Genomic DNA, 72,089 nt, shown 5'->3' on the forward strand with positions numbered 1-72,089 from the left:
TCTTTTAATGGCGACTAGCATGTTTTGACTTCGGATGCTTGTGCTAAACAAACTGATTTGGGCTTTGAGTATAGCCTTTTTACCTTCATTTATCTTCCTGCTGGTTTCTTCGTTTATGAGCCTTTTTATAGAGGGAGCTCGGCTTTGCGCTCGGCCTTTATACTTCGAGCATTAGGGTTCAGGACTATCCGAACTGGGAGCTCGGTCTTTTCTTCTTACCCAGGCTTTAAGTATTAGTAGTCATTTCGAGGTCGGTGTTTTTTAGCTGTCATGCCCCGAACCTTTTCAAGAGGTCGGAACCCCTTTGGAAGGTCGGAATCTGGTTTTTGCTTGATAGCCTTGAGTCCTTCTTTTTTGTGAAATTGGAACAGTATTTTTATAAGTTGTCCCTGCATATGATATGAGAAGTTTGTACTTCGGGAGGTTTTTGGGACCTTCACCGACCGTTCTTGTTTTGTTTTTCCGGGAGTTCTTAGGGGATCTCGGTTTTCATGCTCTGGGAGGTCCTTTAAGATCCTCACCTGCCATTTTTGTTCCGGGGTGACCTCGGGGCCCCGCCGGCTGTATTTTGCGCCAGGAGATCTTACGGGATCCTGGTTATTTTTGCTCCGGGGTGACCTCGGGGCCCCGCCGGTTGTCTTTTGCTTCAGGAGATCTTACGGGATCCTGATATTTTTTGTTCCGGGGTGACCTCGGGGCCCCGCCGGTTGCTTTTGCGCCAGGAGATCTTACGGGATCCTGGTTGTTTTTATACCTTCTTAAGGTTTTGCACAATATTCAGGCACATTGGCCTTACTGTCGCTTCGCTATCTCAGCTGGTTTTGTGTCTATTTGAGGTCTTGTTTTTCACGGAGGAGTATTATTCACAAAGATAATCACATTGTATAAACAATTTTATTCACTCATGTGTGTCAGAATACAATGTTTTTTCTTTACAAATATATTAGGGGAAATACCTCTTTAAGTGCTGGATGTTCCAAGCGTGGGGCTCAGGGTTTCCTTGCATATCTTCGATCCTGTATACCCCTGTCTTGACCACTTTTATTACTCTGAATGGACCTTCCCAGGTCGGTGCTAACTTGCCCGCGGCCGCTCTTTTCCCTGTAGCCTCTAGGTTTCTTAATGCCAGGTCTCCCACTTTCAAGCTTCTCTCTCTAACCTTTTGGTTGTAATATCGTGCTGCCCGTTGTTGATAAGCAGCAGTTCGGATTTGGGCTTCTTCCCTAACTTCTTCAAGAGCATCTAGGTTGCTTCTTAACTTGTCCCCATTAGTGTCTTCACTAACGAATTGGACTCGATGAGTGGGAATCTACAACTCGACTGGGACTACTGCCTCCGTGCCATAAGCAAGTGCAAAGGGTGTTTCTTTAGTGGGTGCTCTGGGAGTGGTTCGGAGTGCCCACAAGATACTGTTGAGTTCTTCAGTCCAATTCTCCTTTGCGCCATCTAGCCGTTTCTTTAACCCTTGGAGGATAGCTCTGTTAGTGACTTCTGTCTGGCCATTAGTTTGAGGATGGGCCACAGAGGAGAATTTGTGCCATATGCCCATGTTCGTCGTGAAGGCTCTGAAGGTACTGTAGTCAAATTGTCTACCATTGTCTGAGATAAGCACTCTAGGTATGCCGAATCTACAGATGATATGCCCCCATACGAAATCTATCATCTTGCGAGCTGTGATTGTGGCTATCGCTTCTGCCTCTGGCCATTTTGAAAAGTATTCTACAGCCACCACTACGAATTTCCTTTGCCCCGTAGTCTTGGAGAACGGTCCCAGGATATCGATTCCCCATTGTGAGAAAGGCCATGGACTGGATATGCTTGCTTGAGGAGTGGCAGGGGTTCTGATGGCATTAGCAAATCTCTGACATACGTCACACTTCCGGACAAACTCTTCTGCTTCTTTTTTAACAGTGGGCCAATAGTATCCTTGCCTGAATACTTTGTTGGCCAATGTTCCTGCTCCTTCGTGGGCTCCACACAGGCCTCTATGTATCTCTTCCATTACCTTTGTAGCCTCTTTCGGGCTCACACATCGGAGCCATGGACTGGATTTTCCTTTTCTGTATAAGGTTCCCCTTATTGCTTGGTAATTAGCGGTACGAGCTGCTATCTTTCTGGCTTCATCTTTATCTTCGGGGAGCTCGCCCTTTTCCAAGTATCTCAGGTATGGGGTCATCCAAGTTGGGCTTTGTTCTACCTGCAATATCGTGTCAGTTTTATTAAAAGCAGATGTATGGACCTGTTGTATGTATACTTCGTCGGGAAGCTGTTCCAGTTCTTCTTTGGATAATCGGCTGAGCAGATCTGCTTCCTCATTTTCCTCTCGGGGTATTCTTTGAAACCTGATGGTTACTCCTCGACCCATGAGCTCGGCTTCCAAAGTTTTTACTTTATCAAGGTAGTTCTGCATGACGGGGTCCCTAGCCTGATAAACTCCCGTCACCTGGTTGATCACTAGTTGAGAGTCGCTATTCACCTCGAGATCGGTTACCCCTACCTCCAAAGCTACCAACATTCCATTCACCAGGGCTTCATAGTCTGCTACATTATTCGAGGCTTTGAACTCTAGACGTAGGGCGTAACACACCTTAAACTCCTCTAGCCCTTTGAGCATTATTCCGGCGCCATTGCCCTCAGTGCTTGATGCTCCGTCTACATACAGCTTCCAGTTAAATTCTGGATGAGCTCCCCCTCACATTGCTGTCTTGCTGTCCCTGAGGATGATCCTCCTTGCACCTCGTTGAATGAGCACTCTGCTATGAAGTCAGCCAAAGCTTGGGATTTTATAGCTGTCCTGGGTCGATATTCTAGATAGTAAGGGCTGATCTCGACGGACCAAGCCAACATCCGACCTGAAGTTTCTGGCCTGCGTAGAATCTTCTTTAAGGGTTGGTTTGTCATCACAACTCCTTGGTGACCCTCCAAGTAAACCTTGAATTTTCGAACTGCTAGCAATAGGGCGTAAGCCATTTTTTCAATGTTTGAATATCTGACCTCGGTATCTCTGAGTACCTTGCTGACGTAAAAAATGGGTTTTTGCTCCCCCTCTTCCACCCTTACTAACACTGCGCTGACTGCTTGTTCTGAGGCCGCCAAGTATATCAGAAGTTCCTCTCCTTTTACAGGGCTGCTGAGTACATGGGGCGAGCTAAGATATTTCTTAAGCTCTGTGAAGGCTTTTTTGCAGTCTTCCGTCCACTCGAAGTTCGGTACTTTCCTCAACTTTTGGAAGAACGGCAATCACTTTTCTGCCGATCTGGACATGAATCGGTTGAGCGCCACTACTCTCCCAGTTAGTCTCTGGACGTCTCTTACACAGGTCGGCTCTAGCATTTTTAATATGGCTTCCACCTTCTCCGGATTAGGCTCGATGCCTTTTCCGCTTACCATGAATCCCAGGAATTTTCCTCCTCGAATAAAGAAAGCACACTTTGTTGGGTTCAACTTCATTCTATACCGGTTTAATACCCCGAATACTTCCCTCAAGTCTGCCATGTGCTGTTGAAAGTTTGGGCTTTTGACCACCATGTCATCTACATAAACTTCTACATTCCTGCCAATCTGATTTTTGAAGATTTTATTCATCAATCTTTGGTACGTTGCCCCGGCATTCCTCAATCCGAATGGCATAGCTCTGTAGCAATAAGTCCCATCTTCAGTTATAAACGAGGTCTTTTCCTCATTCGACCTTTCCATTGGGATTTGATGATAACCAGACATAGCATCCAAAGAAGACATATAATCAAAACCGGCCGTAGAGTCGACCATTTTATTAATATCAGGCAGTGGATAACAATCTTTAGGGCAGGCCTTGTTTAGGTCAGTAAAATCTATGCACATCCTATATTTGCCATTGGCTTTTTTGACTAATACAGGATTTGCTAACCACTGTGGGTACATAACCTCCCTAATGAAACCTGCCTCCTCGAGTTTCTGCACCTCTTCCCTGGTGGCCTGCTGCTTCTCTCTTCCTACCACTCTCTTTTTCTGTTTTACTGGCTTGGCCTCGGGGAGTACATTCAGCTTGTGTGTCATTACCGTGGGGTCAATTCCAGGCATGTCGGAGGGCTTCCAGGCGAAACTAGACGCATGACCTCGGATCAGGGCCATGACTTCAACTTTCTGTTCTTTAGTGAGGCCGGCGTTGAGACTAAAGACCTTTTCTATCTCTGCTTTTGATAAAGGGAAGGTCTCCAGCTCCCCCACCGGTTCTGTCCTGGCCTCTGTTTTCTCATCTCGAACCTCTAGGACTTCCGAGTCAAGAGCTTCTCCAGTGGAGCTCGGTTCTGCTACTGTGGCCAAGTATACTGCTCTTGCCTCTTCCTGGCTGCCCCGGACTATTCCCACTCCTTCTTCTGTTGGAAATTTGAGCACCAAATACCCGATACTGGTGACTGCTTCGAAATTGAACAGCGCAGGCCTCCCCAAGATCACATTATAGCTTAACGGAAGTTTGACCACTAAAAATACCTCATGGTGAGTACGAGTTCTGGGTGCTTCGCCCAAGGTGAGAGCCAGCTTCACCTTCCCTTCTACGACCACCGGTACCCCTCCGATCCCCTTGATTAGTGCTTGGTCTCGGACCAGCTGTTCCTCCGAAATTCCCATCTGTTGAAAAACCCGGTATGGTAGCAAGTTGACTTTACTTCCGTCATCCACTAAGACCTTCTTTACCCGATAATTGTGAATGATGGCCTCAATGACGAGCGCGTCATCATGGGGCATCTGGATACCCTGGGCATCGTCTGCAGAGAAGGTGATTGTCATGGGAGAGTGGTCAACGATCTGCATGACCTCGGTGCTGCTGGTCTCTCCCTCCCGATTTCTCTTCTTCCCTCGGCGACCCATTCGTCCTGCCGCTCCTCCAACAATCATGTTGATGGTCCCACTGGATCCATCGTTCACTGGTCCAGCTCCTGTTCTCCTCGACGCCTGAACCGCGGGGCTGGATTGAGGCCTTTGTCCCTCTGATTTCTTTACAAAATTCTTTAGGTGCCCCCTCTTTATCAACCTCTCGATCTCTACTATCAACTAGAAGCAGTTGTTGGTATCGTGGCCATGCGTCCGATGATACTAACAGTATTTGTCAGGATTCCGATGATCTGCTTCCGACTTCATAGGTTTGGGCCACTGGAGAAAATCCTTATCCTGGACAGCCATGAGCACCTCGGCTCTGGACGCATTTAATGGAGTCGGCTTTTCAGGGACCCAAGGGGGAGGCATCCTTGGCTCAAGGGCCCGTGGAGGAGGAGGCCTTTGATCCCTTCGCTCCCAGGCCTGCTTGTATGGCTCGGGCCTTCTGCTGTGTTTCTTTTCATGTTTCTCTGGCCTCCTTTCTTCTGAGGCTTTTTCTTTTCCTGCCATCCTTTTGGCAAATCGGCTCGTTACTAAGGCGTCATCCTGCCTTATATACTTCTCCGCTCTCTGCATCAGCTCGGCCAGGGATGTGGGAGGCTTCCTGCTCAAGGAACCGAAGAACTCGGCAGAGGTCGTTCCCTTTTGCATTGCCTCTACCACCTTTCCTTCATCAAGATCGGGGATCTGCAGGGCCTCCGTATTGAAACGAGCGACATACTCTCTGAGTGATTCACCCTCTCTCTGCCTTATTGTCTCCAAGTAGCTCGTCTTCCTCTCCGCTGGCACTCCGGCTATAAATCGACTGATGAAGCGAATGGGTAGGTCTCTGAAACTCCTGATACTTCCAGCCTCAAGACTGTTGAACCACGCCCGCGCTGGTCCCGAGAGCGTCGTTGGGAATACTTTACACATTAAGGCATCAGATAGAGTTTGCAACTCCATGAAGGTCTTATAGTTCATGACGTGCTCCCTCGGGTTACCATTCCATCATAAGCCGCCATTGATGGCATCATAAACTTCTTAGGGACAGTCTCTTGCTGCACCCACTTGGAGAAAGGGGAAGAAGTAGGCAAAGAGGTTTGGCTGTGGTCTTTCTTACCTAACTCGGCGAGGAGTTGTTCTCTCAGTTTCTTCAACTTTTGGTCCACCTTCTCGTCTTTTGGGCTGAGTTTTTTCTCCAGGTGGTACTCCTCCTCCTCTGCTTCAGTTCCCGTCCACCCGGTTATTTCAGCGGAATAGTTATCCACCTCCTCATTTTCTATCATCTCTCTCGCCCTCCTCCCATGGATTCGGGCCTCCGGTCCTTCCTCTTCGCCGGCTCTTCTCCCTCTCTCTTCAGTATCACGGCTGCTGGTTTGAAGACGGTCAGGTGCAGGTCGGGGGTCATTGGTCTGAGGTTCCTCTACAACCAGGAGAGTATTTGCTGGGGTGTTGAGGCCTCTCTGTTGCATTATCTGCCCCAACCAGTGGGCTGTGTTTTGTAACTGGAAAGCCATGGTTTGAAGATCTTGGTTAGACAAGGTGACAGCGGGAGTATTTCCTGCCAAACTTGGCGAGGGATTAAGAGGAACAGGTGTTTGGTTGTTCAATGCCGTAGGACTAGAAAAAGAGAATTGTTGCCCCTCTTGGGCAGAGCTTAGGTCATTTGGGACGTTAAGGTTACTTTCTTGGTGATTAGCCATCGTGGATCTCAGTGGGTTTCTTTGAGAGTGAAAACTCCGGTGATGAAAAGATCTCCGTCGTTTCCCACAGACGGCGCCAATTGATGATCTGAGATCCAATAGAATAGGGTTTTACAAGCGTTCTTGTATTAGGGAAAATAAAGCTTAAACATTCTGAGGGGGGGACTCCCCTTTTATCCATTTCGTCTTGCTTGCTGGTGACGTGTAAATGTCTCTCTAGGATTGGGCCACGCATCTCTGCCATACAGATTCGGGCGTACGAGGGTATCAAGCGCCTGCCCCATGCGTAACGGCCCCTGATTCTCCCTGGGTGTACGTTCGAACGGATCTGCCAGGCTGTCCGGTGAGTATCATTCTGGATACTGGGTCGGGCCAAGAATTGGGCCAGAGGGAAAAGGGCCTGCTTCGCGCGGACTGAGCCAATCTGGGTGAGGAGGCTTGATCGAGCCTGGCCTTGGAAGTTGGATGAGCCGGACCTGCTTTGGGTGCCAAGTACGTGGGTCTTTACTTAGTGGGCTTTAGGTTGTGGTCGAGGCCCTGGACCGGGATGAAGGAATCCAGCGGTCATCAGTCGTCATGCTACTCTAGCTGCTCATACTTTGGCTAGAGAATCTATTAGGTATGATCGTCTCTCTGTTTGGGATGATATCCCTCTTTGTTTGATGAAATTTTATTAATATAATCAATAGTTTTACTTTTAAAAAATATTCCTTTGACTTTATTAAAAAATTTCAATAAGTGATGATTATTAGAAATGTGATTTTATTTTTAGATTTTTTTTTGTTAATTTATATAAGGAGTATTGGTTTAAGAAAAAAAAAATGAAATTATTCTATCTTTATTTTTTTCTTGTTATGGATGGCTGAATAATTTTAGGTAATCTTAAATTTCTCTATTTGTTTTATATATATATTGCAAAATGAAGTTTATTTTAAATGATGGAGAGAAAAAAAATTTTGTAATTGTTTTTCTTATAAATAAAGAGAATAAAAATATAAAATAAACAATAGAAAAGAATTTTAAAAAAAATAACTTGGAAAAAGAAGTTTAATGAAAATTTAATTGAAATTTGAGAAATTTTAAGAAATAAATTAAAATTGAATAACCAAAATAAAAATACATTACAAATTGTAATGATTGATTTTAAGTGAAAATTATTTTAATTTTAGTGTCAGTTAATAATTATTTTAATTATTTTAATTATTTTAATTTTACAGTATTTGGGAGTGTAAATAAATTAAACTGTTTGTTAACTACTTGAGATTCGACTCACTAAAAATTTAACTGGATTTGATTTAATTTCTAAACGAGTCACGTTCGAGTTTAACTTTCAGGTTCGTTTAGTAAATGAGGCAAACTTGAACTCTATAGTATTCTATTTATTAAAACTTATGAATTTAACTCATTTTTGAGTTTATAAGCAGACTTGCAAATAGGCTTATAAACCGTTTCGTTAAGTAGACTGAAATTAATATCACAAGAGAACTCGGTTCAAACCCTACATATATTTGCATGAGTTAAATTTAATTTTTTTTTTAAAATTCAGCTCTACATAATTTAATTATACTCTTAAAACTTATAAATATTTAAATCATTAAGATTTAAGAACTATTTTTTATGAGTTTGCAAGTTAATTTATATATATATTTATTTGATTAAAATTATTTAATTTTAAATTAAAACTCATTATACATATAAATAAATTAAAATGTTCGTAAACTATTCAAAATTAAACTGGATCAAATATCGATTTGTCTAAATTTATTTGCTAAATAAATTGAGGTAGAATTTATTAATATTTAGTTCGAATTCAAAACGAGTAAAACTCGAATTCGATTTGAATTCAAAATAATTTAACAAATTAAATTTAAACTCTTTAAAACTTATTTCAACTCAATTCGTTTATATTCCTATAAGTATTTTTTATTGAGATTTAGCAACGTAGTAAAGAAAAATGGCAAATTAATAAAAAAAAAATTAATGAAGTCATTGGATTGTATTTAGCTGAAAATTTGATTTTGGGTCTGAAAATTATGAAGTGATATATGTGTGACATTGGGGGATGGATCTATTACAGCTTCTCCCAACTTCAAAATTCCATGAAATTTACTTACCCACTAAGCTTGGAATTAGGGGCAGGAAGAGAGACCTCCTGACTTTTTTTTTCCTTCTCCTCCGACTATGTAACGCATATACACATAGTCAAAAATTAAAAGACCATATGGATTTTAATAAACATACGCTTATACACACTCTCTAAATTATCAAGATTTAAATAATTACACGTTTATAAAATCTATGTATCAAAAGTTAATAATGTAAATTTCAATTTGCCAACTGATTGTTTGTATAAAGATTAGAGTCCAAATTATATATTCGCTTCTTGTAATATGTGATGGCTATTTCATGGGATGCATGTCCTTTCCATCATGATACCAGTGATATAAATGATCCCAATCCCAAAGCGGTTCGTTAGATAGAGCCACTGCCGTGTTGCTCTGATCACCTGCACGCTGAGGAAGATAGCCATCGTTGTGTTGTGAGAATGATGGTGAGCTTCTTCTATCCAACATTGGAGGGCTTTCATGAATTGTTCTTCCCTCTTCGCTATGAACCTGTCGAGCACCTGACTCGCCTCTCTCTGTCGCTGATGGCCTTCTACCAAATGTCCGCAGGCGTTTTGCTGATTTCTTGTATACCCGACAAAGACTGAACTCTTTCCTTAACTGCAAAATGTATAATCATATAAATCAATTGAATTTTTGGTGAAATTTTTTATTTCAAGCGGGCGGAAATAGAGAGAGAGAGAGTTAATTTAAATACCCTTGGATGTGCACCAGTAGATGAAGAACAGGATACTGCTGCTGCTTCAGTGGCTTTATATTCATTCATTTTCCACTGAGTCTTTCTTCCATTAGGAACTCTTCCCTTATAAAAAGCCATTGTTCTTATGGCACCAATGCAACTGTTGTTGGAAGAGTAAACATAACCAGCAGAACCTGTTGATTTCCAGTATCCACAAGGAGTCAGCCTCTTTGGTTTTCCTCCTTTTGCTTCTCTTTCTTGTCTCGGAACGAAGAAGAACCATTGTTCAGGATCCCTCCTGCACAATTCTCCTGATAATTCTAAAACCAAACAAAGCCCTAAATCAATTCACTAACAAAGAGAGATCATCAAGTTTTGTGTGTGCTCTTGGTTGCATGAAACTTTCACTAGTGGTAAGTTCTCGAGTTTGAATTTTAGTTGAAGCTAATTGTATATACTTACGTGGAAGTTGCCATGGATCGAAGTCGTATATATCAAGAACAGCTACAACACGATCAATAGCCTGGATCAGATCATCCTCTCTCTTGTCTTGTAGCTTGTTATGAAGATAAAAAGAGATCAACTCTTCTTCTGTTGGGTAAAATCGAAATCCAATTGCCAACTCCATAGCAATTCTTTATTGACAAGGACTTGGATTTTTCCCCAAGAAGTTCAACTTTCTTTCCTAGCAAAATAAAGATAACACTCGGTTATATAGAAGAAGAGAGTGAGAGATGGATCATCAAAGAAATGGAAGACAGAAAAGAAAGCACGAAGTGAGAATTAAGGCAAAGCCACAAGTTTCTAACTTGGACGGCAAATGCATAAATATATATATTTTTTATCATTATTAATATATTATTATTTTTTTGATACATCATAGAAAATCTTGCTTTTTGGCTTATCTTCGTGTGACCCAATTAATTTTTTTACATTAAAAAAATAGTGGTGGCATAGAATGTTAGATTTGTAATTCAAAACCCTTTTGGAATTTTGAAGACTATTTTTTTTCTAATATTACTTAATTGGACGGAGGATTATTTCTTATATATCATGTAAAATTAATACTGTACTGATATTTTTAAAATGAGAAAAACATATTATTTAGATGAGAATCGATAAAATTAACATTATAAATATGAGTATAGTAGAAATATTAATCATACTAAGGGTGAGCAGTATTCAGTTCTGTTGAACAATAAAATCTGTGAATGATTCAGTTGTTGTGTATTTTTTTTCGGAAAGAATATTATATATAGATACATTTACAACACAAAATCAGGAGAGAAAAAAGAAGCAATTATATTCTAAGGAAACAAGATAAACTTGTATAGAAAACAATATATATCAGATCTATTAATTGTGCAAATCCCAAGATTACGTAATCTACTCCTAATTAGGCAGTTCATTCCAACACTCTCCCTCAAGTTGGAGTATGGATATCTATGTTCCAACTTGTCAACCATATCATGGAATATCTTCACAGACACTGCTTTTGTGAGTTTATCAGCTAACTGGTCTTCTCACTTGACAAACTGGAACTGTATAATCTTTTGGTCTACCTTTTTCTTGATGAAATGCCAATCAACTTCAACACGTTTGGTGCGATCGTGTTGTACGGAATTCTGTGCAATCTCAATTGCAGCCTTTGTCTATTTTGGATCTGCTAAGGCATCTTGCACACTACTATGAATAAATATTTTGGATAATTGATTAATAGTAAGTGCATACGATTTAGACAATCCATGAGTAGAAAGATAATTACTAATTAGATACTTGACATTGGCTCTAAGGTCAGGTTCATACTGTTTCCTTGGTACATCCTTATTTGATCTTTGTAGATATCTAGGAGCCAAATTGTCACAAGAGTTACTTGTTTCATTACACTCATCAAGTATAGGACTCGAGTTTACCTGAGTAGAGATGTTAGTGTCAAGGACATTCTGAGTTGATTCTTTGGTCAATGGTGTTATCATGGGCAACTCTTCAGGTGTTGGTGATTCTTCAGCAGACATTAGTATTTGTAATTTTCCAGAATGAACTAATGAATCTTCATCACATCTTTCAGGGAAACCTTGCTGACTGTTATGCTGAAAACTTTCACTTACTTTCTCTAGTTCTAAGAAATCTGTCATGTTTTCTTGTGGCACATTCCCTTCACTAAAGCTCCCCCCTGAAAAGAAGGAGGTGTGACTCCTCCTGAATAGTATGGTTCTGATTTACGAAAGGACACATCAAAGGTCACTTATAATCTTTTTGTGTGTAGATCATAGCATCGGTATCCCTTCTGAAAATCGGAGTAGCCAACAAATACACATCTTTTAGCACAAGGATCAAGTTTATTTCGCAAAATTTTTGGAATATGGACATATACTGTGCAACTAAAAACCCTTGGTTCAAGATTTGGGACATGTGACAATGAGAAGACAACTTGCATCTTTTGTTGAGGAGTTCCAAAATTAAGTATGCGAGAGGGGACCCGATTAATTGGATAAACAGCAGACTTCACTGCTTCTCCCCAATAGAACCGAAGCATATTCATGCCAAAGAGAGAAGCACGAACAACTTTCATGATTTGCCCATTTCTCCTTTCTGCCAAGCCATTTTGTTGTGGAGTATAGGTGTTAGAAGTATGATGTCGAATCCCTCTTTCGCTTAACTTCCCACAGTTTGTATCTAGGAACTCCAGTGTGTTGTCAATTTGCTAAATACGAATCTGCCTTTAATAATGAGTGCCCATCATATTGTAGAATTTCTGAAATGCTGTAAGAATATCAATTTTTTTGTGAAGCAGAGACACCCAAGTCATTCGTGTGCACTCATCAATTAATGTAACAAAATATCGTGCTTTAGAAATAGAAGGAATCTTTACAAGGCCCCAAACATCAGAATGTATAATCATAAATGGTTCAGAACATTTATTTAAACATGGTGAATAAGAAATACAGTGACTTTTGGCCAGTTCGTAAATATCACAATGAAAGTCTGAAATATTCAAATTTGAAAAAAGATACGGTTGCAATCTCTTAAGATATCCAAATGAAATATGTCCTAACCGCCGATACCATTACCAAACAGTTGCTTGAGCTTTATCTCTACTACTTGTTTGACATGCAAGGTTATTTTTTTGTTTTCCATTCTTTGTCAGATCCAAGTAATAGAGTTTGCCCCTTTTAATACCATAACCAAGAATCTTCCGGATCAGAATATCCTTATCAACAATACCTGGGTGGGTAACGTTAGCTGTAGGTTGTGATTTGTCCTCTATATTTTGTTGGACCTCTGTTGTGGCAGCCATCATAGGAGTTCATGCAACCTTCTTCCTTGATTTTTTTGTGAAGTTCCACCATTCAGGATAGCCTATGATTTCATAGCATCTTTGTTTTGAATGCCCTTTCTCGCCACAATAACGACAGACAAAATTATTAGACTTGGCACTTTGAGTTTTTATTGAGCCAGATGATGGTCCTTGCTGAGTTCGTTTGGCTACCATAACAGAGCTTTCAGAGATAGGTCGAGAACCTCCCATCGTCTGTCTTTGCTAGTATTCTCTTCGTACATATGCATAAGTGCTCTCTAGATTAAGTTTGGGGGTTCTTCCGAAGGATTTCTCCACGAACATCATCAAACTCAGAATCAAGCCCACTTAAAAAAACATAAACTCGAAGCCTAGCCATTGCGGAATGCAATTGGATCACCCCTTCGACGATTTCTTCCTGAGAGGTCATCCTGTGATCTATTTCCTGGAAAATAGCAACAAGTTCATTATAATATGTGGATAATGGTCTACCATTTTGTGCGGTGGAGAAGCATTTTTTTATTCAATTCAAAGAGACAAGTCTCATCCAATCCATCATAGAAGGTCTTTACTACATCTTTCTAAATTTCCTTGGCCGTGGAAAGACGAATGAACCACTGCATCAGCAATGGATCCATTAAGTCAATAAGCCAACTTTTCACTTTGTGATTTTCGGTGACCTGTATTGCGTAACTAAGATCTTCGGGTGGTGGCTTCTTCACTTCTCCAGTGAGATATCCAGCCTTATTACGAGAGCCAATGCGCATCTCTATGATTTGTGACCATAATGGGTAGTTGGTTTCATTAAGTATAACACTGGTGGGGAATGCAAAACTGTCTTGGTTGATGATAATTGGTGGTGTTTGGTTGTTTTGTAGAGTTGGAATAATGGGGTTGGTCTCAACCATTTAGGTTCAGAATAGTGTTTGGGCAATGATTAGTGGAAAGAAAAAATGGGAATGCAGATGGTGGCTGAGCAATAATGGTGTTGGGGAATACAAAATATGATGTTGCAGATGGTAAGTTATGGTGGTGGTTTCAAGATATGAAATTTAGAAAGTAATTCTTCCAGAATTAGAATTGCTCTAATACCATGTTGAACGATAAAATCTGTGAATAATTTTGTTGTTGTGTATTCTTCTCCGGAAAGGAGGTTATATATAGATATATTTACAACACAAAATTAAGAGAGGAAAATGAAGCAATCCTATTCTAAGGAAACAAGATAAGTCTGTACAGGAAACATTATATATCAGGTCTGTTAATTGTGCAAATCCATGATTACATAATCTTCTCCTAATTAGACAGTTCATTCCAATAGGTTCAAACTGAAAAAATCGATCGAACTGAATTAATTTGAAAATTTAGTTCGTTTTTTTATTTATTTCAGTTTGATTCGATTTTGATAAAAAAAAATTAAAAAAACCAAACTGAACCAATTAGCATTAATAGTATATTATTTTCAATAATATAGAGAGATTAGATTATATTAAAGTTAAAATATTTCAATTAAATTTTAAAATACTAAAAATAAAGTATAAAAAATAAAAAATTTATTAAAAATTTAAACTGATCAAAATCAAATTGATTCGATTCGATTTCGGTTCAGTTTTTATAAATATTAAAATTTTGATTTTTAATTTAATTCGATTTTAAATCGAACCGATCGGACGATTATCCCTAAATCATATAGAATACACTTTTTGTATTAATTGAGATTTCGTGTTAAAAAATATTAGAATTAAAGGTAAAAATATATTAATATTAATTTTATTGATGTAAAATTTAATATACAATAATAATAATATAAATAATTACTGCTGTAAATATTTAAATTATAAATGTTTTTTTTACCAAAATTACAAAGAGTAATGAAAATTAAACGCACACATCCTTCTATTCCAACTAGAAGCCCATCTGCCGCCCCACAAATATTATAAAAATAAATTTTACTAATAGAGTCTGAACTAACACATTCACTAATAAAATAATGGTAAAATTATTTTAATTTTTAATAAATCAAACTGATTAATATTTTTTTACAATTAATTTTAATTAAATTTAAAATTTAAAAATCTCAATACGTCCAAAATAATTTTAATATCACTAAATTACAGTTTATTTGTGACTATTTTACATATTTTATAAATAATTTTAAACAGTAGCATGGGCTGTTGTCATCGAATGGATTAACATGCTAAAGTTTTTTTTTTTTTTTTTATCATGCATCAAATTATCTACCTAGTGAACATATTAGAGAATTAGATCTCATTGTGAAAAATAATTTATATTTAAAAAATATTTTTTATAAAAAAGTTTTTAATAAAAAATTTTATGATAATTCAATTTGAGCTTCGCTTTAATGTGGCAGAAAGTTATTTGCAGACCCTTCTTCTTTGTTTTTTCCTCATCGTGTTTTTTACTTTGACTTCTCCTCGGGTTTTAGTCGGTGACTTCTCCTAGGGTTTCTGTGTTTAATGTCTTTGGATTTCTTCCTTGCTGGGTTGGATTTGGGACTTGGTTTTTTAGTTTCTCTGATTTTGGGCCTGGTGAGCCCTTATTGTAATTGGACATTGTAATGGGATTCGACCATTAATGAATCTTATTTTCGATAACAAGAAAAAAAATTCTAGTGACCAAATGACATCAACTTTATTTTTTTTTTTACATAAATTCAATGATTTTTGAGTTCCATTCATAGAAAATAAATTTTATTTTATAAAATATTAAAATCTAATTATGAAAGAAAGTTTTGAGACACTCATAAATTTAATCTGATGATAAATATATCTGAATAAATTTAAGAAATCTCATATTCTACTCTCTCAATCTCCAATTTCCATCTAAAAACAAAAAACTCTCATAGCCCAAACATAAAGCAGTATTCTATTTCTCCCATTTCTTTTCATAATGGCTATCCACAAAATGTCGGTCATCAACACTTTACACTTGGTTCATTTTCTATTTTTACATTGATTCTCTTCTCACCTCGTTTCATTAATAGTAAACAGATTAATTTTTGAATTTTTATTTTATTAATAAAATATTTTTTTATTAAATTACTATTAATTAAAAAAATTAATTTAAATTAAAAAAATTAAATCGTTGTAAATATTAAAACTATAAAATTAAATTATTATAAATTGTTAAAATTAAAAAAATTAAATTGTTATATATTAATAATGAATTTAACAGAATAAAATTTTAGAGATTAAATTATTTATTATTAAAATGATAAGGACTAAATTATAAATTTTATTAAATTTCAATAATTATATTATAAATTATTTTTAATATTAATTAAAATAACTTATTTTTTTAAATTAAAAAATATATTTAACTAAATAAATAAAATTTTAACACTTTATTAAAATTTAAAATTTCAAAATTAAATTACACCCAACTAAATAAAACCATCACTTCTTCTTTGATTTTTTTTTTTGGGCATAATCTTTTCTTTATACTTTCAATTTGAAGTTATATTATTGTTAGCTTTGGATTGGAATATGCTCTCACATACTTAAATTATGATTTGAATTTACTTTAGGTTATAGCCGAGAAAAAGAATAAATTGTAAAAGATAAGGAGAGAGGGGATGAACATTAAATTTAGGTTTGATCGGTTGGATTTAAAATCAAATTGAGTTAAATAAATTAAAATTTTTTGAATTGAATAAATTAAAAATAGAAATTATAGTATTTATAAAAACGAATCGAATCGATTTGATTAGTTTGAATTTTTAATAATTTTTTATTTTTTATACTTTATTTTTAATATTTTAAAATTTAATTAGAATATTTTAATTTTAATATGATTTAATTTTTATATTATTACTAAATCGGTTCGGTTCGATTTTTTAATTTTTTTCTAATTAAAATCAAATCGAATCGAAATAACCGAAATTTTTAAAATTAAAAATCAAACCGAATTAAAATAAATAAAAAACTAAATTAAAATTTTAAATTATTTTAATTTACACTTGCAAACGAAAATAAAAGAAGGTAAAATTAAAGAATTTGAATTATTAAAAATAATTTTAAAATAAATATTTATATATAAAAAAGGAAAGTGGAAGGCAATGCGATTGGAAGGTGCTTTTCTTTATAAAGCCAACTGATTCTTATTCTTAATTGCTATATATATTTGATTTTTACTGTATATTTCAACATTCCTATCACCGAAATTCGATATGATCGTTTACATCATTGCTAGCTTTTTCTCAAAATATAATAGAGAGACTAGCATAAGGTTTTTTTTTTTTTCTTTTATATACAAGAGGAGCAGATTTTTAGATAGTGATAATCCGAAGAAATAAAAAAATATTTATAAATTAATTTGTAATAATTTTTCAATAACTCCATATAAATTCAAAAATTATTTCAAATTATTAAAAATTGACGTGATAGTTAAATTAATTAATTGATCTGTAATATAATTTATTTATCTATATATATATCTAAATCTTATTTATCAATTGAGGTATAACGGTTTATGAAATTTATTTTAAAAAATATTTATAATTGAATTTTTTTTATTTTATTAATCAAGTTGCATCTCTCGAAATTAATTAATTATACTCAACTAAATATGATAATTTAGTTACTCATTTTACATGGGCTTCAAAATTCTTTTGAAATTTTTTTAAAAATATAATTAAAAATGATTTTTGAAAGCGTAAATTAAATAATCAATAATGGGTTATTAAATTTATCTAATCTAACTTAATCAGTAATTAAAAATATATCACTTATTTAATATATTTATATTCCAACTCTACTTAAAAAATAATTATCAAATTTTATCTGTAAAAATTATAATTAATGTGACTTCATTTGATAAATTAATATTTTTTTTAAAAAAGACGAGTAATTACTGCACTCACAAATTTAGTCTGGTGGTAAGTGTATTTAAATAAATTTGAGAGATCTTAAATTCTACTCTTTTAGTAACTAAATTTCCATTTCAAAAAAAAACATATATAATTACTAAATTATGAGTGAAACTCAAATCTACACATCAGAATGAATTACATATATTTTTAGTTATTCAACCAAGTTAGTCTAAACATAAACAACTGCTAAATGATGAATAGAGTTCAAATCTATATATCGAAATGAGATACATATATCTTTAATTATTGAATCAAATCAGTCTAAATATAAATAACTACGAAATAATGAGTGGGACTTAACTCTGCATATTAATTTATTTTTTCATCTTTCAAATTTGAAATTTTATAGCTATGATGTCAATTTTGATTTCAATTTAATTAATTGTATTCCTCCTTTAGTATGTTATTTAAATTTGACTTTCAAGAAAAAAAATCATGTTAAATACTGTTAAAAAGATTTTTAAAAAATTATAATTAAAATTTATTACATTTATTTTATTTTATTTTTTAATATTTTATAATTAATGTATGCATGTAAATATATAATAAAAGAAAATAAATTCTTTTGAATAATATTTTTTTCTCATGTTTTTTTATACAAATGAGGTGTGGAAACTAAAAGAATAAACAAAACTTGAGAGGGATCATAATGAGGTGTGGAAACTAAAAGAATAAACAAAACTTGAGAGGGATCATAGAGGAGATGCAATCCCTTGAATGTCTCAATCAATAAAGTCACGCATAGCAATAAGGAGAGAAGTAGAAAAATCCAATTGTACGGAATGACCAATGACCAGATTTGCAAGCCCATAAATCACTTTATTAGTTTCACGATAATAATATCGCAGAACTATCTACCAAGGCCGAGAAAGCAACTCCTAATACTACGAGAGTATACTAAAAAAATGCAGCATATAGCCTAACCTCTTCCACAGAAGACTGCAATAAATTCAAAACCCCTTTAGAATCAACCTCAAGCCCATCAACCACTTCATTAGTTTCACAATAACAATGTCGCAAAACCATTTGCCAACGCCGAGAAAGCAACTCCTAACACTGAGAGCAGACTAAAAAAATTCAACCTAACCTGTTTCACAGAAGATTGCAACAAATCCAAAATCCCTTTAGAATCAACCTCAACCTATAGTCTCTGTATTCCATAATCCCAAGCTATACATAGACCATATAAAAGAGAATTTAATTCAGCTTGCATTGAGTTACAAACATCTAGTCTAATAATAAATCTAGTCAATCAAAACCCTCTACTATCCCTCAACACACTACCCTATTGTTGTAGCCTGAATTACCCCCTTCAAGCTCCATCAATGTTTAATTTAACCCAACTCTCTCTAGGAAAACCCAAAAAACATCAATAAGTTTTTTATTTCTAGGCACATATTATCCCACCCAAGCAACAACATTAATATGCAAAGCAATTCTAAGCATATGAAACTTACTCTCTAGAGGGTGGTAAACCCTTGTTAAGATCAATTCATTAAGCTATTTCTATAGATACTACAAAGTTAAACATAAATTTTGATCCGAGAAAAATTACAAACATGATACTTGGGTAAAACTCGAAGCAGCCATCGGCCAATCCGTAGGCTACATCAAGTAGAAGGAATGTAGAGAAGCACAATACCAAATAATATCTCATACCTCTCTGACTCTACAACACTCCATAAAAATATGAATTCTACCTTCTATGGCACCCGAACACAAAAGCAGGATGGGTCAATAGTAAAACTTATCCGTTTTCTCTCCATATTTGTCATCAACTTACTAAGCTGGAAGAGTTAGAGAAAAGACTGAACTTCTTAAGCAACTTTAGACTTCCAAATACAGCCCCAAACTTTATCTGATTGGTCTAAAATCATATTCTTGTGTATCAAAAAAGCAGATTTCATAGAGAAATTGCCAGAGGAAGTACCATTCCGCGCTACCTGATTATGATATAAAAAGATGAGGACTCACCACCACAGTTTCCAATTGGAGGCAGAGAGATATCGAAAGATAAAGAGAGATCAAATTCCAACACTAGGACGTCTCCTGATACACCTAACCGCAACAAGAGCATGATCTACTTATGGAGAATCACCTAACCATACATCATTCTAAAAATTTCTCAAATGGCCATTACCAATCTCCATATAGGAACCTTGTTGCAATAAGTCCCTACTACAAGTTAGACCCCTCCATTGCACAAACATTCTGTCACAAAACTATACTAGAGAAATCTAAACATTGTCTCATAATACCAACCTGATGGACTGTTACGTCCCTAAATAATAAAAGGTCATTTGCAAAAAAACAGGTGAGAGAGTGCCAGGTAATGACAGAGTAAGTTGAATAGCTTTCAATTCTCAATCTCAATCAAATAATTAATACAATGACTCAAACACTCCATGGCAAGAATAAGAAGGAAAAGAGATAAAAGATCCCTTAACATACTTTCTGTGTAGGAAAAACGCCTCTATAATACTACTATTCTATAAAACTAGTATAGAACAAAATCGTAAACAAGCTTGGATACGATCAATCCAAATAGAAGAAAAGTGAGCAATTTCTTTGCTTTCTAGATGAATATTACTTACAATGCTTGGGATAGAATTTCATTCTTTTGCTTGGTATTATTATGTTTTATATTTTCAAGTTAATTTAGGTGGAGTAATTCTATTACAAATGAATTTAAGTTAATTCTGTATAAAACTAAATTAATTATATTTAAAATTTATTTGTAAATTATGAATGATCGGAGTGAAAATGTCTAAATTAAAAAAATAAATTTATTTATTTTATATATTAAAATTTGAAGTAATTTTATTTAAAATTTTAAATTAAATTATACGTATTATAAATTAATATTTGATTTGGTAAATTATTTTTGAATTTTTGTGCAGGTGGAATGAAGATAAAAGAAAAATTATTTTTATTTTTTAATTCAAGATATTTTGTAAGCATTTGATTCATCAAACCATATATATAAATAACTACAATTAAGTAATGAAGACAACTGTAATTATAAATTTAATATGATATTAAAGTGAAATTTTAAGTTCATTTCCTCAATCTCTAATTTCAATTTTAAAAAAAATAATAATAAAAATAACTATTTTCTTGTGAGGAATTATTAGATCATTCATCATAATTTCACTTTTTTTTATTAACTTTTATATAAATTTTATAAAATATCGAATATTTAATCTTTCTATTTGAAATCAAGATTTTAAGAAGAATTTAATTTAATTAAATAATTTTTTATTTAATACAAAAAAAAATTATTTTTTTAATTTAAAATTATTTTTATAAAAAAATTATCTTATATAATTTTATAAAAATTATTTAAATTATTTTCTTACAAAATAAATATGCCGCAAAATTTAGGTAAAAAAAATTAAGTATAATTTAAACCGTTTGCTATGACTAAAATTTACAGATTTATTATTTAATTGATTTTTGCCAAAAATTTATTTTTATATAAAAATATTAACTATCCATAAAATCGTAACCTTGATGCAAATTCATAACTTCTGCTGTAACCCTAGCCTACCTTCCCTTCTTTCCTCCACCAATTCTTCACTTCGCCTTCCTTATTCTTTTCCTTTTAGTCGACGATGAAATTGAAACCTCATTTCCTGAATTTGCATCGCCGGTCAGGCCTTCAATCGTCTAGTTTCATCGATCTCTTCTTCCTTCAGCTTCACCGGACGTTGCAATGCTAAGACCACTAAGCAACATCCTCCATTTTGCTTCCACTCTATTTCGTCGGTACCTCTCTTCCCTGCTCTTTGCTTGATTTATCTGTGCTATATCCAATTTTTCACAATTTTTCCCCTAAAACCCTTATCTGTTAAAACTATTATTTAAGCTTAAAATTTCAATTTTAGTGGTTTTTTCTTCTTATATTCAGCTCCTTTCATCCTAGGGCAAAGTTCAAGATCTGAAGTAGACGCAGTTCTTAATTTGATTTTAATTATGGCATATTCTAGATGGTTTACATGAAAGAAGAATGAATAAAGTAATTCCTTTATTCAATAAACATCTGTTTTTGCAGCAAGGATTTAGTCTTAAGCTCTTCCCTTGTTTTTCTTGGTATCATTTATGGGGAAAATTGTACTGATTTCTATTATTTTTTAATCTGAGTTTGAGGTTACTTGGGAATTTTCCAAAGTTCTTAGCTTTTGGGTTCTCCTCTTGCCCACTTACCTTAAATGTTCATTGTGTCTGCTACTCTGTTTTGTGATCTTTGCTTTGGATATTTGTGCAGTAGTCTTCCGTATCCAATTTATCAGTAAACTTGGCACTTTAAAATCCTCTCATTGTGCACAGTTTGCCTTATGGGTCAACGTTTATTGTCTTAATCAGGTATGGTTTTCTTCTCCTTGCTAGTCCATACTGCAATTTCTTTTCTTTTTCATTTTGGCAACTTGTTTGATTAGAGTCTTAGCATGATTCTACTTTATGGTGCATTTGAATCCTTTGAAATTTAGAATTCTGTTGCAATTGATTTTGCATTTGTGAGAATTGTGAAAAAAAAAGACAATATTCGTCAGGGGAAGGGAAGAGATGAAAAGGGGGGCTAGCTTTTGAAATTTTACTAGAAGTGTATTGACACAGTATTATTTGTAGATGAGGTGTTGTACATCTGCCATTGTAAACCTGTGAAGCATTTTTCAATAAAAACATCTCTCTCCAATCGTTGTGACTTCTATCCCTTATCTTCTTGATAATTTCACCAGCAAAACTATTCCCTTCCTAATAAATTTCAGGGAGGTTATTACTACAATACAAACAGCTCTAGCAAACTGTGGCATCCTGTGTTGTAAGGCACCCACCGCACAAGCTGTTTTGAAGAAACTATGGGGGATGGCAATGCCACAACCAACAATAGAAGCGTGTCTAACTCCAATAACAATGAGAAGCCAGAATGGCTGCAACAGTACAATTTGATTGGCAAGATTGGTGAAGGCACTTATGGTCTTGTATTCCTGGCAAAAACCAAGTCTCCTGCAAATCGTGGAAAATCCATTGCCATCAAGAAATTCAAGCAATCCAAGGACGGAGATGGTGTCTCCCCTACTGCCATCCGTGAAATCATGTTGCTTAGGGAGATTTCACATGAAAATGTTGTGAAGCTTGTGAATGTACACATTAACCATGCTGATATGTCTCTGTATCTGGCTTTTGATTATGCCGAACATGATCTTTATGAAATCATTAGGCATCACAGAGATAAGGGTTCTCATTGTATTAATCAATACACGGTGAAATCATTGTTGTGGCAGCTGCTCAATGGACTGAACTATCTTCATAGTAATTGGATCATACATCGAGATCTCAAGCCATCAAATATCCTAGTTATGGGTGAGGGAGATGAACATGGGGTTGTCAAAATTGCTGATTTTGGACTTGCAAGAATATATCAAGCTCCCTTGAAGCCATTATCTGATAATGGTGTTGTAGTAACCATTTGGTACCGTGCACCTGAGTTGCTTCTTGGAGCAAAGCACTACACGAGTGCTGTTGATATGTGGGCTGTGGGATGCATATTTGCTGAGCTCTTGACTTTGAAGCCACTTTTTCAAGGGGCAGAAGCCAAATCCACACCAAATCCCTTCCAGCTGGATCAATTGGACAAGATATTTAAGGTCTTAGGCCATCCTACACTTGAGAAGTGGCCAACACTTGCAAATCTTCCACATTGGCAATCAGATTTGCAACATATTCAAGGGCACAAATATGAAAATACAGGATTGCATAATGTTGTGCATCTCTCTCCAAAAAGTGCTCCATATGATCTCCTGTCTAAGATGCTTGAATATGATCCTCGAAAGCGGATAACTGCAGCACAGGCTCTAGAACACGAGTATTTTCGGATTGAACCTCTACCAGGGCGCAATGCGCTTGTGCCCTCGCAACCTGGAGAAAAAGTGATAAACTATCCTACTCGTCCAGTAGACACAAATACAGATTTTGAAGGAACAACTAGCCTTCAGCCTCCACAACCGGTATCATCCGGAAATGCAGTCTCTGGAGGTATGCCAGGTGGTCATGGAGTGGCTAACAGGTCTGCTTCTCGACCGATGCAAATTGGGATGCCGAGAATGCAACCTCAGGTCATGGCCACTTACAATATGGCCCAGGCAGGGATGGGAGGTGCTATGAATCCAGCTGGGATACCAATGCCACGTGGTGTTGCTGCCCAGCCTCATCAGCAGCAACATTTACGGAGAAAAGACCCACCAGGAATGGGGTCTGGATACCCTCCACAGCAGAAATCCAGACGCCAATAAGCAAATGACAATTGATTGTGAGCTATAATCTAAGTTCAGGTTTTTCAATCATGCCACGTATGTGACATTTGGTGAGGTGCTGTATTGTATGACCTTTTTCTGACTCGGGACCCTCATCTGTGCTTGAGGAGGTAGCTTAAATGATGCCTATAAGGAGGAACTTTTGAGCTACACATTCAAATGGCTAGGAAGGAGAGGGTGCTAGAATATGGTTTGTATTTGGAATGGTTCCTTGACGCCGGTGGGCTAAAGAAAATGCCATTTCTTACCCTTTTAAGGGATGTATATCTGTGTATGAACTTAAATGTGAGAGAAAGGCTTCTTCTTGTTGCTCGTGAAGCAGAATACGCGCATTCATTTTGTTTCGATGAGGTTGAATTTCACTGAGCTGTTTCTCTGGTTGTGCTCATTTCCGTTGTCTTAATCAATTGACTCTAGCCATGATATGGCAACTGTGGTTTCACTATGTCATGTCTCATGTTCTTATGAAAAGTGAGCACGAAGGTATTGGCTGCTGTGCTATTAACAATATATTTTAAATGTTAGTAGTGAATTTGTTATTGGTTTAGCGGTTTAATTACTCAGAATTTTTTTTTATAATTTTCTTTCTTTAATAGTTTTCGAAATTTGAAGATGAAACTTTGAACAAGCCTTAGTATTGATTGATTAGTTAATTAAGCTCTGCATAATTTGGTTTCTTGTACAAATTGCCTAATAGAGTTCTTTATTTATTAATTATAATAGTCTTTTTTTTTAAATGGTTAATTTTTATATTTATAACTAAAATTTTTAATTTTAAATAAAAAATTTTAATTTTTTAAATTAATTTTAATTAAATATATTTTTACGGTATTTTTTTAAAAAGAATAAAAAATTAGAGAGTAAAATCTGAGATCATTTAGATTTATTCAGATATATTTATCAACAGACAAATGTTTGAGTGCTACGATATATTATATATCATCATTTTTATCACATAAATAATTTAATTAATTGGAGTTAAATTTTAGTTAAAATTTAAAATTTTTAGTTATATAAAATTTTTAAATTTTTTAAATAATAACCTCCTTTGTAGATTTTAAGTGATTAAAAATTTAAAATTTTAATTAAAATTTAATTTAAGTTAATCAAATTATTTATATATATATATATATTTAAAAAATCATTATAATTATAATATATTTAAAAATTAAAATTTTATCTAAAAATTAAAAATTTTAAATATAAATATAAAATACTGTAAAGTTATAATATTTTTGAATCAATAGATTATTATAATATCAATAGTTTGTCAATTTTTCATAATTATAATATATATATAATTTAATGATTATAATATGTACATTATGATATTAATATATATGTATAAAACTGTATTAAAAGTATATGATATATCTAAAAATTATTTAAAAATATATATAAAATATTTAATTTAATTTTAATTCGATTCTTATTGGAAAATTAGAATCGAATAATTTCAGATTCTGGCTAATTCATACGGTTTCCAAAAAGGGTCGATTAGAAATGATTAAAGAGGAAAGGCATCAACATGTTTCACGAAAATAAAGAAATGAGTTGGAAAATTATGAAAATATATTATAATTAGTTAATTTTGAAAATTGAGAATTATTATACAAATTAACCAAACCCACTTAGGACAGCTAAGGTCAATCGTCACTTTCTTTTTCAGTTATTTGGACGGCTTAGCTTCTCAATCACACACTGATGAGTGATGTGCTTAGCTTTAGTGGGGCAGAAACTCATTTGCAGCCTCTTCTCTTCTTCTTTGTTATTTCCTTGTCTTGTTTCTCACTTTGACTTCTCGTTCTACAAGTCTCTCCATAAACAGTGCATCATATTTCAGAAAGACTTTAATTTAAAAATTTTGGTGTTAATTTTAGTTTAGAATCATAATTTAAATTAGAAACTATGAATATTAATAGTTAATTTGATATTGCTAACGAATAATTAAAAATCTCATAATAAAAAATTTAAAATTTTTTAATATTTATTAATTACAGTCTAATTTTAAATTATTATTTTAATTATATTAATTTGATTAATTTTCACCTAAATTATTTAAAATTAATAAATTTTATTTAATATAATAAAAAATTAATATATTTATTTATTTTACTTAATATAATTTATGAAATATTTTCCCTTTCTATCTCTCATTATATATTTTTTAATGTATTTATAAATATTATTTATGAAACAAAGTTTACAATTAAAAATATTATATTATTTAAAACAATATTAGAAATAATTTTTAAAATATAAAATATTCTTTAAATTATAGTATAAACAGTAATTCTGTAAAATAAAATTAATTTCCATTATACTAAAAAAATATTAAAATAGATATATAAGATTTTCATCAATATTTTACTTTTTTTATTCTCTAAAAAATTAGCAATCATGTGTTTTTTTATTATCATTAATTATTTAGTAAATTTTAACAAATATTTAAATATATAAACCATCCGTGGACCATTTAGAATATTTATAATAAATTAAAATTAATATTAAAAATTTAAATTAGACTAAGATTAATAAAAGAAAATAAAATTAACTAAAATTGATAAAAGCTTTAAAATTTTAGATTTATTCAACATTTAAGCCTTTCATATATTAGGCTGAGTGTTTATGATATATATACAAACCAATCTTTTTGTGGGGAGTGCTAAAACTTCCACGTGGCAAAAAGTAATACGCAGGTTTAGCTTTCTTGACATTTTCAAAATTGCTGTTTTGACGAGACTCAACATATTTACATAGCATTTAATTTTTGTTTAAATCCGCTTTACATAAATATATATTAGAATTTCATTTTATATAAATTCAATTTAAATAATTATTTTCAATATAATTAGATAAAGTCATTAATTATAATAGATCTGATTTTATTTAAGTTTTATTATGATAAATGATTAATATATAATTATTTGCATTGAATAATTTCTCAATCAGTAAGCTATATCATTTGCTTATTTTTAAGTTTTAATAATTATGATGCATACAATGACGTAAGAACTCTTGACTAGAATGTATGGAGGATTCTAAATTCATAATATAAATGAATCCATTTGCGAACGAGTTTGATAGTAACTTTGCGATATTCTTATTGCAACTAAATCAGATATAATTGCTAAGTCATGACCGAATTTTTGAATATAGCGAACTTCGGACGGCTTTACCTTATCTAATACCAATAGTTCTTTTCTTGCAAGTTTATTAGTTCTTCACAATTTGGTGGTTCTAATACCAATTGAAATAATCCGGCTCAAACTAATCCAAATAACTTTTGTATTCACTTTTCTATTTGACTCAAAATGATTAATTCAAATTATCTAATAGTTTCTATTCACTATTATATATCATTCAAATTTTCCGTCGTTTGTCGATATGAGATTTTTTTCCACAAGCTAGTTTCGTCCTAACTATTATATAGCATTTGAATTTTCTTTAATCCACCGATATGAGATTCTTTCCTACAAACTAATAGCTGAATCTCATAATATTATTTCGTGTGATATAATTTTTTATTTTTTTTAACCCTCAAAATATAAATCAATATAAACCCTTACTAATATTTTGATCATTGCCTTTTCAATTTCACTTAAAATCTCTTATTTTTAATAGTTAAACTTTTCATTTAGCATGATTAATTTTATAAGAAAAATTAAAATTTAATAAAATTCTATTAAAATCATGTATAGTTATAGTTTTTTTAAAAATAAAAGTTTATGAATTAAAAAAAATGAAAAATTTTCATTTCAAATAAAAAATGTAATAAAAAAAAATGAAATCATTCAAATCTTTTATTTTAAAGGAAAAGAGTTCTAAATGACTTAAGTTTAATAGGAAGTTTTCATATTAATTTTTCTTTATTTTTTATTAGTAAAAGTTTATAGTTTTTTATTTTAATTGAAATTTGAACTGATCTTACAGTTTAAAATTAAGTATAATTAATTAGTTATAATAAATAAATATTGATGGAATTTGAATTAATTATACAATTATTATATATTAATCATTAAATATTCTGGAATCGAATGGTTATAATACAGACACCAAAATTTATAAAAATTAACAATTAATATCCATTAAAAAGTAATTAATTATAAATTAAAGTAAAAAATAAGGATCCAGCGAGTATATAAAATAGTAGATTAAGAGATTTCATGTTCTATTTTTTGATTTCTAATTTAAATAAAAATAATAGTAAGTAGGAGATTTATGATTAAATCCTAAATAATTAACAGATTAGCATCGTTATTCTTAATTATATTACATTATTTTTTATTTAGAGTGGAAATTAGTTAACTGCTTCCTCCATAATACCAGTCCAGTTGATCCCAATCCCATGAAGGTTGAGTATCAAGAGACATAAGGCTGCTACTAGTTTCATCTGTTTGAGATGGATTAATGTCTGGGGCATGATCTTCTGAGGATGAACTCCCAGCAGCTGAGTTTGATCTCTCCAACGCCATTGGAGGGTTTTGAAGATCATGAGATGATGTAGTTGACTCGTGATGATCAGCTTGAATAATAGCAGAAGCAGGTGCTGCTGCTTGATGATGACTTCTCATGATCTCTTCATCAACTCCCACTGGTCTTCTATCAAATGCTCTCATGTTTTTTGATTTCTTGTACACTCTACACAGGCTGAATTCATGCCTTAACTGCATTTACAAACCATGAAATCAATTAATCCTATTCCTAAATTTATATATTTTTACATATATATCAAAATTTATATGTATATATATATAGTTTGTACCGTTGGTGATGCAGCTGCAGTGGATGAGGAAGAAGATGAATCTGGTTGAACAGCTTTATACTCGTTCATTTTCCAATCGGTTTTGCGTCCATTAGGAGCTCTTCCCCTATAGAAAACCATGGTTCTTTTCATGCCGATACTGCGATTATTTGAATAAACATGACCAGGAGATCCCGTAGCTTTCCAGTATCCCTCACTTGTTAGCCTCTTTGGTCTTCCTCCTCTAGCTTCGCTTTCTTGCCTTGGAATGAAGAAAAACCACTGCTCTGGGTCTCTGCTCGACAGCTCTCCGGCATATTCTGCAGAAAAACGATCATGGGAATTAATGGGATATTGCACCATTTTCATCTATAAAATTAGCAGCTGAGATCCCGAAACAACCTTTTTCAATGAGCAAATTAAAAACCCACAAAAATATTTAAGGAAAAAGTTAGTAGTTTTTACGTGGGAGTTGCCAGGGATTGAACTCATATATATCAAGAACTGGTATGATTCTGTCCATGGCCAAGATGAGATCAAGCCTTTTGCCTTCAAGCTTGTTTTGGAGATAGAATGAGACAAGCTCTTCTTCTGTAGGGTAGAAGCGAATACCAGGTGGCAAATCCTCCATTTTTTTATTGGGTTGCGAGTATAACTCACTCATGGAGGTTTGCGTGTATATATATATATATATACACACACGAAGGGAGTTCTTGGATTTATGAAATTTTAATTAGTTAAGCAAGAAAGCAGAAAGAGGGAGAAGGAGACGAGTGAAATGAGAAAAGAAGAACACGTGCAGTTGCCTCGAAACTTCCAACGCGCTTACGTAGGAGAAAACCTTTGTCCTCTGCTCCCCATCCGTGCATGGAAAATTTGTATACTGAAGAAACAAGTCAATAACAGATAGATAATTATTAAAAAATAATTATTTTATAATTAAAAAATTGTTAATAAAATATTTTTATAAAATATCCTTCAAAATTATTCAAATTTTTATAAAATATTTTTCTAAAAAAAATTATTATCTGTGAAAGAAACTATTAAAATCTGAAGTGAGGGTGGTGCAGTAAGACGAAATTATTGAGTTGTCCAGTGGAGACAACACAGAAGCAGCCCCTCGTACCTCAACACTTTTATATAGTATTTTTCAAAGTTATCTTTTTTGCTACTGAATTTATATGAATTTGTAATTTGTAATGTATGATTCCATTTGTTTTCACTTATTTAGAAAATATTTTTTATAAAAAATTATTTTCAATGGAAAATATTTTTTAAAAAACAAATTATTTTTTATTATTTATTTTAATTTAAAAATAAAATAAAATAATAAATTTATATATAAAAGGGTTAATAAAATTTTGATTTTCTCTTTAAATTAAATTATTCTTTTTATAATTGATGTTTTTTAATATTAAATTAATGATGTGGTCGGAACGAAACTGTATTCTAATCGGTTAGAATCTAAAAGAGAAAAAACATGAGGCGAGAGGCAGCCCCTCCGATATTCATATTAGTATATTAAAAAATAAAAAAAATGCAATAAATTACTTAAAATTAAAATAATATTAGAGAATAATGTATTTTTATTTTTATTATACTTCTCCTTTTTATACAGCTAAAAATAAAAATAAATATAATATTTTTCTGATAATTTGATAGTAATATAGTTATTTATTTGATACGGAATATCACTAGCCACCAAAAGAAAATTCCACGATCATAAACATAATGTGTGTGATAATAATAATTTTGTATCAATACTCACCTTATTATAGAGCGAGTCTTTTGATAATGGTTCAAGTACTAAAACGTCTTTTGGTAATGGTTCAAGTACTAAAGCGTCTGGATCTTTTTTTTTTTAATGTTGTCTGTATTTTTCACGTGTCTGCTTATCATCATGTACTCTATAATAACGATAGTTTACGGCTTATTTTGAATTATTATGGTATAATTTTACATTTCAAATACTACAAAAGTATTTTTTAAGAAAATATTTTTTTAAAATGGAGGTTATATATAAAAAATTTTATATGAACTTATATTTAAATATTTAGAAGAAAAAAAAAAACTAATTTATCTGTAAAGTTGTGAAGTCTTGAATTAAACTCTAACAGAGCCATTTATTAAAAAAAAAAAAACTGTAATTTCCTAATTCAAATTATCAAAGATATGATAGTCAATTCCAACTTTCCAAATTAAAATTTCCTGGAATTTCACTTGATGCACTGTATATGATGGAAAAAATGTAATAATCCTTCAAAATACTCCTCCGTAAAGAGAAAGGTAACGCGATTTTCTGAAAACTGATATGGGTGTACTAATTTATATTTTAATTGAGATTTAGGTTTCATTTATTTTTTAAAAATAATTTATATTTAAAAATATTTTTTTAAAAATACTTTATGTAAAAAAAATATTTCCTAAAAAATTAATAAATTTATATATAAAAATGTTGATAAAATTATCAAATACTAGAAAATGAATTTTTTTTTTTCAAAAAGAATCTCAACCGCCATAAAATATAAAAAAATATTATTTTCTAACACAAAAATCATCCCAAAATAAAGATGTGTTAAGTATAGTTTCCTTGTAATCTAAGAAAAGCTTCACAAGTCAATAATTAATAGTATATTTGTGGAATTTTTTATATTTTTCAGTATCAATTTGGTTGACATTGAGAGCTCTGTACATGCTCTTCATCATAATTTTTAGTGTTAATTTTCTAAATATTGGTCCATTTGGGGACTCTTCACAATTAAGAAAAGTTGGTTTGTCATGCTTAACAACTAGCATTAATTAATTACTCTTCACACAAAAATACAAGATAATGGAAATATTATTCACTGAATAATATTGTAGTAGTTAGGGTTTTGCAATCGCTCGATTCGATTTTGAACTAAATCGAATTGAAAAAACTAAAAATTAAATTGTAAAAATATTAAAAATTAAAAAAATTGATTATAAAAATATAACCGAACCAAATCGAACTGATAAAAATCAGTTCGATACAGTTCGATTCAAACTGAAATCTGCAATTTTTTTTTAAATTTTTTACTTTTAATTTCAGTAGAATAATTTAATAAATATTTTACATAAATTTACTAATAAATATTATTTGAATACATAATGATAGTATTTAAAAATTTATAAAAATCTATGTAAAATTTAAAAATACATATAAAATTAATAAAAGTATATATAAAATCGATTTTTTAATTTTTCGGTTATTTAACATGTTTAAATCGAATTGAACTGAAAATCGAATAAATTGAAAAATATTAACCGAACTGAACCGAAAATTTCGATTAACCGAATCATTAAACCGAAATTGATCAGTTTGGTTCGATTTCTCAGTTCAAACCGATTTATGCTCTCCCCTAGTAGTAGTTAAACCCTTGTGTTAATCGTATTCACAAACTTAATTTGGTGATAAATGTATTTAAATAAATTTAAAAAATTTTAAATTTTATTCTTTTAATTTTTGATTTCATTTAAAGAAATGCATATACTAATTTTTATTTATTTAAATATTTTATTTTTATATCATAAAATTTTAATTTTAGAAAATTATCCAAAAATTACAATTCACCGCTATAGTTTCTGCTGTGGTTAGGCTTATAAATAAGCTGAAATCGTGTACAACGGTTGGAAGAAAGAAGTCAAATTGAAGTCAACAAAGCGTAGGCCTCTTCAAGACTTGAAGAAAGTCATTCACGCGTAAGAAAGCGTGTGCTTTCCCAACGACTGTGAGCTACTGGAAATTGTCTTGAAACATCCTTCCTTTTTATTAAAGCGTGTACACGTTCTCATTTCTCTGCCTTTTATTTTTCATCCAGTATTTTTTAAAAAATTCATTTTATTATTTTTTAATTTATGACTACTTATTTTAATAATATTATTTTTAAAAGTCAAACATTCGGTATGATATTATTCATATAATCTTTATTAAAGTTAGAACTAAAATAATTTTTAAATGGGTAATTTACGATTTAATCCCTGGATATTGTCATTATTAACAAGTCAGTCCCTGTATTTTCAGAAACCTATTAAAACATCCTTATATTTTCTCTCCGTCAACAAAATAGTCCTTCTGTCTATTTTTGCCGTTAAAAATATAGTAAAAGACTAAATTACCCCCAATTATTTTTCTCCTCCTCCTCCTTCCTTTTCTTCTTCATCAATTCTTCTTCCTTTTGCTTCTTCTTCTTCTGCTTCTTCTCCTTTTTCTTCTTCAGCTTCTGTTTTTTCTCCTTCTTCTTCTGCTTCTTCTCCTTTTTCTTCTTTTGCTTCTTTTTCTTCTTTTTCTTCTTTATCTTCTTCTTCTTCTTCTTCTTCTCATTCTTCTCCTTCTTCTTCTTCTTTTTCTTCTTTTTCTTCTTTCTCTCGGAGTCGGAGGAGGAGAAAGAGGAGGAAGAGGAAAGAAAAGATAGGGACTATTTTGTTGATAAAAAGAAACAATAAGGATGTTTTAATAGATCTGAGAAAAGATAGAGACTATTTCGTTGACAAAAAGAAACAATAAGGACGTTTTAATATATTTCTAAAAATATAGGGAGAGACGATTTCGTTGACAGAAAGAAACGATGAGGAGGGACTATTTCGTTGACTTAAATAAACGATAAGGATGTTTTAATATGTGAGAAAAGATAGGGACTATTTCATTGATGGAAAAAAATAATAAGGACGTTTTAATAGATATGAAAAAAGATAAAAATATTTTAATAGATTTTTGAAAATGTAAGGACTAACTTGTTAATAATTACAATATATAAGGACTAAATAAATGGTTTTATTTGAGGGTAAAATTGGATTTTAAAAATTTTCTCTCTCCTCCTTTATCTAATTTTAACGGAAAATAGGACGGAAGGACTATTTCGTTGACGGAAATAAAACATAAGGATGTTTTAATAGATTTTTAAAAATATAGGGACTGACTTGTTAATAATGGCAATACCCAGGAATTAAATTATAAATTACCTTTTTTAAATTTATAAAATTTTCGATTTGATTCAATATTTTAAAAATCGAACTATTATTTTTAGCGATTAATTTTTTGTATGCCGTTAAAAAGTAAATTTACTTCTAGCAAAACCAAATGGGAAGATTACATTGACTAGAAATATTTTATAATCTCTAATTAGCATTTAGTTACATTTGGCAAAGCAATATAGAATTAAAGTTTTGAGCTTTGTTTAATTTCATTTAAAAAGGGGTTATAGAATTAATTACTGTGAAATTGCATGTGATTTCGGCAATTAGGGTAAATGGTGATGGAGATGTAGCTGTCAAAGAACGAAGGTAGCGTTTGGCTTTTATCTTTGGATTATTGCAGTTGGCAACTGGACTTTCTATTAATTGCATTTGATTCCCATTTTAATTCCAAACGAATATACTTTATTCTGAGTCTTTTCCACATCAGATTGTATATATTCGTAAATTTGAAATTTATATATATATATTAAAATTATAGTCAATTTTATTATAAAAATAGATTGATAATTTTTTATTAATTGAATGTACAAACATTTTAATGTAAATAAATTTTTTTGTTAATTTTATATTTTTCAAACTTAAAAAAAATTAAAATTTTTTCAAATATAAAATAACCGAAACGGAATTAAAATTTAAAATTTTTTAGATTTATTTAAATATATTTATTATTAAATTAAATTTGTAAGTGTGGTTTTTTAATTCTTATAATTTACTTTATAAATTTTCTTTATCATCGTGAAGAAAGAAATATTCGGAGGGCAGAGCCTTGGGCCATTTTTTATAATTATTTTCATGATATTCAATAGAGAAAATTATTATTTTTTGAAAAAAAAAACATTATGGGGCTTGTTTCTTCTGCTCCCATGGCCATACATGTGCTTTTTAATTCAAGGTCCAATGGTGATTTTGGAATTCTGAAGGGCCGTAAAGCTTGAGATCCATATTCGATAGGCCATCATCCACCTCTGATTCTCTCCTCACGTGTATAGATACAGAACTACAAGTATGTCTGCTACTGCTCCCTCTCCTGTTTCTAGGGTTTCTGCAGCTCATTTCGTTTTCTTCTTCTTCGTTTCTGTTTATGAATCTCTCAATTTTTCCCTTTTTTTTTGGGTGATAAGAGCAGCCCTTAAGATCGCCCAGATGAATGTGGAAGTTTTTTGAGTCCTAGCCGCGCAATATCAAGCTCTAAATCAGGGATTTCTCTTTAGGGTTTTATTTTTAAAATTTGTTCCTTCTACTGTGTTGATTTCATGAAACAAAATTGGGCAGAATGATGAATCAATTAGATGTGTGAATGGAGCCGATCCATTTTGAACTCAACTGGTGAGGTATATTGATTTTCTGACTTGCCAATGTTTTGTTAATTTATTTCAATTAAGTGTTGTATAATGTGGATAATTGCGGGCCCTCTTATTTCTGGCTGAGTCAGGGCCCACAAAAATAAATTAGATACAGACTTTAGAATGACCTTAGGTAAGGTCTTCTGTCAGCACTAGACGTGACCACCAATTGTTCAGTGAGTCAAGTCAGCATTTGAATCTAGGATCATGTCTATCAATTGTTAAGTGGGTCAAGTCGCATTTGAATTTAGGGATCCGACATGATAATTAATCAATTCGATTTTTCTGCAGTCTTTTTTCGCATGCGTATTTAGTGGAAAAGGTGGAAAAGCCATTAGGCATCGTTAACAAATAAAAAAAAATAAATAAAAGGAGAATATAACTCTCCTCTCATATCAATCTTACTTCAAAAACATCAAACGTAAGTTGTGAAAAAAAAAATCTTTTTTTCCCTTTTTCATTTCAAAGGCCCAAAACATGTCAAAATATTAGGTATATCAGAAGTACCAACCTCACTATTATTGGCTAGAAATGGAAATTTAATAAATTTTTTTCAACTTTCAGGTATTGAAAAAAAATTTAGTAGTGGTATGAGTTTGATGGATAATTTTTTTAATCAATATATTACAATGTGATTGACTCCATCTTTAATGAATTGATACTTTTAGAGTAGCCAATAACTTTCTTCTCAATATTCATACTGAGATGCTATCAAATGTAAAAGGACATCAAGCTGTACTTTAAAGTGTGGTAATAAATAGACATCGTTATCATTCGATTCTTTATTCTTCATAACTCATGTTGTTTGTATAAAAGAAATAAAAAAGAAAAACTAAAAATTAAATTTCATTGAAAAGAAAGATAATTACAACCTATATTATAGTCTATTACAAGTATCTATTTTGCTGAAGGAAAAACAGTCCTTAAGGGACTTACACGCCTAGGTACATCATCACTATCTTTATCTGCATTTACATTATCTACAGCACTATTTTCTACATTATTATCTACAAAGGGATGATCTCCTGCCCCTGAGGCCCAGCATCTTCATTCCCTGGCTCGGCAACTGCTTCAGAAGGCCCAGCTGCAGTACGAGAAGCTCCTTTAGATAAAGGTCTGTCGTCCTCCCCGTAAAGCACGTCCTCACTGTCGGAGTCTTCCTCAGCAGCGCGAAGCACGGCCAACGGGGGTGGAAGGGTTATACGTGGCATCCCTCAAGCTTCGGTTGTATCCAGAGACGAACATGCGGAAGCCTTTATTCCATATGGCGGTTTTCATCTCGCCAGAAGCTTTAAACTCCGCAAGTCACTCTTCGCAGGCCTTAGCTATTTTGGTTTTCAACTCCGAAAGGTCCTTATAGCTCTAAAGATGAGCTTCACAGGCCTGCTGGATTTCCCCTTTCAGCTCAGCCGACTCCTTATACTCCCTCAGGCGTTCCTCGCACTCCAGCTGAATCTTATCTTCAGCATGCTTGGCGTCCTCGAGCAAGGCCGCACACCTTTTCTTAAGGACTTTGACCTCCTGGCAGAGATGCTGATTTTGAAGTTTGGATGTCTCTACTGCCAGAGCCAAGTCATTCTCATTATTGGCCCGCTTGGTCAGCTCTTGCTCGAGGACCACAGCTCGAGCCAAGGCCTCTTCGCTTTGAGCCAGCACAACATCAAAATTTGTCTTCAGTGACTCGTGCTGGCGCTGGACCTCCTCTTTCTGACTCAGGGCCTCATCCCTCTCTCGCTGAATCTCCTTCAAGGAGGACAGCTGCTTTAAAGCTTTGTTACGTTGCTCCTCTGCCTCGGTTGTCCTCCCATCAACCCTTTTGAGGGCCTCCAAAGCAGTGCGTAGCTCTATCTGGAGAGACCTGGAATGCTCTCGGGCAGCCGCGAGATTGCCCCGGACGTCGCTGGTGGCAGACAGGTTCTCCTCCAGGCGTGCCTCCTCAATCCGGAGATCTACGGATTCCCGGAGAGAGTGGTCGCGAGCATCCACCTCCATAAAGAGGCCCATCACCTAGTACAAAAAAACACCGTTAGAACAAGAAAACAAGGAAAGTCAAAAAGAAAACAAAAGAGACAACTTACCATCAGGAGCATCTCCCTGATCGTGTCTCCGAGCTCTTCTCGAGGTCGAGACCGGAACACTGCCTGCTCCCTGGTGGAACTGGCTAGAAGACCAGTAAGGGCAAGCAAGCGCGGGTCCGAAGCCTCTGTGACGCCACCAAACATTCGCTCCTTGATGATTTCGGCGACTACGCTCGCGGGAAACTGGTGGGTGATGTCCTCCGCGCTCAAAATATCGTTGTCAGGAGCAGACAACAAAGGAACCACGGGAGCCTCTTTCTTCTTCTCAAGAGAAGGGAGAGTTGGAGCCGGTCTCCTAGAAGCCCGGGATTTCTTCGGGACAGGAACTGGGGTAGACACTTTGGTGGGTGCAGGACGCTTGGCCCCGACCTTCTCCACGACACTCCCACCATCAGTAGGACTGGGCCCCGTCCCCTCAGGAGTAGGGACGACCTTGAGGGAGACCTCCTGGGCACCTTCGCCCGTAGAAATAACTTCCATTCTCTTCTCCGGGGCCCCCTCTTCAGCAACAGAAGCCTCAGACCTCACCTCAAGAACCTCCACAGAAGGAAGGGCAGGGTCCGTCCTCGCTAGTTCGGTGCTTTCAGCAGACTTAGAAGCCACCCTCGAAACTTTTTTCACCCCTTCGGTAGGAGCCCGTGGGGACCTGGGTGCCTGAGTGGACTGGGGAGCCGAGCTCGACCTGCTGCGGCTGGATGGCCGGGACGACTTGCTATGTCGGGAGCTCGGTCTGAGAGCCTGGGATGAAACCGGAGGAGGAGGAGGTTGGGAAGCCGATTTGGAAGAAATGACTTCGGCCATCCTTTGAGTAGCCTCTCCCAATGGATTGCCCAGCCAGAAGGGCGTCCAAAGCCGCGTTCATGCTCTCCCGGGATAGTATAAGGTTCTTGGGAGGCTTGATATGATCTATTTTCACCTCGGAGGCTGCAAAATCAAAAACCAAAGCAAGTTAGAGCAACTCTCAACAAAATCGTATAAACTGAACAAGACAGGTAAATGACATATGGTACCTGCATCCTTGACATCCCGAAGGTTAGACGCGAACATACACTTTTCGACGTCATACTTCCTGTCAGCGGAAGTCAGTCGAAGGAACCCGACCTGCTCAATGAGACTCAGCTGAGGCAGATCGTTACAGCCCAAGGAAACATCCTCCCAGGTGAGGTCGACATCCCAAACCAACCCAGTCTCTTTCTTCAATTCCACCACCACGAAACCCCCCATCCAGCCCTTGATGGAGTCCTTATTGCCCGAAAAAATTGATAACCCTCCGTGAAGGGCAAAGTAGTAAAATTTTTGGCTCGCCTTAACTAACCTAAAGAAGATAACGAACAGACGCACTGTGGGTGTAAACCCCCAGCTCAGACACACAGATTCAAAAGAAGACATGAACAGAATGGAATTAGGGGTCAGCATCCGAGGGGTAATCTCGAAATACCGGAAGACCTCAATGAAGAAGGGAGAGAAAGGAAAGGACAAACCATATTCCCTCTGCTTAACAAAGAATATTAAGCTCATATCCCTTTGAGGGTCGAACAGACCAGGGGGAGAAGGGTTGGGAAGAACGATCCTCTCATTCCGGTAAGGGGCCCGGATGTGAAAAAAGGGGGTGTCTAGGTATTCCAAGTTCCTAATATTGGATGGAGTGATGCAAGATTCTAGGTTGATGACATCAGGGAGGCTAGAGCTATCCATGATGGAAGAAGGGGCGTACCTGGAAAGCAATTAGTGCGGACGAGCAGAGGAAGACGAAGCCAACAAGAGTGCACAGAAAGTTGAGGAAAGCAAAAGTTCAGAGAAGAGCGGGAGAATTTGAAAATGTGAAACGATAGTGAGATGAAAAGATGTTTTGAGGCAGGCTGTCCTTGAGCGGCGCGGTCATTATGACCCTCGATATTTACCCCCTCATCACTCATGCAATAACTGATGAGGAGGTAAAGGGGCAATTGATAACCGCCAGGTTTCTTTATCCCGGGCCCTGGTTAGGCCCATAAGGACAGTCCGCAACTTGGAGGCCTCAAGGCTTCCCTACCGAGCCCGGCCCATTCCATTCCGCTTCAAGACCAGACTCCTGCTAAACCCGACAGTCAGACCGGCCCAGCTCATTCGGACCTGAGATCCGGCCTTTTCCGAAATTGGCCTTTTTCTCTCCAACCCTATCATGAGAAGAAAGGATAATAAGCCCGGTCACTTCACAACCCCGTTCGTCCTTGCGCCGGAGGGCATTAAATGACCGCCTGACACAAGAGGGGTCACCACATTATCCGTACGTTCTAACCCATACGGAAGAAAAGGTGGTCCTGTACCAGAAAGGGTGGGACACGTTACTGGAAAAATAAGATAACAAGAGAGGAACACCCTATCTCAAGGGGGACTTTTTTAGAGACACCCCTATCTCAAGGGGGACTTTTTTAGAGAACACATTGTAAATCCTATTTTATGGATTTCAGATTATCCGGAAGGATGGAAAGTTAATGCTTTCAGTTGGTTTTTTATAATTCTCTTCCAGTATTTACTTTTCTTGGCATCTCTTTTGTTTTCTCAGCCATTTTCAACTAATGGTTTTCACCATTGGTTTTTCAGCGATACTTTATACATGTTTTTTTTTTTTTTTTTTAAATTATGTTCAAGTAAAATATGAATTTAGATCTAAATTTTAATAGGCCTCTATTATAATCACATTATCACAGTTCGAAATGTGCTTGTAATATTTTTGCTTCATTTTAGACTTTAATATAAATTCTATATTACAGTTAAAATAAAAATTATTACTCAGTTCTTATACTATAAAAAAACTCATTAGTTCATTTACAATTTTAATAAATACTTATAATATTTTAAAAAGTCTATTAATTAATATCTTAATTAATTTTAGTTGTTAAATATTTTATTATTTAATTTTTATGATTTTAAAAAATTCATTAATTAGTCCTTTAAATTTTTAAAAAAATTCACTAATTAGTTTTTTTTAGAATTATGAGCATTTTATTTTTTATAATATTTAATAATTAAAAATAATAAAAAAGTTAATTAATAAATTTTTTTAAAATATTAGAGATATTTTAATATATTTTTTAAAGTAAAAAAATTAATTAATGGATTTTTCTATAATATAAAAATTAAATATTAAATTTTTTTAAAAAAAATAAAAAGATGAATATTTTCTCATGCAATCTTACCATTTTACCTTGTGAAAAATATAATTATATTTATATAAATAAATAATTAATTTTTGTGCAAGATAAAGCATTGTAAATTTTTTTTAGTATTTTCTTTATACCTTATCAATATGAGAATAACTAAAAATATTTAATAAACTAACGAATTAACACATAAATTTTATGTTTAAAAAATATAACTTATAGTTTTCAATTTTGAAAATTTGAAGTATAAATAATAGATATCCTTGCACTTATTAGTTTAATATCATAATAAATGCATCTGAATAAATATGAGAGATATCATACTCTACACCTTTAATTTTTAATGTATTTTAAAAAAAAAAAACAATAGACACCTTTTTATATTATAATACATGGACATGATAAAATTATATTTATATAAAAAGATTATGGAATTAATTTTTTTAATCAATTAAAATTTAATTGCGGTTTTACATTCGTTATTTTTACCTCCGTTTCAGTTCTAGAAATGGTCTCATCGAGTTGGAAACGCGGACTCCAATACCACGTTTAAGTTGCCTCACAAATGCTGGCTTCAGATGGGGTTTTTCTGTTGAAAATTGTTTAAGTTGTGCTGACTTTTTTCGTTATAAAAATAAAATAAATTTATTTTAATTTTAATTTTTTTACTTAGGTAAATTAATTTTATTGTTTGATTTCGTTTTTAATTGATTTTTTTTTATTTATTACTTGGATCTCATCTCCTGGCCAAAATTCCTTGATTTTGTTGGTGGGAGAATTGGTTATTAGAGTAATCAATGCCTGTGAACAATGATTTAAAAAAATATTTAAATATTTAAATATTTTAAAAAAATACATTATTTTAATATAAATTTATCCTTTTTTCTAAAAATTGGAAAATAGATATTGGAGCTTCGTCGGAAACCACCATTACAACAGAAAACAGTGGAAACAAAAGCTGAAACCAATAACTTATAGTTAATGAAGATCAGTTCATATTCTACTCCATGAATCTAATCCATATAGATAGTACATCAGTCTAAACCAATAATTCAAATTTTTAAATTTTTTTTTTAAAAAAAAAAAGCCAAATTCACTATATTAAATATCTCACAGTGAGAAGCCAGAATAACATAGTTTTTTTTTTTCCGAAGAAATAATATATCAATCAAGAAATCCAGTTTGGCGCCATACGGCATTCCTCACCTGTCTCAGATCCCTCCCCTTCAGCGTCCTTCCAACCCCTTCCAGCACCGAAAACGTGGTCTTCGGCGAGTTTCTGGACGCTCGCGCCACGATCTCGTGAGGCGGCAGTATCTCCTCATCTCCGCCGCCGTCGTCGTCGTCTTCTTCCCGGAACTTGCTATTCCTCTGCTTCGCCATCGCAATTGACAGTACTGGTACATTCATAGGAGCTGATTGGTTCAGCTTCCTCGCACCAGGAACAGATTGTGACGCGTATTCTCTCTCACCCTGTGGTGGCCTCGGTATCAACGGAATTGACTTGGACGACGAAGGAATTGAAGGCTTACGATAGAGTACAGAGTGGTGATTAGATTCCGGTAAAGCCGCGAGAATCCCGGAGTTACGAGAGATAGATGCGCGGCTGCGGTTAATACTTTCATTGGCGGTGGTGGAATGAATGGGGCTTTGTTCGGCGAAGTCATTGGTCCAGAGAACGTCGTGCTCATTCAGCTCATCTTCATTTCCGTTTACTTGGACGGCGGAGGGGGATATGTTAAGGAAACGGTGGCGAAAGGCGGGGTCCATGTGCAGTGCAGATAAAGGAGAAGGGCGAAATGCAAGGCGGTGACGCGGCGGAGAGTCGCGGCGATCGAAATGGTGAAAGTGTCGCTGTCTCGGATGATGTGGGTGAGGAGTTAATTGGTTGGTTCGGGTCCGAAAGGGCGCAATGAAAATGTTACGTCCATGTGAATAAGGAATTTATCTAAGACTCTGGTCGGTTTCTTTTCGCTGCTTTTCAAGACTCTGTTTGTTTGTTGCCAAAAAGATTGTTCCACGTTTCCATCATTGCACAAAAGCAGTGGGTGTGGCGTGGCTGGGACTTATCCCTCCCCTCTTTTTTAACCGTTAGTTTTAAAAATGAGTTGTGAAACTTGTATATTTATTAAAATATATTTGTTGTAATATTTTAAATGAATTTTTTATACATTATTATAATATACCAATTTTTAATAATCAACTAAAAACAAATTTTTATGTTCGATATTAATAATAAAAATAATAAATAAAAATAATTACCAAAAATATATCAAAATTTTATTTTATAATAATACAAATTATTAAACTTACATTTTATGAAACATAAATATGATTTATTAAAATTTATTTAATTAACGTGTCAAAAAATTTATTTAATTAAATATTTTTCTTTACTTATTATATTGTATATTAATTATGTGTATCATATTTTTAAGACACTAATATTGATAATATAATTATTTATCATTTATTTATTATAATATATTGAATAAATTATAATTTAATAATAAGAATTAAATATTCATTTTTAATATAGTTATAAAATAAAATAATAATTATATAAATTATGTTTATTTATATTTCCTCAGAAATATATTAAATGATTTAAAATAAATTAAAAATATTATAAATTACATCAAAATTTAATCATGATTAATTATAAATGTTAATTGGTTTGATTGTATTTTTTGATATTTACCTTAAAAGAGATTTTTAATAAAACATTTACTATTATATTTGAGTAATTAAAATAAAATATAAAAATGAACAATTACTTTATTTAATTATTTATATATATTTAATAAAAAATATTCATGCTCCATAACGACCGCTAAAAGGGAGCCTTAAACTGTCATCACGAGATAGGTCCATGCAGCAAGAATCATGTAAGTAAGAGATGTGGTGTATTTCGAAGTAAGAAAGATTCGAATATCTTAACATCCGAATCATTATCAAAAGATTAGCCCATCTCTTAACAAATTGAGTCTCGACACAAAATTATCGTTATCAAGCACAACCCGGCATATCTCCATTACATCTGATATAGTGAGATTTTCACCTAAATAGCTGGTAATGTTTTACATCAAGTAGACGGCCACATTACCGCTGGATTATCAGTTTAATGCCATATTCATTTTTATCTCTTACGATATAAAGGTAGAAGAACTACAGAGAGCAAAGTATGCTATTCTCAAACACTAAAACTCTAAGCAATTCATTACACTTTCTCTATTCGTCTAGGTACTGACTTAAGCATCAGAGTGGCTCCATTACGTCTAATATAGTGAGATTTTCGCTTAAATAGCTAGTGATGTTTTGCATCAAGTAAACGACCACATTACCGCCGGATTATCAGTTTAATGCCATGTTCATTTTTATATTTTACGATATAAAGGTAAAAGAATCATAGAGAGCAAAGTACGTTATTTTCAAATACTAAAATTCTAAACAATTCATTACACTTTCTCTACTCGTCTAGATACTAACTTAAGCATCAGAGTGACTGTCGTTGGTACCCACCACCACCTCACACTGCCTCTCTTGCAGATTTAGGCCATTCACAGTCCAGACCCATTCCAGCCACGTCATCAATTTAAGCTCTGCAACATCATTTGATTTCACTGCTAAAAGCTCCATTGAACTCTATCTGTTCATTGGATTGAAATCGATTTCTTGTTCCTTTCTCTTAAAAAAAAAAGAGGATCTCTTTCTTCTCCGATCTCTCAAAATAGCCGGAATAGTGCATGTCATTACGGAAGGATCGAATAAGGGTAATAGAAAAAATAAGCGCAAGGCAGAGGATGTCCTATTTATCCATCAAGAGTTATGGGGCAAACAAGAGGTAAGGTTCGATCCTGCTAATAAGGTGGTAGGGTTCTTTCAAAACGATCCATCGGTTATTAAGGTCCTGCTAAACTGATATGAAGTAAGGCAGGTGCTTGTGGATACAATTAGTTATGTTAATATTCTCATATTAAATGTTTTTAATAAGTTAGACTTAGATAAAAATAGCCTTGCTAGAGCCTTATCCTATAGTAGGATTAAGAGACAAGACTGTGACAGTATTGGGCACTATTAACCTCCCTCTGGTGTTGAGTGATGAGAGATATAAGCGAGAGTTATACGCAGAGTTTGCGGTGGTAGATATCTCATTTGCATATAACACGATATTCGGCCGTCCAGTCCTAAACTGCCACGGTATCATTATTAATATGAATGCTATGTGTCTTAAGCTTCCTGCTCTATGAGGCATAACAGTGATCCGAGGCCATTTGAGGATAGCCAAATAAGGTTACAGACACCCAACAAAAAGTTTCAGGAAAGCAACCATGCCCTTTGACTTGCTGAAAAAACTAAATTCTCACATAAAGCTAGAAGCGACAGATCCGATAGAGGAGGTCCAAATAGGAAAGGAGCGGAAGGTATGATTCGACACAGCACCTAACTGGTAAAGTAAGGACTCATCTGATAGAATTGTTGAAAAATTGGGTGTCGACTTTTATTTCGTCCCCAAAAGATGTAATAAGCGTAGACCCGACTCTTGTCACTCACAAACTATCTACTGACAAGAACATTAAATCAGTCCAACAAAAGAAAAGGAAGTTCGCACCAGAGAGGCAGCAGGTAATCAAAGAGGAGGTTGATAAACTTTTGAGTATAGGATTAATAAAGAAAGTATAGTATTTCATATGACTGGCCAATGCGGTTTTACTAAAAAAAGCTAACGGAAAGTGGAGAATGTGTGTGGACTTCATCGACCTGAATAAAGCATGTCTGAAAGATCATTACCCTTTGTCGTCCATCAACAGGTTGGTGGACTCTACCTCGGGCCATGCAGTGGTCTCTTTCCTCGATGCCATCTTGGGGTATCACCACATCTTGATGGAAAACAAGGACGCAGAAAAAACCGTATTCATAATAGACAAGGGAGTTTTTTGCTATAAGGTAATGCCTTTTGGGTTAAAAAATATAAGAGCCACGTACCAAAGTTTGGTGTCAGAGATCTTTAAGGACATAGTGGGATCAACCGTTAAAGTATTCATCGACAACATGGTGGTTAAAAGCCGATCATTAGAAGAACATCTGGAGGATATCTGTAGAGTCTTTGATGTCCTAAACAAGGCGGGTATGAAGCTAAACCCGAAAAAGTGCACTTTTGAGGTAAAGACTGGAAAATTCCTAGGATATATCATCTCAAAAAGAGGCATAGAAGCGAATCCAGAAAAGATCAGCATTATCAAAAATATGGAAGCACCCAAGACTATCAACGAGATACAAAAGCTAAATGGACGAGTCACTATCCTGGGCCAATTCATATCATGTTCAGCTAGAAGATACCTCCTGTTCTTCAAGGCCTTGAAAGGCAAAGGTAAGTATGAGTGAGGAAAAGAGTGCGCAAAGGCCTTTAAAAGTTTAAAAACCTTTTTATCCTCTCCTCTGTTGTTAAGCCCGCCTGTCGAAGGCGAAGTTTTGTTCCTATATTTGTTTGTGACGCATGAAACAGTTTGCTCGGTGCTCGTTTCCGAGAGCAATGGAGGAACAAAGCCCGATTTATTATGCCAGCAAAGTTCTAAAAGGGGTAGAGTTGAATTATTCTCCTCTTGAAAAATCAGCGTTTGCAGTACTCATATCAGCCATAAAGTTGTGGTCGTACTTTGAGTCACACACTATGGAATTCAGAACCTATTACCTCTTGCGAAAGATTTTACACAGACCGGAGCTATCAGGATGGTTGTCCACCTGAGCGGCAATACTACCAGCTTATGAAATCAGGTATGTTCCCAGAAAGGCCATGAAGGCCCAGGTCCTAGCCGATTTTGTGGCAGAGATAACTTCACCACTGAAACTCTCAGAGTCCTCTGAAACAATTATAGAAGAATGGAAAGTTTGGGCAGATGGAGCTTGCGAAGCTGGGGGCACAGGAATTAGGATCCTTTTGCAATCTCGCATCAGCATAAAGCTTTGATACATGGCAAAGCTCGCTTTCAAAGCCACCAACAATATGGCTGAATACGAGGCCACAGTAATAGCCCTAAGAATCGTCAAGGAGCAAGGTATTAAAAAATTAATTATTTTTAGTGACTCACAATTAGTTTTGTCAATCAATGCCAGGAAAAATTAAAGGTTCAAGAACCGAACCTCGTCAAATATGAGAAAAATGTCTGGTCCATAATGAAGGAAATTAAGGACGAAAGAGGCAACTGCAAACTTCACCAAGTGGCCAGAGGTAACAATGAAAAGACGGATCTATTAGCCAAGATGGGGGCGGTAGGTGAACAACACTTAACCTAACCATTCCAATTCAAGGAGTTGCATACTCCGGGGACAAAAATGGATGAGTCTCTCTCCATAGAGGAAGGAGAGTCGTAGATGACGCCCGTATATAAATTTTTTACCCAGGATGATCTTCCAGCTAATTAGTTATTAGCCAAACAGATAATAAAAAAGTTTTTTAAATACGCACTAATTGATAGCTTACTATACAGCAGGTCATCCACACAACCATGGTTGTGATGTGTTATGGAGAAAGAAGGCTAGGAAATCTTAAAAAATATCCATGAAGGTGATTGCGGGAGTCATGAAGGAGCTCAAAAAATCGCCCGAAAAGTATTCAGACAATGATACTATTGGCCCATAATAATGCAGGATGCGAAGCAACTGGTCCAAAGGTGTCAAGTACACTCAAACATCCCAAAGATATTAGGAGAAATGCAAGTGGCCATCAAAAGTCCTTGGCCTTTTTTTCAGTGGGTGATAGACATTTTGAGCCCTTTCTCTAAGGCATCTAGATGAAGAAAGTTTGTTATTGTGGCAGTAAATCACTTCAGTAAATGGGCAAAACCCGAGGCAATACAGTCCATCACTACCCAGCAAGCAATATCTTTTGTCAACCAAAATATATTCACCCAATTTGGAATACCCAAAATAATGATTACCGATAATGAAATTCAATTTGCAAGCATCAGGTTTAAAGACTTTTATAAAAAATGGAAACTTGATTTGAGGTTTAGCTCAACCTACTACCTCCAATCCAATGGTATGACAGAAGTAACAAATAGGACTACATTACAGGGGCTAAAGAAAATACTCGACCAAGCCAAGGGTACTTGGCCTGAGGAGTTGCCTCACATACTAGGAGTGTACAGGACTACTCCCAGAATAACTACTAGAGAAACATCATTTTCCCTTGTATATGGGGCGAAAGCGATCATCCCTGTGGAAATACAAGTAAGTAGTTTCATAACACAATATCCTGAAATTCTGGGACACTCCGAGGATACGCAATTCAATTTGGACCAACCCGAATTCATGCAAAAAAATGCCACGATAAGAATGGCGGTTTACAGAAACAAAATTTCTAGAATATTCAACAGCAAAGTCAGGCGAGAGTCTTCAATGTTGGAGACTTGATCCTCAAAAGAGTAGATGTGATAGGTGGTAATGCCAGACATGGTAAGCTAGGAGAAAACTGGAAAGAACCGTTTAAGGTCACAAAGTTTATTCGCTCTGGATCTTATAATCTGGCCAAGCTAAATGGGCAAGTTATTCCCCATGCATAGAATATTTATAATTTGAGAAAATTTTATTAATAATGAGTGGACAAGATCATTTTCATATGATAAGAACCTCAGAAACCAGGAACAATGGATTGCCTTACCCGAAAGAAAGTCTAATGAATAGACCATTCGGGAGTTGACCCCATTAATTGAGGCCACAAGGCGGTTTTTGCCAAGCCAGGTCACAAGGCATTTTTTAGCTAGACCATTCAGGCGTTGGTTCTATTAATCAAGGCCACAAGACAGTTTTCGCCAAGTCAGGTTACAAGGCATTTTTTAGCCAGATCATTCGGGCATTGTTTCCATTAATCAAGGCCACAAGACAGTTTTCGTCAGGTCAGGTCACAAGGCGATTCTCACCAAACCATTCGGACATTGGTTCTATTAATCAAGGCTATAGGGCAGTTTTTACTAGGCCAAGTCATAAGATGTTTTTTAGCCATATCATTCGGGCGTTGGTTCCATTAATCAAGGCCACAAAACAGTTTTTAGCAGACCAAATCACAAGGCATTTTTTAGCCAGACCATTCGGGCATTGGTCCCATTTCAAGACCACAAGGCAATTTTCGCCAGGCCAAGTCACAAAACGGTTCTCGCTAGACCATTCGGGCATTGGTTTTATTAATCAAGGTCACAAGGTAGTTTTCACCAAGCCAAGTCATAAGGCATTTTTTAGTCAGACTATTCGAGTATTGGTTCTATTAATCAAGGCCATAAGACATTTTTCGCCAGGCCAGATTACAAGGCAATATTTGCCAGACCATTTGGGCTTTTGGCCCTGAAAAAAGGTCATACACACTAAGAGAGTTGAGGAGGGTGTATACTGACTCCTTAGCCTCCAAAAAATGAGGGGAAATCCATTGAAGGATAAGGCAGACCTTCCAAATAAGAACAAATAAGAATTAAAAGACCATAATGTCATACTGGGTAGAAGAGAATGTATCTTTACAGATAAATAGGCAAAATAAGCATTTTCATTATAAAAGATCACAAGTAGACTAAAAGACTCGAACAAAGTCTCTATTAGATCAAAACCCTCAAAATCTAATCCTATGAAAGACATCGTCTAAAAGGCCAACTGTCTCTCCAACTGTATTCCTAGCCTTTCTCTAGGAATTAATCTTGCGTAATCCAGCCCTTCTCGTGAGGGTCATAACACTAAAAAAATGTTATAATCAGGCCAGTTGAAGCCCTTATGAAAGCTCGAGGGTCGCAACGGTGAAAAGGTATCATAGTTGGGCCAGATGCAATCTCCGACAGTATGCCCTTGCCTTCATAAAAATTCAACTTTGGTCGCTCTTCGTAGACCAAGATGACATTCTCCAAATAGGCCTAGTTGTCCTTAAAAGAAAAGAATAAGAAGACGCTCCACTCCATGATCCTCGAAAATGGCAGTTGCCCAATAAAAAAAAAGGTTCTTATACATATGCATAACTCACAAAGTCTTTAAAATGGATTGAAAAATGAGGACACCATTATGACCAAGGGAAGACGAAGCGATATAAACAATCAAGTTGCGCTGAAGACGAAATGTCATCTTCGAATGTAAAGAATCAAAGACCAGTGGAGAGACCTTTGATGCTACATAACGACCTCCAAAAGGGAGCTGTGAGCTATCATCACGAGATAGGTCCACGTGGCAAGGATCAGGTGAGTAGGAGATATGGTACATATCGAAGTAAGAAGAATTCAGACACTTTAGCACCCGGGTCATCACCAAATGACTCACCCATCCCTCAACAAGACGAGTCTCGGCACGAAATTACTGTTATTAAGTACAGCTCGACATATCTCCATTATATCTGACATAGCGAGATTTCCACCTAAACAGCTAGTGATGTCCCGCATCAAGCAGACGACCACATTACTGCTGGATTATCAGTTTAATATCATATTCATCTCTATCTTTGATGGTATAAAAGTAGAAGAACTATAGAGGTCAAGACTCTAAGCAATTTATTACACTTTCTCTACTCGTCTAGATACTGATTTAAGTGTCAGAGTGGCTGCCGGAGGCACCCACTACCACCTCATATTGCCTCTCTTGCAGGTTCAGGCCAATTGCAGTCCAGACTCATTCTAATCATTTCATCAATTTAATCTTTATAACATTAAATATAATATTATAAAATGATATTGCATGATGCATATTTTAAGGTATAAAATATTTAAAGTAAAATTGAAAAAATTGTAAAATTAAAAAGTACAAATTAAACTTAATCTTAATTAGGCGTGTAATATACCATTACAATAATGAATAATTAAATTTAATTAGCTATTAAAATCAATGTGTTTCATAATATTACAGTATATAAAAAAATATAAAAATTTATATAAAAAAATAAGTCACGAATGTGTATGACAAATATAAGTAGCATGTAAAAGAAAATAGTATTACTAAATTGATTAATTAAATTAAATTGAAATTTTAATTTTTTTTAAAATTCAATTTAAATTGATTTAGTTTTTTTTTAATAAAGCCATTTTCAATTCAACACTAATTTTATCTTAAAATTTTAATTATGTTACTTAATTTAAAGCCTCGTTCATATTTTGAGTACAATTTTAAATCTAAATTAAATAAATTTAAAAAAATATTATTTTTCATTAAAAATATATTTATATTTAATCTACTTGTATTTGAAAATAAAAATTTTAAAGTGGTGGTAGCTTCAGTCGGCCCTTTAAATCCATCATTGTTTGAGAGAGCATATAAAATAAAAAAAAAGTTTCAAACAGCATATTACAACAAATTTTAACAAATGAAAAAATAAATTATAATAAAATTTAACAGAATGAAGGATGAACTATTGGATCTAAAATAATTTCAGAACCTCGTGGTTTAGTTTCAACAAGTTGTCACAGCGCTCTTGAACACTGTGCCTATACGGCACTTGGACAGAACCCAATGAAATTACAGTCTACCAAGTTCAGTCTATCGATAAATCTTACCACGGTGCCCTACCTTGGACTCATCAGGGAAGCGACTCTAGCCCCTAATCAGTGTATATAAAAATGGTGATCTTACACACAATGGCCCTTCTGAGCAACTCCCCACTCAATTTTCACGGTAACATCTTTTCCAGCATAGTGTTGTACATCCCCATAATTTATGGACGTGATAACTCTCCTCCACTCAAACCATATTCGCCCTCGAGCATGTCCACAATAAAGCACTTTGATTCTAGCATCGTTTCTCCGAAATGACGCTCTTCCACTCAAGCTACGAGGCAACGGGGCAAAGGGGACGTCCCAGTCCCGTCGGAACGCAAGCTTCATCTGCCTTGCCCCACTCGTTGAGGCATCCGAGGAACCCTATCCTCACTCATACATTTGCCTTGCAACTTGCTCTGGACACCACATTCACTTAGTGAGTCCAATATAACACCTCAGTGCACGCAGCATTAATCCTTGCTCTCCTCCACTAAAAAAGCTCAACTCAATTACGCACATAGCCACTCTGCTGGGTCCCCACACCAGGAAAGAAAACTCCTCTCCTCCTCTATTCTTCCAGGATCGTCAGGCGGATGGCAGTGCGTGCCATGTGGAAGCCCACTTTTGCTCTGATACCACATGTCACAGGCGCCCTTGAGCATTACGCCTATGCGGTACTTGGACAGGCCCTATCGAAGAGTTTTGCCACGCTGACTGGTTTTCTCCTGCCTTGGACTCATTAGGAGAGTGGCTCCAGCAGTGTATGCAGGAATGATGATCCCACACACAATGGCCCTTCTGAGCAACTCCCCACCGAATCTTCACGACAACATTTTTCCCAGCATGGTGTTGCGTATTCCCAGAATTTATGGACGTGATAACTCTCCTCCGCTCAAACCATGCTCGCCCTCGAGCATATCTGCAATAAAGCTCTTTGATCCTAGCATCGTTTCTCCGAAGTGATGCTCCTCCACTCAAGCTACGAGCGCAACGAGCCAAAAGGGATGTCCCAGTCCCGTCAGAATGCAGGTTTCATCTGCCTTGCCTTACCCATTAAGGCACCCTAGGAACCCTATCTTTACTCATATATTTGCCTCTCAACATGCTTTGGACACCACCTTCGCTCAGTGAGTTTGATATAACACCTCGGTGCATGCAGCGTCAATCCTTGCTCCCCTCCACCAAGGAAGCTCAACTAAATTATGCACATAGCCACTCTGCTAGGTCCCCACACTAGGAAAGACAACTTCTCTCCTTCTCTATTCTTTCAGGATCGTCAGCCGGGATGGCAGTGCATGCCATGTGGAAGCCCACTTTCGCTCTGATACTATGTGTCATAGGCGTTCTTGAGCACTGCACCTATGTGGTACTTGGACAGGCCCCAACGAGGTTACAGCCTGCCAAGTTTAGCCTATCGGAGAGTTTTGCCACGCTGATTAGTTTCGCTCTGCCTTGGAGGAGCGGCTCCAGTCCCCGACCAGTGTGTGCAGGAATAGTAATCCCACACATAACGGTCCTTCTGAACAACTCTCCACCCAATCTTTACAATTACATTTTCCCCAGTATGGTATTTTACATCCTCAAACTTTATGGACTTAACAAAGTGCTTCGGCGATGCTTTTGCTTTTGAGCTTCGGCTTTTTGCGATTAGCGTTGGTTTGATTAGTTTGGTTTTGACTATATTTGTTTAGTTGTGTTAGCTTTTGCTGCCAAAAAATAAAAATAAAATTTATTATTTAACTTTTATTATACAGAAAACACATTAATTTATCTTTTAATTTTAAAAAATATATTAATATGTATTTAAAATTTTAAAATTTATTAATTATTTATTTCATTAATTTTATTTTTTAAATATTTTACTATTTAATTTTTATATTATAAAAAATTTATTAATTAATTTCATAATTTTATAATATATATTTTAATTAGTTTTTTTATAATATTTAATAATTAAAATTAATAAATAATATTATTTAATAAAATTTTTAATATATAATAATATTTTAATGTATTTTTTAATATCAATTAATTAATAAATAAATTTTTTTATCATAAAAATTAAATAATAATTTTTTAAAAGGAAAACTACATCAGCATGACTAAATGAATGAATAGCGATATATTTTAGCGAAATTTATAAACAATTATAATTTGATTTAACGCATTTTTAAATAAAATTTTATTTTAATTTTTTTGTTTTTTTATACCATCACTCACGCATTTTATTGCTTTTCAAATTTTAAAATTTTTTTATCTCATTTAAATAAAAAATCTCTTAAGAATTTAATTCAATTAATTTACTTTTTAATAATTTTTTATTTAAAATAAAATAATTTAAAAAGTACAGTGATGTAATAAATCGAAAAATATTAAAAAATTAATTATTTAAAATTCAGTTCGCTTAGGCCGCTAATGGATAAGGCAAAGTAAGGGTGTTTAAAAGTTTTTTTTTTATTTAAAGTTATTTCCATTGTATAGAACTATAACAGCCCAAAGTTACGATAATGGGCTTGTAGCAAAAAAAAAAAAAAAAAAAAAAAAAAAAAAAAAAAAAAAAAAAACTAAAACAAGGTTTAACGCCCAACAAACATATGCAGCGCAAAAGAGAATAAACACTAGAAATTCCAACCCAATTGACTTCCACCAGTTGATCTGAATATCTCTTTAGATAGCGCTGTTCATCATCTCTGAAAGCTCCGATCATCTGGGATGGACACCTATCAGAGAAAAGCTCCCACCTTCCCAGCTGACTGATGTACGAAGAAGTAAAATATCGGCCACTCATGGAGCTATAAACTTCCAATATCACAAAAAATAGGATTAGCAATCGCAAAGTACATTGCATCATCAGCTCAGTTGCAACCGGTGGAAAATTAAATTCTAATTTGTGATGCTCACCACTTGGAGATTGGGATTTCAATTTCACATCAATAAAATACCCGGAATAATGAATATATATAATTGTTATTTAAAAATTATTAATTAATTTAAATTAATTATTTTAAATAAAAAAAATTTTAAAAATTATTTATCGTTGTTATAATCCGAAAGGGAGTTAATATAATTTAAGAACGAGTAGTATTCGATTAAAATCGAAAAAATCGATCATATTGAATTAATTTAAGATTTTAGTTTGATATTTTATTATTTTAGTTCAATATACTTTTCAATTTTAAAAATTTTAATTATTTCAACTTGATTTAATTTTAATAAATAAAAAAATTGAATCGATAAGTGATTATAATATATTATTTTTTTATAATATAGAGAGATTAAATATAATTAAAATTAAAATATTTTAATTAAATTTTAAAATACTAAAAATAATATATAAAAAGTAAAAAAATTTATTAAAAAACAGTCAACCGATTAAATTGAATTAAATCAAATCAAATTGAATCAATTCAAATCAATTCGATTCATTTTGATTTCTATTTAAAATCGATTCGGTTTGATTTTTACAAATACTAAAATTTTAATTTTTGATATATTCAATTCGATTTAATTTTAAATTGAGTTGACCGAAAGCTCACTCATATTTTGTACAATCTCTTTTTGTTACCATTGTTAGTTGGCATCGCCTGAAAACACTTTATAAAATTTTTATAAAAATACATTATTCTTATTTTAGAGTGATGTGAAATTCAATACATTCTCTCACATCTAAAATTTTATTAGAGTATGAAATATTTAAAAAAAATTTAATATTAATTGAGAAATTTTGATATCATATTAAATTTAAGTGTAAAAGTGCTTAAACCCTTATAAAAAATATATTACTCCTACTTTAAATTGACGCAGAATTTAATTGAAAAAAATGGAAAATATTTTCTTTAAAATCTTAAATAAAAAGTCTTGATATTTACCCGATTATAGTTATATCACAGATAATTTGTTGATAATATAATAAAATAAAATAAAATTTAAGTGACAATATTTTTTTTATATTACTGTTTGAGTTATTAAAAAATCAATTTTAAAATTTCCATCGTAAAATATTAAAACTTTAATCAAAATTAGTTTAATATATTTTCACCACAATAACTCTAAAATAATCAAATTGCTTTTCCAACAATATCTGAAATTGTGTGTTTTCCATTTTTTGTCTAAACTTCCAATCTCGCCCTTAAGAAAAGGTGTTTTTGTTTCAAATTATAAATGGGGGAGTAAATTGTGATTTTTCAATTAACATGGGGAGTAAGTTGTAAATATCAGCTGTCTCATCACCCGTCCATCAATAGCTAAAACGAACAAGAAAATCTATCGGGAGAATACGACTGCGGAAATTTATTAAAATTATTAAATAAAATTTTATCATTTTAATTGTATTTTTTAATTTATAACATACTATAAATGAGGAAAGATAAATTATTTAATAAGGGAAAAGAAAAATTTAGAGGAAAAAAAATTTATCTTATTTTATTTGGATTGACAGAAAATAGAGGAGAAAAAAAATAATTAAAAATAACAAATATAAATTACTATTTAAGTTAAAAACAAATGAAATTATTTTTTCTCTATAATTATTTATTTAATTATAAATATGAGATATGAGATAAATATTCTACGATTTAAATATATATATATATATATATATATATATATATATATATAAATTATTTAATAAGGGAAAAGAAAAATCTAGAGGAAAAAAAATTTATCTTATTTTATTTGGAATGACAGAAAATAGAGGAGACAAAAAATAATTAAAAATAACAAATATAAATTACTATTTAAGTTAAAAACAAATGAAATTATTTTTTCTCTATAATTATTTATTTAATTATAAATATGAGATATGAGATAAATATTCTACGATTTAAATATTATATATATATATATATATATATATAAATTATTTAATAAGGGAAAAGAAAAATCTAGAGGAAAAAAAATTTATCTTATTTTATTTGGAATGACAGAAAATAGAGGAGACAAAAAATAATTAAAAATAACAAATATAAATTACTATTTAAGTTAAAAACAAATGAAATTATTTTTTCTCTATAATTATTTATTTAATTATAAATATGAGATATGAGATAAATATTCTACGATTTAAATATTATATATATATATATATATATATAAATTATTTAATAAGGGAAAAGAAAAATCTAGAGGAAAAAAAATTTATCTTATTTTATTTGGAATGACAGAAAATAGAGGAGACAAAAAATAATTAAAAATAACAAATATAAATTACTATTTAAGTTAAAAACAAATGAAATTATTTTTTCTCTATAATTATTTATTTAATTATAAATATGAGATATGAGATAAATATTCTATGATTTAAATATTATATATATATATATATATATATATATATATATTAATTTAAATTAGATATAGTCAAGAAAACGTATTCAGTTTAATTTGAAAAAATTAATCGAACTGAATTAATTTAAAATTTTAATTTAATTTTTTATTCATTTTAATTTGACTCAATTTTAATTTTAATTTTTATTATTATTTTGGTTTGATTTAATTTTAATAAAAAAATTAAAAAAATCGAACCAAACTGATTAGTGATAATAATATGTTATTTTTAATAATATAGAGAAATTAAATTAAAAATTTTAAAAGATAAAAATAAAGTATAAAAATTAAAAAATTTATTAAAAATTAAAATCGATCAAATTAAACCGAATCGAATCAGATTGGTTTGGTTTGATTCAAGTTTTTATCAAAATCAATTCAATTCAATTTTTATAAATATTAAAATTTTAATTTTCAATTTATTCAGTTTAGTTTGATTTTAAACCCAACCGACGAATGTTTACCTAAATAAAGTTATGTAAAAAAAGAAAATTATTCAAATTAAAAGAATTATAACGTTCAATTAAATTATTTTTAGTTTTCAATGGCAAAAAATTATGATAATTAAATAATACTGAATTACTTTCACCATTATGACTTTTTTGAACAAAATTTTAACTATTACTTAAAATAATAAAAGAATAAAATATTGAATAAAGCGCCTATTAAGTCTACATTCATGCTGGATAAATTTTTATAAAGATGTGAAAATTATTTAAATTGAATTAATTGAGTTAAATTATTTTTTTATTTAAAATGATAGCAATAAAGGACATTATCTGCCCATAAATGGCTTGCTTCGATTATTCTTATATTTTTTATTTAATTAATAAATATGAATTTATATACATAAATATATTAAATATTTCTTTTTTTTTTGTAATGAAAATATTTCACTGTTAAATATGAGATTTGAGAGTAATAAAATGTGAATATTTGAATAGTGATTAAATGTAGTGAGAAAATAGATAAATTTATTTTTGCGAGTTTGTTAGGGGCTCATTAATAACAGTAATTGGCTAAAAAATATTAATTCATTCTAATTTCCTTTCATAAATTTAATACGTGTAATTTTAAATTGTGATGAACACCGAGTTTTTTATATTTGGGGTAAGATCATATTCTTATAAAAAAGACAAATTCAAAACTCATCAAACTCTTCTTAAAGTGAAGCAATTCAGATTGCGCACCTCCGTCTAGTCAAAAAATCAAGTCGGACGGGCCTCATGCATACACCCTTCCAAAAGAAGTCCAGCTAGATAATGTGACCAGGGGAAGGATAGCAGGTTCGGTCACTTTGCAGCACTGCTTACATGCACACTGCAATAATTAAATGGCTGTCTGGCACGGAAAGAGTTTTGACACATCCGTACGTATAAATCTGAGTAACAGAGACGATTAGACGTCACTAGCAGATAAAATGCAAAGGGATAAAAAGACAAAAACGTTTTTCCCATCATCTAAACTCATGTAATCATCGTAAAATTCTATTTTTTAGATTTCAGAATATTAAATTATATAATTGAAGGAAATATATTTTTAAAATCATCAAAAAGCAATTTATACAAATGAATAACATAAAATAAAATTAATTAAACATATTGAGTATTTTTCATCACAAATAACTGTTTTGATATTAATGAACTTTACATGCTTATGAAAATGGATGACATATTATAATTTTGATATTTTTATTTTTAAGGGAAAATATTTTTACCATTTAAGAAAAAAAAGTTTAGTTCAATTTTATTTAACTAAAGAGAAATATAATAAAATTTTTTTGATATACACCTTGAATTTTAATCACAAATATTAAAATAGTAATAAAATAATAATAATATTTAACAAAAAAATTAAATAGTTGGTATAAAAGATATTATTTATAAAAATAAACTATCCTTTTCATAAATATTATCACGTGATAATGCCATAAAAACTTTTAGTTATAAAAAGTGTTATCGTATAGTATATAGAGGCGAACATAATTCAAGGTAAAACTAAATTTTTTTATGAATTACATAGTTATATATTAAATATACAGTATAATTTATCGGAAATAATAATAATAATAATAATAATAAATTTATAGATTTAAAAATTATTTTGCTAAAAATATATTTTAAAAGTAAATTAATAGCAATAGTTAAATATTATAAAGTAAGCATAATTTATATGGAAGGCTGAATAAAGGAAAAATTATAAATAAAGATAATTAAAAAAAGTAATTTTTAAAAAAATAACTTTATATCTTTTCTAATTATTTTTTACATTTTAAAATATTTACTAAGATCTATTTCAAAAAAAATATTTACTAAGATTTTTATATATAAATTTATTAATAAATTTTATTTTTAAATTAAAATTAAGTAATAAAAAATAAATTATTTTGTTAAAAAAATTTTTACAAAAAATATTTTTTATATATAAATTATATTTTGGAAAGAAATGAAGGTTAAGATTTGTATAGCCTTATATACTTAATTATTTCTGATGATCTGAGATCCAAAGAATAGGATTTTACAAGGGTACTCTAAAATTGAAAAAAGCTTGGGTCTTGGAGAGCCTCATCCTCCTTTTGTCTATTTTCTTTTGCTCGCCAGTGGCGCATAACAGACTGGCTACCATTGGGCTACCTGTCCCTGCCACGCAGATATGGATGTACGAATAAATCAGATCTCTGCTCCATGCGTAACGGCCTCTGATTCTCCCAGGCGCGTGCATACGGAAGACCCCTCACGATCGGCAGGTGGGCTTCCCTCCTAATCCTGGGCCGGACTGGAGGAGGAGATACGGGCCGAGCCATGAGAGAGTTTGCTCGTTGGGCCCTACCTAATTGAGGGAATTGATTGGAGCCTGGTCTTTGGGTGGACGAGCCGGACTGGGTGTTTGTGGACAGCTTGGAGACCTCTAAATAATGGACCGGTACCGTGGACCTGATCTTGGAACGGGATAGAAAAGTCCGGCGGTCATCAATTTCTATTCTTAATGTGGTTATGTTTAATAACAAAATTGCTTAGTGGTTGATGCAATTTTTCTCCCTATTTACTTTTTTTTTATTTTTTTAATTAAATTTTAAAAGTTTAGTGCTTATAAATTTTAAATTCAATTTATTGAACAAAATTTATAATTTTAAATGATTATTTAAGATTAATTAATCATTTTAAATGATATTTAATTTAATTTATGAAAATTAGTTTATAAATATTTAAAATTTTATGTAATTATATGTTTAATTGAAATATTTATAAATAGCTGATAAACAATTAATATGTTTGGAGATAATTAATTTATTAGCATAATTTTATTAAAATTATCAAAAAAATATTAAATAAAAAATATAAAAAATTTTAAAATTAAATGATAATAATATATAAACTTATTTAATTAAACTAACTTATAAATTTAATATTTATAAACACTAAAATGAAAAACTTTCTTTAATTTTTTTTCAGCTTATAAACTACCTTTTAAGGTAAAAAATTATTATAAATAAATATGTTATCTGTTTAAAGCTTATAAAATAATTTAATCAGTTTATAATTTTAGACAAATGCTCCTTTAATTAAATAAATGAAATTATTATTATTATTATTAATATATCAATCTAATTTATTTTTAAAAAATATATTTTTTCTTAATTTTTGCTGCAATATATTGAATAAAATATTTAGATTAATTTATGTTTTTATATGTTTTTATTGGGATGATTAATTTAAGGTGTGTGCATAAAAATGTGAGTGATAGTTTGGAAAATTAGAGTGAGAATTTATTTATCTGAATATTATTAAATTTATATTATTTAAATATTTTTTAAAATTAATATAAATTTTGGTATAAATAAATCTCGATGGGCCCCACATACGTAACTTTGGACCCGCTCATGTAAAACTTTCACCCAAAACATCAGATATTTAGAAAAAGAAAAAAAACATATTTATAGAAAAAGGAAAATGCCGCATGGGGATTCTGACAAGGGCGGCCACCTATTAAAACTTTAATTTTTAAAGTTTCCTTTGTTATAAAAAATATTTTTCTATTTTTTAATATTTAAATATTAACAAAATTAACTAAAAAAGTATTTTATTAATAATATTTTTAAAATGTTATTAAAATCTCTCTATATAAATTTATTAATATAATTTATTTTTTAAATTTAAATTAAATAAAAAAAGAATTATGTTATTAAAAAATATTTTTTAAATATAAATTATATTTCATAAATAAACGCATGCTAAATAGAAGTTTTTTTTACAGATAGACAAATTTTATCAAAATCAAACAACAATACAAGATTAAAAAGATAAAAAATAGATACAAGTCGAGACAAAAAAAAGTAGGTTTTAAAAATATCTCTTAAGGCCTAAAGATTGAAAACCAATACAGCCAAAGCACTGTAGATATGAAAAGCAGATGATCCGACACTCAAATCCGGCTGGAAAAAAGGCATCAACGTAGTTTCATATTCTGGACGATCGACCATCAAATCGGAGACAAAACCAACTGCAATAATAGCAAAAAAAGTTAACCATAAAAAACACAATAAAGATAGGAAAGAACAACAAAATTATAAGTAAAAAAAATATAGTAAAGATCAAAGATAACAACAAAATCACAAGTAAAATTTAGAATAGGGAAGTAATATTAAAAGTAAAAACATCACATGCAAGTGTAGATCTAATAAAGAAACATTGAAAAGTAACACACCACTAAAACGACACGCGAGTAGGGATGGCAACGGGTAGGGTACCCGCGAAATTGGGAGTATCCAAATCCTAATCCGATTATATATAAAATTTTCAAATCCGTCCCAAATCCGTTTAGTGTTTTAATTTTACTACCCGTACCCGTTCCAAATCCGTTTAGCAATACCCGAACCCGACCGAACCCGATTTTTATAATTCAATTCAATGATAAAAAATTAAAGATTTACATATTATAACCCAAATAACAAGCTCTCCATTTTAAGTGTCTTAAAAAAGAAAAGAGTATTTTTTCTTTCATGTTTCTAGCATAATTCCAGTGTTACTTTACTACTAAACTAGCAGTTCCGAAAATAGATAGCTACTGACTACAACAAGCATGTCAGCCAGAACCCCCAGTTTGCAGTATAATATTCAAAACAATATTGACAAATGCCAAGCATCCAAAAACACCACAAAAGAAGATGACAACAGCAAAAAGAAAGGTTAGGAAAACCCCTGACAAAAAATGCTCAAAAAATCAATCCATGAGACTAAATATATTAATGTGCCAAAAGTTGTAAAGTTTATCTGCATAACATTTAAACTGGAAAATACATTAACCTGGTAAGTGAAGAGTTGTCTCCGACTGGAAAGTGGGAGATGTCGTCACACTAGAGAGAGAGAAGGAGATATCGCTGACCGGAGAGAAAGAAGATTTATCGTCAACTGTGGAGAGAAAGGAGACGTTGCCGGTGCCGACTGAGCTGCCGGCACTCGTCAAGTGAAGTGGGGGAGAGATGCGTTGACTGGGAAGTGGGAGATATCGCCGACTGGAGAGAGAGGAGATATCGCTGACTGGAGAGAGGAAGCAGATGTCGCCGGTGCCGACTGGGCTGCCGGTAGTCGTCAGTGAAGTGGGGGAGAGGCGTCGATTGGAAATTATGGGAAGGGAAGGGGGGAGAGAGGCGCCGACAGAGAGAGAAGCTCGAGTAAAATGAGAAAATGAATTAGGGATAAGGAATTAGGGTTAGTATAGCTAAACGGGTTCGGGTAACGGGTATCCGATCACCTAATCCCGAACCCTACCCGAATCCGAAACGGGTAAAATTTTTCAAATCCGAATCCGCCCAAATCCGTTTTGTAAATACCCAAATCCGTCCTAATAGGGTTTGGGCGGATCGGGTACCCGTGAAAATCCGCCCGCCTGCCATCCCTACACGCGAGTGGAAACAATATATTCTTTAGTGACTCACTTGTATTTTTTAAACTTCTTTGTATTTATTGAAGTATTATCCCTTAATTTTTCATTAGAAATCTAGGGGTGACCAGTATTCGGTTCAAACTGAAAAAAACTGATCGAATCGAACTGATTTAAAAATTTAGTTCGATTTTTTATACATTTCGATTCGGTTCGATTTTTAATTTCAGAAATTTCGGTTATTTCGATTCGGTTCGGTTTTGATCAGAAAAAAACAAACCAAACCGATTAGTGATAATAATATATTTTTTCAATAAGATAGAGAAATTAAATCACATTAAAATTAAAATATTTTAATTAAATTTTAAAATATTAAAAATAAAGTGTAAAAAATAAAAAAAATTATTAAAAATCGAAACCGATCAAACCGAACCGAATCGAACCGAATCAGACCAGTTCGGTTCGATTCAATTTCTGATCAAAATCGGTTTGGCTCGATTTTTATAAACACTAAAATTTTAATTTTTGGTTTATTCGGTTCGGTTCGATTCAAAATCAAACCGACCGAATGTTCACCCCTAGAAATCAGCTAAGGACGGGGGATTGAAATTTTTTATAAATTTGCACAAACACTAAAAATAAAAGCAATACATATACTCTCAAAAATAAAAATAGAAACACCCATTAATATAGAAGCATGTTGGAGATTAATATATATATATATTATTAGAGTATACACAAATTACAACTAAGACTCATGTAATAATATATATACACATCGACTCATCACATAATATCGTGTATTTTTTTTATATAAAAGTTAAGAAACACATACTACAAATAAATTCATCCTAAATCGATGAGCATCTCAAAAGACCCCTTAACTAATCTCACCCGAACACATGATTTGTAGACGGGTCGGGTCTGAGCTCACCCGAACAGGTGGAGACCTGTACTCATCTTCAAGTGCTAAAGTACACGCTACGTTGGTTGGCTGAAACACGTCACAGCTTTAACTAATCTCTCTCCATCTCTAATTGAACTGCACGCTACTCAGTTGACGAACTCTCTGCCTTTAACTCGCCGGAGCAGCTCACTCCTTCGCCCCGGCGTATTCTCCCTCCTCCGATTCACTCTTTGTGTAAGAAAGAATCAGCCCACTGCGTTTCTGTTCTATCGACTCCAGTGCAGTGATAAATTTGGCCATGATTACCGCGGTAAATTACCAATCTGCCACCTATTCTCTCCAGTTCCTTTCTGTGCTTGCAATTGCTGTTAGTTAACGCCAGATTATTTGGTTGTTGATTTTGCGTTTTTTTTTTTGGGTGTGAAAATGGAGCAGCAGAGAAGCTCTTCAGGGTCTTCCCATAGTCCTCGATCTCCCTCATCGCAGCCTTACTTGTCGATTTCGGTGACTGATCCTGTGAAATTGGGTAATGGCGTTCAGGCGTACATTTCTTATCGCGTCATTACCAAGGTCATATCGCAATTCCTTTTAGTAGTCTCTGTGCTCCTTTTTTATTGAATTAGAATACCAGTTGTTGTGTGTTTCTTTGTTTTATGCAGATTCTGTATTGATTGTTTAAGTAATTATAGCTATGCTGCAATAAGTTTGTGTCTTTGTGTTGGGTGGTTTTGATTTTCTGACAGTTAATCTAAGGTTTTTGCTTTTGTTTTTTTAATTTTTTGGGGGAACCCTAGATCCAATCCATTGATTGCATTCCTACTGGCTTTCATCTTGAGAGATTTGGTTTAAGCTGTGAGTGGTTGCTTTTGTGTTTTTATGTGTACTGAGAAAACAAGCAACACTTATGAATAGGAAAGTGCTCAGTAAATGTTCATATGGTGAAATTCGTGAATCTTGTAACTTGCCACTAATGATTGGGTTCTCTTGCCAAGCTCATAAATGGAAATTGGTTTAATATCTTGTCGGCTTGTGTCAAATGTAAACTCTGCTTTAAAGTGCAAAAAATTAGCCCATAGACTTTTTAGTAAAATTTAAAAGGTTAATTTTTACTTGTTAAGTGTACTTAAGCGCTGCATCTGTCATCTTATGCTATCAGTGAACAGTGATGGCTAAAGCTGAAAAGCAAAGTTTTTGTGCCTGTGCCCATTTGGTCTTGTGAGATGTTTTGCTGTGTGTCAACCTAAGTCGGATGATATAGCTTCACTAATGTATATTTATGCCATTGGTTAAGTATCATAATTCATGCCTTTCTTCCAAGTTGTTTAGGCTGTCATTTTCATGTTCTCTCATTGTAGAATGAGTGTACTACAATTTCATTATGTTAATTCCTTTTATTAATTTCTTTATGATTTAGGTTATAGAAAGTAAATATGTTGATACAGGAAGTAAATATTGATAGATAGATGTGTTCTAGATAAGATTTTTCATGTATAAATATGTTGTAATTTCTATTGTAATATACACAACAAATATTACCTTTCTACATAGTATCAGAGCCTTTCATATAGAGATTTGAATTTCTTTTTCCTGTTTTGTTTGGACTTTGGAGACTTAAGGCTCCTGTCTTTTAGGTTACCCATATAGGGTAACATTTATCTCTCACGTGCCGCAAAGTTACTCTGAGGAGCCGACAGTTTTCCGGCCAGTTAGTGAGCTTCACGTGCCGCAACAAGTTTTCTGACGCCGTCCCACTTGCTAGCGCGTCGCGTTTCCGTTGCTGTTTCGATCACCCTCGCCGGAGTCGCCCCGAAGCACCTTCATCAATTTTGTTTAGTGTAGGTTTTTTTTTAGTTTGGATCGCATTCTGGTACTGTTCATGTCCCACCATTCTGGTTCTGTTCACGTCCTGTTGCCATTACTTTGGGTTGATTGTTCTCATGGCTAAAGTTAAAAATACCATAGCTGAGATGATTCATGTGATGACTAAAATCACGGAACACAAATTAAATGGATTTTATTTTCTGGATTGGAGTAAGACTATCCATATTTATTTACAAGGTATCGGAATGGATGATCGTCTTACCAAGGATCCTCCAATTGATGACATTAGGAAAGATTGGATGAGGGATGATGCTCGATTATTTTTGCAGATCCGAAATTCCATTTATAGTGATGTAATCAGCCTTATTAATCGCTATGAATTTGTTAAAGAATTAATAGATTATTTGGAGTTTTTATATTTTGGCAAAGGAAATTTTCTCGCATTTATGATGTGTGTAAGGCATTTTATCGAGCTGATAAACATAATAGAACTCTGACTTCATATTTTATGGATTTTAAAAGAGTGTACGAGGAACTTAATGTCTTGATGCCTTTTGGTACAGATGTGAAAACTCAACAAGCTCAACGAGAGCAAATGGCTGTTATGAGCTTCCTTGTAGGTCTCCCTCTAGAGTTTGAGATAGTTAAATCTTAGATTCTTTCTGTCTTTGAAATATCATCGTTACATGATGTTTTCACTAGGGTGTTGCGTACAAAATCTTCCTCTCCAATTCCTTCAAACACTACTAGTGTCCTTCTTAGTCACAATGATAGTGGTAGACAGAATAACAAAGGTGGGAATAGAAGAGGTTTTAATGGTGGTAGAGGATGATCTCAGAGGGTCTTTACATCATCAGTAACTACCGAGATCTCTTGCATGTTCCACTAGTTTAATACATTTTGATGTTCATTGTCAGTTGGGGCACCCGTCTCTCTCTGCTTTGAAAAAGTTATATTCACAGTTTCACTCTTTATCTGTTTTAGACTGTGAGTTTTGATAATTTGCCAAATATCACCGTTTATCTACAGTATCTCGAGTCAATAAACGAGTTTTGTCCCCCTTTGAGTTAGTACATTCAGATGTTTGGGGTCCTTGTCCTATTGTGTCTAAGTGTGACTTTTAGTATTTTGTTACTTTTGTTGATGATTTCTCTTGCACTACTTGGTTATTTTTAATGAAGAGTCAATAATAATTATTCTCTATCTTTTGTGCTTTCTATACTGAAATTCAAACTCAATTCAATATTTCTATTCGAATATTGCAAAGTGATAATGCTAAAAAATATCTTTGTGGAGAATTTCAATCTTATTTGTCACAAAAAGGGATTTTTCATCAGTCTTCCTGTGTTGACACTCCTTCACAGAATGGGGTTGTCGAACGAAAAAATCGAGATCTTCTTGAAGTAGCTAGAGCTCTCCTATTCCAAATGAAAGTACCTAAATGCTTTTGGGTTGATGCTGTATCCACTGCTTGTTTTTTAATCAATCGCATGCCCTCCTCTGTTCTTTATGGTCATATCCCTTATAACATTTTATTTTCCACTATATCATTATTTTCTATTGAACCACGTATCTTTGGTTATATTTGTTTTATTCGTGATGTTCGTCCACAGATTTCTAAATTGGATCCCAAATCAAATGTGTCTTTTTTGGCTATTCTCGACTTCAAAAAGGGTATCGTTGTTTTTTTCTTGATCTTAATTGTAACTTGTGTTTGCTGATATAATATTTTTTGAGTCCACTCCGTTATTTTCACCATCATTTGTTTATGAGACCCAAGGGGAGGAAGATGACCTCTTGTTATACATTCGTTTTGTCTCATTCTCAGACTCTTCCTGCACCTTCCGCTTATGTGTCAGGTCGCTCTCCCATTTTTCATGTTTATTCTAGACGCCTAGAGGACTTTGATTCTGCTCCGCTTCCAGCTTCTTCGTCGATGGACCCTGCTTCTGTCGATCCTTCACCATCTGATTTGGATTTGCCCATTGCTCTTCACAAAGGTAAACGTACTTGCACTCCTCCTATTTCGTCTTTTGTTTCTTATGGTCAATTATCCTCTTCTTCTCGTTGTTTTGCCACTGCTTTAGATTCTATTTTAGTCCCCAAAACTGTTATTGAGCCTTTATCCCATTCTGGTTGGTGTGCTGCGATGAAAGAAGAAATGAGGGCCCTAGACACTAATGGTACTTGGGAGTTGATGTCCTTGCTCCCAGAAAAGCGGGCTATTGTGTGTAAATGGGTGTTTGCAGTGAAAGTAAACCCTGATGGATCTGTTGCTCACCTCAAGGCTCATTTAGTGGTCAAAGGTTATGCTCAAACTTATGGAGTTGACTATTTTGATACATTATCTCCAGTTATCAAGCTCGCATCTGTTCAATTATTTATTTTCTTGGCAGCTACACATGATTGGCCTTTGCATCAACTGGATATTAAAAATGTTATTTTCCATGGTGACCTTTAGGAGGAGGTTTATATTGAGCAATCACCCGATTTTGTTGCTCAGGGGGAGTTAGGCAAGATTTGTAGGCATAGAAAATCTCTTTATGGCTTGAAACAAAACCGGGTGGTTGCCAAGGACCATCTCACTAAACCTGCCAAACCATGCCTTTGGCCTCCTTGAAATATTTTTTGGGCATTGAAATTATGCGGTGTAAGAAAGTTATTTTCTTATCTCAAAGAAAATATGTTCTTGATTTGTTAACAGAAATAGGAAAATTGGGTGTTGAGCCTTGTAGTGCACCAATGACCCCCAATCTTCAACTTACCACAAAAGACAGTGAGCCATTTGCAGATCTTGAAATATATAGAAGATTAGTTGACAAGCTGAATTATTTGACGGTGATTCATCCTGATATTGCATATTCAGCTAGTGTGGTAAGTCAGTTCCTCAGTAGGATACTCTAGGATACTCTGGGACAGATTCTTTGCTACTTGAAAGGGACTCCAGGATGAGGCCTCTTCTATGGTAATCATGGACAATCAAATATTAAATGCTTTTTTGATGCTGATTAGGCAGGTTCGAAGGTTGATAGGAGGTCAACCATTGGATATTGTGTTTTTGTGGGAGGTAACCTAGTCTCATGGAGAAGTAAGAAGCAAAATATGGTCTCTCGTTCTAGTGCTGAATCTGAATATCGAGTCATGGCACAAACCGTATGTGAAGTCTCGTGGGTACGTCAACTATTGGAAGAGGTTGGATTTACAAATTTGGTGCCAGTTAAGTTGTGGTGTGATAATCAAGTAGCCGTTCACATTGCCTCTAATCGAGTATTTCATGAGAGGACTAAATATATCGAGATTGACCGTCATTTTATTCGTGAGAAGGTCCAATAAAAGATAATCTCAATAGCACATATCAAGAGATATCTTCACTAAAGCCCTAAGTGGGACTCGAGTTGATTATATATATAACAAGTTGGGCATTATTAACATATATCCTCTAACTTGAGGGGGAGTGTTATAGGTTATAAAAATAAAATATGTTATATAGGAAGTAAATGTTGATAGATGTGTTAGTCTCTTAATTTTAGGGATTGCATGATCACATGCTTGATTTCCTTTCCTTTCTAGATAAGGTTTTTCATTTATAAATATGTTGTTATCTCTATTTTAATATACACAACAAATATTACCTTTTTACTTCCTTTTTCTTTCTTCTTTCATTTGCTTTTCCTTGCATATGTGCATTGGAATGTACCTCTTATTAATTTATTTCATTCTTTTTCTTTTCTCTTCCATCTGTTTTTCTCTGCATATATGCAGTTGAATGTAGAAGATACAGATCTTTCTTGTGAATTCTTCCTTGTCACAGTTTAGCTTTTATGAAATTGTTTTTGCAGACAAATTTTCCTGAATACCAAGGGCCTGAAAAGATTGTGATTCGGCGCTACAGTGATTTTGTTTGGTTACGTGATCGTCTTTTTGAAAAGTACAAAGGTGTTTTTATCCCTCCTCTTCCAGAGAAGAGTGCTGTAGGTAAGAACTGATCATTTTTTTTCTGGAGTTTTCTATCAGTCTCTGATTATTCACTATATATTTATTGGGAAGGGAAGCATGAGGAATTTCTCTAACTCAAATTTCCTGTCTATTTAAGGATCTTTTGGCATTATTGTTTGAGTAGCTGTTGAAAATTTACCTTTTTTTTTTTAATAAATATACTAGTTAAATAGTATTAAAATGTTTTCGAATTAAATTTGACAAGTTTTAGTCATAACAACACTAAAGTAACAAATTAACTCTTTTCAAACTATTTTTCTCAACATGTAAAAGTGCTATTTTCTAGAAAAACAGTTTTGGCCCTCAAACTATAATGCCAAATGGGCATTTGGTCATGTTGCTCTGGCCCTTACAGTATTGACTTAGGAATTAGCACCACCCTGTTAATTTTGTGTTTCTGTATCACTTAGCCACCCCTTTGAACCAAATTTGGATGGGTGAACATCTGTAAAAGGCTTTCATATGCCAATTGGAATGCTGGTGGAACTATTGTGCATTCAACTTATGTCTTTGCTGTTACAGCCTCCCCTCATTTAGACATTACTTTCTGATATGGCTTGTACTTTTATCTCTTTATATCAATGTAATCTAAAGGATATCCGTGACAAATGGATTCACTGGAATTGTGTTTGAAGCATTTAATATTTAACTTCACTCATTGTAGCCTCTTTAATGCAGAAAAGTTTCGTTTCAGTGCTGAATTTATTGAGTTAAGGCGTCAAGCACTAGATATATTTGTCAATAGGATAGCCTCTCATCATGAGCTTCAGCAGAGCGAGGATTTAAGAACCTTTTTGCAAGCAGATGAAGAGGTGAGCTATTTAAATTTTTGCATTGGGAAATTTGGTTCAGCTTTCTTTTAGCATGGTGAAGGTTTATTCAGAAACGGTGCATTCTGTTTTCTGGACCTCCCAGTTGTAGATAGTTGGAGGGACTGTACCTTCCCACGCATGCACACAACAGTTTCTCACTGCATATCTATCTTTTTTCTATCAATTATGAACATATTTTAAAAAGAAAATTGAAGCATTGTCTTAGGTTTTTAGCCGACTCTTCTAGACTTTGCAAATTGTTAAACAATCTGGAATATGAACTATCAGATGTACTTAATTTTGAAAGCATAAAGAAAGTAAACAGAGATATGTTAGGATATGCAAAAGCTTCTGTTTGGCCGCCATGCCAAGTCAATGATTTGAAAATATTCCTTGGAATTTACTATTTGCAATTGCACCAAAATCTAAGATCAATTCCTTTGGTAGTTTGAAAAATTCCATTAGTAGATTTCATGAGCCCCATCTGCTTCAATCCAGTTTATGTGTTTTCATTATGGCATCGGCTGCATTTTTTCCTACCTAATACAGTCTAGGAGACTAGAACTACTGCTGGTCATTTATGTTGAGCTGCTACTGTTGTCGCATATCATTGGTAATTCTGGAATGTGGATTTCATGAAATCTCTTTGAATTGTCAAAGTTTATTAAGACAATAACATACTTCTTCTCTTAACCATATTTAATGTAAACAAATATTTTGCTTTCTTCTTTATTGAAGAAAGGTTTTCCCTGATAGAATCCATCAGCATTACTTGTAATTCCTAGTTTTGTTCATTGGTTTGATATTGCTAGGGTCAGAGTGTGTGTTATAATGGTACTAATATATTTCCTATTTTCCAGACAATGGAGAGATTAAGGTCTCAAGACACTGGTATTTTTAAGAAGAAACCAGCTGATTTGATGCAAATCTTCAAGGTATGACAAGTTCTGCATTTTGTCATTTTTTGGTGAGAGATAACGTTAAAGTTGCAGTTAATGAAACATTGCCAGAACCAATTATCGTTTGGCTTATTATGAAGTTTCTCATCTAATCTTTGATTCAAAAGTTTTCATCAGACTTTATGCCCGTGATATTGGAACCATATAATGAGATGTTGGATGGTTGCTTCTTAGTTCTTAATGTTCTTTGCTGGTACCTCTGTATGCCATGAGATAGTGTCTCATTATTAAAAAATGTATGTCTTGGTGGGATGTATACAATTATTGTTTCTAAGGTCTGCGATCAGATTTACATTTAATCTGGAAACTGGTCGACAACATGTTTTTTATACAAAAAGGAGACAGTTCTTATGTCTGCTTGTGCAGTAATACAATACTTGAACAGGCTCACAATTGGTTTAGAAATGTGATTTGTTGTAGCAATGATGATCTAAACTTTTTACAGGAGGTGCAAACTAAAGTGAGTGATGTTGTTCTGGGGAAGGAAAAACCGGTCGAGGAATCAAATCCTGAATATGAGAAGTTGAAAAACTACATCTTTGAGCTTGAAAACCATTTGTCTGAAGCTCAAAAACATGCATATCGACTTGTGAAAAGACACAGAGGTCAGAGTTTTTTGTCATGATGCAGCTATTCATGATTGTTTTCTCTGTTTCAGCCTTCAGGTTTCAATTTCATAGGAATACTACAATCAGTTATTAAATGTTATATGATTGTTTATATCTGCAGAATTGGGGCAATCTTTGTCAGATTTTGGGAAGGCGGTCAAACTTCTTGGAGCTTGTGAAGGAGATGCCCTTGGGAAGGCATTTTCTGACCTTGGGGCTAAATCAGAGTCATTATGTGTTAGGCTTCAGAAGGAGGTACGCATTAAGTTGAAATTTTGTCCTTCCAAATTTCAGAATTTGTTCTGTTCTAACTGTAGAGTTTGATCAAAGAGTTGATCAGTTGATGCTAAATTATGAGACCATTTTTTCTCTTCAATTTGCAGGCCCATCAACTTTTAATGAATTTTGAAGAACCATTGAAAGATTATGTTCGTTCCGTGCAATCTATTAAAGTGAGTTTGGCCTGTTCATACCTTTCTGTTTCCTGTCTCCCTTAACTCTTTATTTGTTACAGAAGCTGATGTTGGTTTGATAACAGGCCACCATAGCTGAAAGGGCCAATGCCTTCAGGCATCAATGTGAGCTGGCCGAAACAATTAAGTTGAAGGAGATAAATCTGTACGGCACTACACTTTCTTTTTCTCATAGCTTTATTATATATTTGTTGTCGGAGTGGCATCTCGTAAAATTATGATCGTGTTGCATGAATTAGTGACCTACCTTTTCTGCTTATTGATCATGTCATTGTAAAAAATCTATGTTCGTGATTGTAAGCTATGATCTTGTGTTCTGGCAGACGAATTTTTCAGTTATGTTTTGCTTTGCATGTTTATTGCGCACCATATTTTACTCGTGTGGGACATTTCAGATGGTGCACTAAAGGGATCTTTCTAATGCAACATGCAGCTGCAGATCATTCTTAACATTTATGTGCTGGTGGAAAATTCATGATTACTGAGAATATTTACTCACCACTGTTAATAAATATTATTTAGTTATTAAGAAAGGGAGTAAAAAATTGTAACCTTAATTGAAACTTGAGGGCTAAAATAAAGCTTGGGAAATGCTAATTGGGCGTGTCTAAATGGGTTAGTTCATCCGATTTTCCCTGATAATTAGACTTCTGCAGAGTCCTATC

At 33.3% G+C, this 72,089-nt stretch overlaps 6 protein-coding genes and 1 non-coding gene across 15 annotated transcripts in view; 3 read left to right on the forward strand and 4 right to left on the reverse strand.

Moving 5' to 3' along the window:
- Positions 1 to 8,938: 8,938 nt before the first annotated feature.
- Positions 8,939 to 9,972, reverse strand: LOC110621904 (NAC domain-containing protein 90). Its single transcript, XM_021766198.2, has 3 exons — positions 9,807 to 9,972; positions 9,363 to 9,655; positions 8,939 to 9,265 (listed from the first exon to the last, which is right to left on the reverse strand). Exons 1-3 carry the CDS (start codon positions 9,970 to 9,972, stop codon positions 8,939 to 8,941), a joined length of 786 nt encoding a protein of 261 aa, XP_021621890.1.
- Positions 9,973 to 21,043: 11,071 nt separating this feature from the next.
- Positions 21,044 to 24,404, forward strand: LOC110622755 (cyclin-dependent kinase E-1). Of its 9 annotated transcripts, none has more exons than XM_021767376.2 (3): positions 21,044 to 21,301; positions 21,801 to 21,898; positions 22,163 to 24,404. In XM_021767376.2, exon 3 carries the CDS (start codon positions 22,393 to 22,395, stop codon positions 23,824 to 23,826), a length of 1,434 nt encoding a protein of 477 aa, XP_021623068.1. In that variant the 5' UTR covers positions 21,044 to 21,301; positions 21,801 to 21,898; positions 22,163 to 22,392; the 3' UTR covers positions 23,827 to 24,404. The 9 variants fall into 9 exon arrangements, with proteins under 9 accessions (XP_021623068.1, XP_021623069.1, XP_021623067.1 ...); XM_021767377.2 differs by having other exon boundaries at positions 22,273 to 24,404; XM_021767375.2 differs by having other exon boundaries at positions 22,303 to 24,404.
- A 3,644-nt stretch (positions 24,405 to 28,048) lies between these two features.
- LOC110622535 (NAC domain-containing protein 90) lies at positions 28,049 to 29,272 on the reverse strand. Its single transcript, XM_021767072.2, has 3 exons — positions 29,057 to 29,272; positions 28,613 to 28,911; positions 28,049 to 28,514 (listed from the first exon to the last, which is right to left on the reverse strand). Exons 1-3 carry the CDS (start codon positions 29,253 to 29,255, stop codon positions 28,152 to 28,154), a joined length of 861 nt encoding a protein of 286 aa, XP_021622764.2. The 5' UTR covers positions 29,256 to 29,272; the 3' UTR covers positions 28,049 to 28,151.
- Positions 29,273 to 34,848: 5,576 nt separating this feature from the next.
- On the forward strand, positions 34,849 to 34,944 carry LOC122724726. The gene has a single exon (XR_006352179.1). It is a non-coding gene; the product is annotated as a small nucleolar RNA Z266 (small nucleolar RNA).
- Positions 34,945 to 36,291: 1,347 nt separating this feature from the next.
- Positions 36,292 to 37,808, reverse strand: LOC110623175. Its single transcript, XM_043960122.1, has 2 exons — positions 37,008 to 37,808; positions 36,292 to 36,936 (listed from the first exon to the last, which is right to left on the reverse strand). The coding sequence occupies exons 1-2, from the start codon at positions 37,806 to 37,808 to the stop codon at positions 36,292 to 36,294; spliced, it is 1,446 nt and encodes a 481-aa protein (XP_043816057.1).
- A 3,288-nt stretch (positions 37,809 to 41,096) lies between these two features.
- On the reverse strand, positions 41,097 to 42,162 carry LOC110622488. Its single transcript, XM_021766996.2, has one exon. It carries the CDS (start codon positions 41,918 to 41,920, stop codon positions 41,315 to 41,317), a length of 606 nt encoding a protein of 201 aa, XP_021622688.1. The 5' UTR covers positions 41,921 to 42,162; the 3' UTR covers positions 41,097 to 41,314.
- A 20,666-nt stretch (positions 42,163 to 62,828) lies between these two features.
- The window catches only part of LOC110622058 (sorting nexin 1), a 9,868-nt gene continuing 607 nt past the window's right edge, over positions 62,829 to 72,089 (forward strand). The window contains exons 1-9 of the mRNA XM_021766418.2: positions 62,829 to 63,065; positions 63,191 to 63,325; positions 68,416 to 68,551; positions 69,251 to 69,384; positions 70,245 to 70,319; positions 70,789 to 70,948; positions 71,073 to 71,206; positions 71,335 to 71,403; positions 71,490 to 71,569. Of these exons, the coding sequence (XP_021622110.1) occupies positions 63,054 to 63,065; positions 63,191 to 63,325; positions 68,416 to 68,551; positions 69,251 to 69,384; positions 70,245 to 70,319; positions 70,789 to 70,948; positions 71,073 to 71,206; positions 71,335 to 71,403; positions 71,490 to 71,569 (935 nt within the window). The 5' untranslated portion in view covers positions 62,829 to 63,053. The remainder of the gene's footprint in view (positions 63,066 to 63,190; positions 63,326 to 68,415; positions 68,552 to 69,250; positions 69,385 to 70,244; positions 70,320 to 70,788; positions 70,949 to 71,072; positions 71,207 to 71,334; positions 71,404 to 71,489; positions 71,570 to 72,089) is intronic.

This window comes from Manihot esculenta, chromosome 9 (genome assembly GCF_001659605.2).
Source record: "Manihot esculenta cultivar AM560-2 chromosome 9, M.esculenta_v8, whole genome shotgun sequence".
NCBI lineage: Eukaryota > Viridiplantae > Streptophyta > Magnoliopsida > Malpighiales > Euphorbiaceae > Manihot > Manihot esculenta.

What these genes read in the sequence shown, in the direction of transcription:
- LOC110621904 (XM_021766198.2), bottom strand. Translation starts at nt 9,972, where the DNA reads ATGGAGTTGGCAATTGGATTTCGATTTTACCCAACAGAAGAAGAGTTG. An exon ending in CGATCCATGGCAACTTCCAC is followed by an intron (nt 9,656 to 9,806) that starts GTAAGTATATAC and finishes TAGAATTATCAG; the next exon opens with GAGAATTGTGCAGGAGGGAT. An exon ending in CTACTGGTGCACATCCAAGG is followed by an intron (nt 9,266 to 9,362) that starts GTATTTAAATTA and finishes TACATTTTGCAG; the next exon opens with TTAAGGAAAGAGTTCAGTCT.
- LOC110622755 (XM_021767376.2), top strand. Translation starts at nt 22,393, where the DNA reads ATGGGGGATGGCAATGCCACAACCAACAATAGAAGCGTGTCTAACTCC.
- LOC110622535 (XM_021767072.2), bottom strand. Translation starts at nt 29,255, where the DNA reads ATGAGTGAGTTATACTCGCAACCCAATAAAAAAATGGAGGATTTGCCA. An exon ending in CAATCCCTGGCAACTCCCAC is followed by an intron (nt 28,912 to 29,056) that starts GTAAAAACTACT and finishes GTTTTTCTGCAG; the next exon opens with AATATGCCGGAGAGCTGTCG. An exon ending in CTGCAGCTGCATCACCAACG is followed by an intron (nt 28,515 to 28,612) that starts GTACAAACTATA and finishes TTGTAAATGCAG; the next exon opens with TTAAGGCATGAATTCAGCCT.
- LOC110623175 (XM_043960122.1), bottom strand. Translation starts at nt 37,808, where the DNA reads ATGGCCGAAGTCATTTCTTCCAAATCGGCTTCCCAACCTCCTCCTCCT. An exon ending in TCAGGGAGATGCTCCTGATG is followed by an intron (nt 36,937 to 37,007) that starts GTAAGTTGTCTC and finishes TTTTTGTACTAG; the next exon opens with GTGATGGGCCTCTTTATGGA.
- LOC110622488 (XM_021766996.2), bottom strand. Translation starts at nt 41,920, where the DNA reads ATGGACCCCGCCTTTCGCCACCGTTTCCTTAACATATCCCCCTCCGCC.